The sequence below is a fragment of the Coptis chinensis genome, chromosome 4 (genome assembly GCF_015680905.1).
Source record: "Coptis chinensis isolate HL-2020 chromosome 4, ASM1568090v1, whole genome shotgun sequence".
Classification (NCBI taxonomy): Eukaryota; Viridiplantae; Streptophyta; class Magnoliopsida; order Ranunculales; family Ranunculaceae; genus Coptis; species Coptis chinensis.
Window position 1 is genome coordinate 64,751,612 of NC_141459.1, and position 60,948 is coordinate 64,812,559.

The window sequence follows — 60,948 nt, forward strand, 5'->3', positions numbered from 1 at the left end:
ATCTTGGACGAGGATTGGGCTACCGCAGACTAAATCCCCACCAAAGTCATACAAACTATTTCAGTTTAATGGTACTATTGCTATTATGTTCAGGTTCTGGGGTGAGGAGAACAATGCTACTGAGAAATTAGAACTTAGGGTTTTACATGATTATGACAATAGGTTGTGGAGTGAACCGAGGACGTATTCGTTGGACAAATTGTATTCACTATTCACTACATTACCATCACCCGTTTTTCGTCGACCTTCCCACAGAAAATATTGCAGTTTTTGAATGCAACGATAGTATCCTTGGGTACGATTTCAGTGAAGAGGAGTTGTTATTTGTCAAAAGAATCCCAACCATCGGCAATCACTCCATTATCCCATTCATATCAGACATCAATCTTTCTAGTTTATTAACGATTCCGGTTTCTTATGCTTGTTCTTTAAATAAACAATGTAGTTTGGTTATACGCCAATGTAGTACGGTTATACTGCAATTAAATGAGAACATAATCAATTTTTTTGTTTGTAGCAGTCCTAATCAAATAGCAGTCATAATGAAAAAGCCTAATCAATTGTAGAGGTTTGGTGTTTAGGGGACAACGACCTGATGACTTGAAATTAATTGGTGGAACATACGACAATGATGTGTGGTTTGTAATGGAGGGTAGAACGGAGGGTACTTACACAGCCCCCTTTATTTTATCCGTTCTTTGGACAGCTGTTGTGGAAAAAAGGAAGGGTAAAATAAAATTTTGGAACACGTGCTGGACAGATGGTTTGTTTAATTAGGTTTTGAAAAATGTGTAGGAACTGTTGGGCTGGATTCGTGGGCCCAAAATCACAGCAGTTTTCATATGCTTGTTCTTTAAATAGATAGTGTAGTTCGGTTATACACCAATGTAGTACGGTTATACTACAATTAAACGAGAACATAATCAAATTTTTTGTTTGTAGCAGTCCTAATCAAATAGCAGTCATAATGAAATAGCCTAATCAATTGTAGAGGTTTGGTGTTTAGGGGACAACGACTGACTTGACTTGGTAAACTAACTAACCGGGTGGAACACGGAGGATGTGTGGACACCAGTAAAGGTGGGTGTAGAATGGAGGGTACTTACACAGCCCCCTTTATTTTATCCGTTCTTTGAACAGCTGTTGTGGAAAAAAGGAGGGGTAAAATAAAGTTTTGGAACACGTGTTGGACAACTGGTTTGTTTAATTAGGTTTTGAAAAATGTGCGGCAGTTTGTGGGCGAGTTATCATTGCTGTCATGGGAATACGAAAGGTTTTGTCAGTTTTCGAGGTTTGTGCAGGTAAAGGTTTTTGCCTTTTTGGTTTGTGAAAGGTTTTCGTCCCTTCATTCTTCAATCAAAGGAAAGGCAAAGTGCTAGAAAGAAAGAAAATTTTTCCATCCTTTGCTATCAGGTGTGTGCTTTTAATAAAAATTTGATCTTTCTTCTTCTTTTTATTTTTCAATGTCAATAACCAGTGATAGTTTGAGTGGGGAAGTTTATGTTGATCAGTGGATTGAGAGAACTTTGAGTGATGAAGATGTTAGGGTTCATAGTGGAGGTGAGGCTTCATCGTCTTTGCCATTGGTACTAATCAGGCAAGTCATCATCCTACGAGGAGGAACCAGCAGGTATATTCACAATAATTTTAGATCTTCCGAACTCCTAGGATTAAATCAAGAATCAAAAAATTCCAGGTAAATTTTCTTCCATTAACCAATGCAGATTTCCCCACCAGCCCTCTGACACGTGTGATATTTCGCAAAATTTCCTTCCCCTGAAATCACTAAAATTTCACTCCTCTCTCTCTCTAGTCTCCACTACGTCACCAAACTTCTCGAACACAAAATTGTCTCACTCCAACTGTACAAACCCCCAGTCCCTTCCCACCAACCACCACCGCCTGTCTAGCCTCCACCTTCGAACGAAACACCACCACCTAAAAACGTCTTTCTGGCAAGCTGCTTTCATACTGGAACTAGAAGTCGAAAAAAGCAGTAGTTTGTAATTTTTGAGCATTTGTACATCTTTATAGAGCTTTAGTCTGAGCTATTAAATCGTTGAGTACTCCCCGAGTAATCAATGAGTACTCGCTACTCAGCTGCTTAGCCGACCGGACTAACAATTTAATCCCCGATCACAATCGGGCTCAAAAACTCCCCGAGTACTCGGCCGATTAGGCCCGATTAGCTGAGTAATTGTGTTCACTATTTCAATGTTAAACATTGAACTCAACATTTCACCGATTCGACCAACCCTCGATTCTGTAAAGTTCTACACTTTAATCATATTTATTTTAGTTGATTGAGTATTTTAATTGTTTATTGATTGATTGGGTTCTTAATTGGCTTCATTATGTTGGTATTTCAAAGTTAAATATATTTAATAATTATTTGTATAGAAATATAGTGTTATGAAAAATCGTCCAATTAATCCCCGACCGATTACACCTACTCACTACTCGCACTTCTAGCGAGTAGCGACCGAGTAGTGATTTAACTGCACAGCCTTTAGTAGAGGTAGGGTGGTTGATTGGTACCTCAGAGAGTTATAAAAACTTTTTATTTCAGGTTTCATATGGCTCAGACAAATCGAAGTGGAAATGGTCTGAACTTTGAAGAAAGAAATCAATGTATCATATGTCATTTTAGGCAGTCTAGGGACTAGCTGATGATTCTTATAGAATCAATATATCAGATAGAGGCAGCAAGAGCGGCCCGAGCTGAAGTAGGAGGCATTATGACTCCTCCCCCAAATGGAGCAATGATCAACTTAGTAGATGAAGAATTAGCTGCTTTGGGCCATGGTAAGGATCAAAATGGTCAGTCCCTTTTCAGTTGTCATTTTGGTTTATGGAGTATGAATAGGATAAATGAACTATACACAGACTTAGTTGGTAACTTGGTAAACACATGTATTGTTGGCGTCATTTTCTATGTCGTACTACTGTCAGGTATTAAGGTTATCAACTTATCGATTAAGTAAATATGTCTTTTATTTAGAACGAAGGCAAAAGGTGATGAAGAATGTTCAAGTCCCATCAACTAATGCTAAGAGGAATCGATCAACGCGATCAAGCAATCAATCCAATGCTAGGAAACTGCGAAAAATCACTGGAAAGGGTATGGAAGAGGCAATTCAAGGCATGGAAACTATTGCAGTTTCTGAAAAGGGCCGTAATATGAAGAAACAAATTACTGGTTCTAGTGTTGAACACAAAGATCATTGCTGAATTAGAAAATGTGCCTAACCTAAATAGCATTACTTTCATTAAAGCTTTAGAGCTCCTTGATGATGACAAAAAAGCAAGGGTGTTCATGGCGTTAAGGTTGGAGAGGCGTAGGGAATGGTTGCTATATCATCTAACCAAAAAATGATTTGGAATGTGGGAACTAAAGTGGTGATCCATTTTGTGTTTGTTGCTAAAACTGCATATCTTTTCAGGGGTCATTCGGTGCTTTAGTTAGTTTTTTGCCTATAAATTTAAAATGTGGATACTGGATGCTAATGTGATGATCTATTTTGTATATAGTGCTGAAAATGTATATTTTGTTCGGATCATTAGTTGTTTTGGTTGATTACAAGTCCCATTTAGATTTTAGAATGTGGGGACAAGAGTGATGATCCATTTTCTCCATGTTGCTGAAAATGTCAATTTTGTTAAAGATAATTTCATGAGGATTTCATTACTCATTAGGTGCTTTGGTTTTTATGACTATGTAATTATTGGGAGATACTCATGACTTAATGAAGTTAGAATTTATTTTGGATTTGGTACTTTCTGTTGTTATGTTCTCTCTCAAAGACCTCAAAGAAACCATCGAAAAGTTTTCTCTAACTCTCTCATAAAGGAAAGAAAATGTCATATCTAACTCTCTCTCTCTCTTAAATTAGATGCCATTACATGAGATTTCATTGCTTCTCTTTTTCGGATTCCACTCTTTTCTTCGAATTTCCTAAGAATCATATGAAACGAAAATTTGAACCAACTAACAAAATCCATATTCAACCAAATACTATATTTTGGAATTATTTATAGTTATTTATAAGTTCTGAAGTTACACACTTATCCGAAAAGCTAGGTGCCTAAGTATCATCCAAAATAGATCATCATATTTATCCATCATTATCCAAAATGCTATTGTGTAGCTATTGGACTCCACCCTACTAGAAAATTTTCCTAACTCGTACCATTCATTGACGCGTGCAGCATTCATTCCTCACAAAGCATTATACGTATATACAAATGTATGTCATTAAAATATATGTATGTTATTAAAATTCACTAAAAATTAGTATATACAAATGTATATATCATTCTGTTTAACATACATGATAGTATGTCATCCGAATAGTCATAGCCAAGAAAGTATGTCATAAGTAACACCTTTCGAAGGTACTATGTAAACATAACGTTATATATGATTATAAAGAACATACATAGTATAGTATGTCATGAAAAATATCATAGCGTACCGTCATACATAACAAACTACATACCCAACGCGGTACGAATGTATTATGTAAAAATAATTAATTGAGCGATAATTAATTAAGAGGATAATTAATTGTTAGATCTTAATTGTTTGTAGTTTATATGTGCTTATAAATAAGAGTAATAATCGTCACACTCCGAACTATGATCAATCACTATTCGTAGTCCAATTGTGATATGAACAAAGAATGTTCATAGCTCATAATATGATTAACTCAAAATGATTAACTCTTAATATCACTGTTCATAGTCCAATTGTGGTAACTCTTAATATGATTAACTCAAAACCAAAACTGAAAACTCTAATACATACTACCAGCCTTTATATAGGTGAAATACCCTAATTACCACAAAACTTGAAATTTTTCAAAAATGGAAAGTTTTGGGATAACCATATATTAAGAAACTACTAATCAAAATATAACTAACACAGCTGACCAAATAAAAAACAGACTCTCCTATCAAAAGATACAGCAAAAACAAAACTTTTCTAAAACGGCAAAAATGTGATTTTGAATGCATAAACGATGGATTAAAGGCCGAGAGGGTGGTGCCCACGGCAAAGCGGTGGGTTATGCTTATTTTGACGTTTCCAATCAAATATGGTTGCGTCCATGTCTTTCCAACTTTGTTGCCCGCTTTTCCAGTTCATTGACATATGCATTGGCAACCTATACTGCATCACATATACCAAGTTCAATGACATATACATTGGCTAATGCATCATCAATGGTTATTCATATGAACAATGAGTGTTCATAGGTCATGTTAAGATATGAACAATGAGTGTTCATAGCTCATATTGGGGTTTGAACAGTGATTGTTCATACCCCAAATAGGTATGAACAACCACAGCATAATCACTTTCATATATCAAGTAGAGGGTCAGAAAAATACCAAAATGCACAAAGCATGTGCACCCTTCTAACATATCATAGATTATGTATTAACCAACAAACCAAGCAACCTAGCAACCAAAAATACTTACATTTCACAAATTACGTCTTGTTTTTCTCTAAACAATTTCTCGAGTCATGGTTAGCAATCTTTCCACAGTTTCTACACATTCTTCTTGGATTGTTTAGGGCTATTTCTCTGGGGGATTTCCATCTCTCTGCTTTCTTCTTCCTCCCTTTTGTTTGAGAAATGTTGGGATTCAAAATCAATATCTGAAATAAAGATTTGGAAGTCAAAATAATTTTTTTTTTATCAAATTAAACATTATAATAAATCAAATAACATTAAACACTAAACCTATATCAAATTAAACATTAACATCACAATCATAACCTGTGAGGTATCAAAGAAAGACTCTTCAACTTCATTATCTTCGTCTCCTTCATTCAAAGCTATACTCAACGTTGAGACATGCTTAGCCATTTCATCCATCTTTTCTATAAAATATGAATAAGCCTCAACACTACTCCCCGCATCGTAAGCCACTTGAGAAGCAACCTTGATACAATGAGCCACTCTCAAAAGTTCATGGTTTTCATGGTCGGCCACTAATCCAGTATGAAACTCCGCTCTATACATGTTTGCCTTTTGCATCCACCGCTTCAAAAGAAAATGCCTTGGAATCTCTTCGATTTCGTAACGCTAAAAAATCTTTAACATGTGACCACAAAGTAACCCCATAAACTGAAAATACTTACATTCATAGTCTCCCTCTAAGGTTCCTCTATTGAAACTCACTTTCCAAGCGGACTTCTTCTGCGGGTCTCTGAATTTCACCATGTAGCTTCCGGTTCCATTGTTGACAATCTCGTCCCCATCAATTTTGTACTCCATCTTTGCCTTCTCTAATTGCTCCTTAAATATATTGAATGCATTAATCATGATAGACCAAAAGCATACATAAGGAGGAAAGCATCTTTAGCCACAATTCGTGAACTATGCTCAGTGCGGTAATCAGCATCTCTTTCTTTCCTAGCAATCAAAGCCAAAGATCTCTCATTACCATGTACAAGCTCCATCAGCATAGTGCTCGAATTTACGAATTGGTCATAATGAGAATTCATCAATTCACTCCTCCCAATCGTATGCATACCAGCAAAAAATGTGTCACTGAGATAACAAGGAACCCATTTCTCCCGCATATTATACATTTATGTCAACCAAGGATTTGCAGACAACTCGTTCTTCTCTATTATTGTACACCATCTTCTTTCAAAATCAGCAATCTTATACGAGGAGAGAAATAGTGTTTTTCAGGTCAATTACTAGTGTCTCAATTTTAGTAAAGGATAGCTTCTCTTGAAATTTCTGCATAATATGCCAAAGACAGTAACGATGATGAGTATCAGGGAACACTTTTGCAATGGGTGCAGTGATGATTACAGTTGGCGCATGACCACCCATGGCTGCAAGCCAGGCCTTAAACAACCATATGAATGTATCTTCTATGTCTCATCAAGTAACAGTGCGCAACCAAATAACTAAATCGACTGCATATGATGATTGACTCCAGTAAAAGGGGAAAAAGGCATAGAGTATGCATTCGTACGTTATGTGGTATCAAAAGAGACAACATCCCCGAAATACTCATACTGCACTCGAGACCTCCCATTAACCCAGAAAAAGTTTACTGCAGTCCCATTTTGATCTAGATCAATAGCATAGTAAAACTGGGGATTCTCAGCACTCTTCTACATAAAATATTTAAGCACGGCAGTTGCATCACCTTCTTTAGGCACCTTTCTAGTCAAACCATAATGATGGTTCCAGCAATCCTTATTTGTAATGCTAACCTAACTTCTTCCCCACTAAAAACAGCTGCAACTTTACCGACAGTTAAACCATGTTCACCAAAAATCCTAGCTCATACGTAGTAAAGTATGTCATTAAAAACGCTTCACTAAAAATTAGTATATACAAATAATTGTCTATATCATTATGTTGACATACATGATAGTATGTCATCCGAATAGTCATAGCCAAGAAAGTATGTCATAAGTAACACCTTACGAAGGTACTATGTAAACATAACGATGTATGTGATTATAAGTAACATACATAGTATAGTATGTCATGGAAAATATCATAGCATACCGTCATACATAACAAAGTACATACCTAAAGCAGTACGAATGTATTATGTAAAAATAATTGTATATGTGCTTTTAATTAACATACATAGTATAGTATGTTCTGCAAAATTTCATAGAGTACAGAGTACGTGGTCTACTACCCGGTACATAAGATTGCATTGAAAAAACATGGATAAATGTTATAAAAAATGTCATATATGCTGTAGTATGTAATTAATAGTTTTATAAACAGAAAGTATATCATACTTTATGCCAAATATATGCAACTAGAAATGGCATTGTGGAAGCATGCAACATATGCAGTGAGATGTCAACGATTGGAGTTTTTACCCTGCGAAAGTATGTCACTTAAAGTAAGTGACATACTGACCCGTCAGTTTTGTAAGAAGTGACATAACATATAAGTATGACAGTTATAGTGTCATATCTACTCACAAAGCTTATATACGACAATGTATGGACGACACTATACAAGCTATGCACAACACTATATAACAAAGAAAGTTTATATACGACAATGTATAAGCTGTCCAACAAGAGTATGAACATTCATTGTTCATTGTCCAACAAGAGTATGAATATTCATTGTTCATAGTCCAACAAGAGTATGAACATTCACTGTTCATAATTCAATGGTATGAACACTGAATGTTCATAGTCAAACAAGAGTATGAACATTCATTTTTTGTAGTCCAATAGGATTATTGATGTAGAGAAGAACTTATAAGTTGCAGATTTTCACAACCTACACTAAAGCCTATTGATTTCTTGTGAAATACCAGGGATTAATGGCTTCAAGGTTTGTTGATTCACAAATAAGGAATACCAAACAATGGAAACAAGAGAAGTAACTCTTAATATTATTAACTCTAACTAAAACGGAAAACCCTAATACAGACTACCAGCCTTTATATAGGCGAAATACCCTAATTACCACAAAACTTGAAATTTTCCAAAAATGGAAAGTTTTGGGATAACCACATATTAAGAAACTACTAATCAAAATAGAACTAACCCAACTGACCAAATCAAAAATGGACTCTCCTACCAAAAGATATAGCAAAAACAAAACTTTCCTAAAACGACAAAAATGTGATTTTGAAGGCCTAAATGATGGATTTAGGGCTTGAGAGAGGGTGGTGCTTTGCCGTGGGTTATGCTTATTTTGACGTTTCCAATCAAATATGGCCATGTCCATGTCTTTCCGACTTTGTTGCCCACTTTTCCAATTCGTTATTGACATATGCATCATATGCCAAGTTCATTGACATATGCATTAGCAAACTATACTGCATCAACTATGAACACTGAATGTTCATAATCCAACAAGAGTATGAACATTCAGTGTACATAGTCCACTAGGAGTATGAACACTGAATGTTCATGGGTCAATTTGAGATACCCCCCCTGTTTGAGCCACTAGGAGTATGAACACTTAAAGTCCACTATGTAGTATGGAGGACAATAAAGTAGCATTGAAGATAAGATAAAGGTATAAAATATATTTCGACCAGTTATAAAATTTTGGCAGAGAACAACAAATTCTAAAAACATTCAACAAGCATGAAAAATGTCATAACTAAATCAAAATGAAAGAGAGATGAACTTACTCTAAGCCTACGATGGTTGGCAATGAAATTTCTAGTGGAGGAGTTGTCAACAATGGGAATTGGTGGCACTTCGTTACATTTTCTTTTTCGGATTTGGGTGCTTGATCCTCCTCGTGTTCATGGAGGCATGTTTAAAATGACGGTTAGAACATTAATAGTTAGGGTTTAATGATAATTGTAATCTCCATGAAGTCATTGCTACATATGATATCCCAAACTTTATAAAAAAATGTTATAAGAGAATGTTTGAAACAAAAGTTTGTGCAAAACGTGATTAAGAAATATTTGTCAAAGATTAAGATGTGTATTGGACTCTGGGTTGCTTGTTCCATTGCCAATTCACTAAATTAATGCAAGTTCAAACAAGTGCCAAAATTAGCTATAAAAATAGGATTCAGAGTACACTGAAGTTCGCCAGTCCTGAATTCTTATTACGAATTACGATAGCTTGTTCTAGAACCCATTAGTCCCTCGTTCACTTTGTGCTGTAAAGGTAGCTGGTGTTCTTTTGTCACAACACAAGTGATAGCTCACCTGAAGCTCGATATGCCTTTGGTTCCTACCTTAAACCGACAAAGCACTTACCATATTCTGACATTTTAATACTATTTATAGAGCACTTAACAAAAACTAGTTAATACCATTTATGACATATTCTAATACATTCTGCAATTTATGACAGTATATACACATACACAAAATAGATATTAAAGCCAAAAAATCTTGTCAATACAAGGATAGTTACGAAAGGTCTAAATCCATAACATTTTTTGGAACCCTTTTATACCACTTCACGATCCTTGGTTCCATTATAGTTGCCCAATCCCAAGCTTCTGTCCATGCAAATGACTCCCACCCTGGAGCAAGTGGCGGAATAGGACTATCATCTTCAAGCACGAGTTTCACAAAATGTGTGCCTCCTCCAATATGGCCTATTACCGCTTATCCGGACACGAAGTTGGATCGGGAGAGTAGATCCACAAAGGAAAGTATGACATACATTCTTTCTCTCCAATGACGACAAGGACACACTGAAAAGTATTAGCAGCTAAAAATCCCATTGAAGGAAGTTCAAACCATTCTTTGGGGTTCATCGTATATGGAACTGTACATCGTAAATTTGTCTTGATCGCTTCTTTTCGTTCTTCTCCACCCATCATTAAAGTATAATCTGCCTCATGGGAAATCAACTTTGTCAACATAAGAGCCCTCACATTAATCCATGCATCATCTCCATTAGACCCTAAGCATCGTGCAATCGCGCTAAATCCACAATGTCCATTCGGTTCAACATCTTGCCAATCCACAATGAAGTTTCATATCAATGGATTTAAGTCACGTAGCCCATCATCCCAATTAGACCCAATTTCAGATAAATCTACAAACACTTGAATATGAGTTCTTCTTGGTTTTCTTTTGAATGGTACAAACTTCTTGGCTTTACTACTCTTGCTTTCTTGAGTTACAATTTGTTCCTCAACTGTTTGTGCATACTCGAAAGCTGAAGGCTCTCTCTTTGTGTCCCTTTTATCTTTACAAGTCTTCACACCAATTTTTATTCCAGGTGGCCTACCCCTCACATTGGTGTTAACCCGAGGCTCTCACATGAAAGTTGCCTTTGGATCACCTAGTTCTACACACTTTTTCAGCATCAAAACCTTTTGTTCATCTGAGAGCGACTGAAACTTCTTCTAAATATGCGCAAGCTCGGGCTGAATATCAAAAGACCATTAGGAAGATCAATCGGAGTGCTACTAAGCTGTCTCCACCTAGGGTGTATCAAAGATAAGGGGATGCTTCCCCTACCAATTAGAACAATTTCACATAATTCATGCGCACAAGGAAGCCCATACATACTCTTGTAAAACACAACGACAACGAATTTCATCTGTCCCAACTCTAACAGACCTTATTAGCTCTTTTGTTATCAAATCCAATGCATCTCTAGAAATGTACCCTCTAAGTTGCACATATGTGTTTTGTTTGTAACGATGATCCCGAGATTCAAGCTCCTATTAAAAGAACTTTCAATTTCTGTCACTCACTTGGTTTGTCGAGATTATTAATCAAATTAAAGTTTAGGAAGAAGTTACCATTATTGCTAGAACGCCAAATGCCTCTTCAAAGAGGAATGCATACTTTCAACTTCGGTTCTTGCTTTCGAAGTACCAAAATGCATATGGACATCTATCCAAGCGAGACAAACCTTTCTTTGTACTTGAAAAGCCATCGGTCTTCTATGTATTCCACAACACCATAATGATCTCCGTACTCAAGTTTAAAACAACGTAGGTGTTCCAAGTACTCAACTTCAGTACGAGCTGTTATCACTATTTCGAACATAAACATAAATTGTTCATACTCAACAAATTTCTCAAATATTTTTTTGGCCTTTGTCTCAATGTTCCTCCTGATGTGAACTTCGACACAAAAAGTGTGCGGCCGGGGAAACACTATAGCTATCGCATTCATAAGTGTCAACTCACAATCAGTCGTAATTATCTTTACAGAAGTAGCTTTGTAGTCCAGAATATCACGCAACCTCTTCAAAACCTAAAGGTAAGAACCTTCTTTCTCACTCTCCAAATACCCAAAAATAATATAGAATGTCTTCATCGTGGATGTGAACCCAACAACTTCAAACAATGGCATCTTGAACACATTCGTCTTGCACGTGCAATCCATGACAATGACCTCGGGAAAACACTTTGCCAAATGAATTGATTGGGGATGTGCAAACAACAAATCTCTACATTCACCTGTTACTGGATTATCCCTATGAAACTCTGTGTAACCAAATTCATCTAAATTTCTTAGAAATTCTTACATATGGTTTCTTCCACTCAACCGAACCAACTGATTCTTGTGACGATAATTGTATAAAGTGCTTTTATTTGACAAATTATTGTCATCTCTCTGTTTCAAGAGGGGTAAAATTTCACGCGGTTTAACACCACTCAAAGACAAATCCTGAACAATCAATTTTTCTTCAACTTTTAACCTTCCGACGAATGCACGACCTATAAGATGCTCCCCAATAGTATAATTATGAGTTCTACATATAACACTTAGTATCCATCCACCTTCGTTTCGTAATTCCCCTTTCAACACAAATGGACAACCACATTTCTTCAAACTGGATTGCCTATATTCTTTCGTTTTTTTGTTCAATATTTTTGGCTTTACGGATGGTCTAAATTTTTCACTCCTTTCGCAACTCAAGAAAACTCTAGGTCTTCGCCCAAGTCCCGAATTATCAAACCTTGATATCACAACCACAACTCCAATAGTCATACCAACTGTCGAACACCATCAGATCAACGAGTGACGATCTTCGAAGACCTGCCACTATAAGAAAGCTGACTTTTAGCCACGGACTAAAACCGTGGGTAAAAGGCTTTAGCCATAGCTATCAGCTGTCGCAAGTCCGTGGGGTTTTGACCTGTCTGGAAAAGTTTTACTATAGCAAATGACCGTGGGTAACTGCAACGATCCACGCAACAACTCAAGCCGTAGGAACTTGCCACTGCAAATGACCGTGGCAAATGACGTCGCAAGGGCCACTGCTAATGACCGTGGGAATAGCCGTAGCAACTACCATAGCTCTCGACCGTGGCATAAGTCGTGGCAAGTGCCCCTGAGAATAACCGTGGCATAATCCGTAGAAATTATTTTTGAGAGATAACAACTGTGGCATAATCCGTAGTAAAAGTACCACTGCCACTCATCGTTTTGCATTATCTACAGACATTGGCCGTGGCTAAAACATTTTAGAATTTAAAAAAAAAAAACAAAAAGAAAAAATATATATGCTAGTTTTATCCACTTTTGCTTTTCAATCCAACTAATAATCCATCCATCCTAATAACAATATTACAAAGAAACCACATTCCCAATCAAAATTCCTTTGCCGCCGAAAACCAGATAAAGAGATGAATATTCATACAAGTAAAAAAAAAATCTATAGCATTTATTACCACAAGCTCAATATAATATAAGAATAATTTTCAATATATTTCATCACCTCGTACAAATAATAATGCCTTAGTTCACCTCGCGCATGTTTCTCCGTTACGTTTTATCATTCCCTTGCACTTGAATACTTTCGAAAATGATTTGAAGTCCTAGCTTCACAGAACCTAGCCTTAATAACCTTTTCATGAGCATCCACTTGCATACAAATACCTACATACAAATGAATCACAAGAAAATGAAATTAAAGTCAAAATCCCACAAGTCTAAAAGTCAGAACCTAGCTGAATGGAAAAAAACCGTAGCACATATCAAGAGCATTTCTATGTGCTATAATTAAAACTTAAATTAGCATCTCACTTTGTTTCTACTAACTTGGACTTGACATCTACTCTGCATAACTCGTTGAACTTGGGCTGCTCTACATTGCAATCAAGCCAATGACACGAGGAGCACGGGGTACAACAAATACATGCCTTAGTCCTAGCTGACGAAAAAGGTTGTAAACTTGTACATACAAGTAAAGAATTACCCGATTACAGAAAGAAATGAATGACCCGAAAGCATACTTCCAGATAAAAAATATATAAATACTTAGTTTTGTAGTGATAAATGAAATTGTTACCTTTGTCGAAGACATATCCTCTGGAACAATGTAAGAAGAGGGGTTCAAAAAAGGGACTAGATCTATGTACATATCCAAGTCATCTCGACTTAAGTAAATGTCGTATATGGACAACCCCTTACTAGAGGCCGGTTTGACAAACTCGCCGAAGTTGTGCCTGGATTTGAGACGATCCATCAGTATTTGCCAACGAATGAAAAGCAATAAGTAAAGAGAAAAGATAGAGTCCGAAGCATCAATTACCTTATTGGGTACAAACCCGCTCCAAGATCACCGGGCCGAAGGACTATCTTTGAAAGTCTATCTTAGATTGAAGTACAAACAAGTGATTGCATTATGAACCGAGTTATTTGAATAATTTTTAAAATGTAAGTAATCAAACAATATAATATAGTTCATGCATTTTTTTTGGTTAAAATGCAAATTGAATCTTGGAACAAGGAAACATAATTAAAGATGTTCTACCTCAGAAGAATGAGTCCAATTCGACGAGTGCCTCTCCGTTTAGATCCATGATCTACCACGGAAGCAAGCAAACATGAAACATGTGTAAATGAGAAAAGCACGAAGGAAGTCTTTTTGTGATGTGAAACAAGAGAGGGATCTTGAAACTCACGGGGAAACCATTGTGCTTGTTGTTTAGCAAAATAGAAACCAAATCCGCAACTTTAACAACACGAGGAAAAGAGACTACCTTTTCAACATGGAAAATATATCCAAAGTAAGATATACAAGTACATTCAACAAAGTAAGAAAGACATAATAGATGCAGTCTGAAATGGGAGTGGATCAACCTTTTGTCTCTTGCATGCTTCCCTGGCTGTCATTTTTCGCATGTGGTATTTAGGTCGAGACTCGAGCAATGGTATGCTCCTCAAGTGGGCCTGTTCTTCATATAAACCTTCGATAAAAGCATTGCCAACGGCCTGTTGCAGTAAAAGATATAGCACATTTTATTATGGCATTTGCTAGTAATGACTAATAAGTAATTAACAATGGAAGATTATGTAGATTAGTCAGTATGTACCTTCGATATAAGAAGAACAAGCATGATAAGAGGAAGTAGTTTCAAGTTATTTGTGATTTCAACCATAATGACACAAGTGACCCGTACTGTCATCCTCATTGAACCCCCAAGAAAAGAAGCAGACCGAGTAAAGCATACCTGTAAGTTGGAACAGTTTTAGCCATATGTAAAATGCCGGATGAAAGAAGACCAATATATAATATCTGCACTTAACTTTAACATTTCCAAATGATATAAGGGATTATCACCCGTGAAGTTAAAAATAAAGGAAACAAAAAGTAACTTACTAGCTACCACATTATAACCTAAAGATCGGCGGTTTACGTGTGTAAGTAGGATGTTTGAGTTTTAGTTATTGTTGATGAAGGGATAAAACCTAGGTAAAATGTGGCTCAACTAAACCCCAATCAACAGATGGACAAACCAGATACCAGCCTAAACCAGCATACCAAACCAGATTGTACCCTACGGCGAATATAGATTAAGCCCATATTTTGGTTCAGATTGATCATATCATACAATGTAAATGTTGAGATAAAGCACAACGATAACGTCATCTTTGGCTTGAATGGGACAAAGATCTCAGTTCCATAAAAGAAATTGAACATGTTAATGAGTGCATATCTCAATTGAGTGCACAATGATATTTATGTCCCTTTCACCTTTAATTCTATAGCCCTCTCTATCCTATCGTAAAAATAACCAACAAATTGAGTTTTGAATTAATGATTCAATAACTCTATTGCTATTCACACTAACATACTTCCAGAGTGTAAGAAACTAATATATCAATCCTATTCTAACAATTCTAAAGAATGACAACTCACGTTCCCTCTTCAATGTTGAGGTCTTGTAAAAGTTAACCACAAACATGCCAACAAGGCCTTTAAGCATGTTCTTGTGAAGGAAATCTCTAGCTGATTTTCATTTTGCAGAATAACCTTGTAGTCAATCCCCTTTACTCTGCATGACCAAAATAATGTCAATCACTTATCTTGCAAATTTGCCTCATTCTGCAGGAGACACACAAAATCTAAAAGCATAGAAAGCAAGTTAGAATTGTAAATGAAACCATAATTACTATTTGAAAGGAAGTTTATGAGTGCCAACCCTATCTCCCCATTTTTCCTCCAATATATAGCTTACCTTGGATGAGATTCAGCTACATGATTGAAAAAATAGAAATGGAGGAATGTATAATAAAGATAAACAGTAAAGATTAGACAAACTACCTGCTTAAAGGCATTGCTAAGTTACTGCTCAAGATCGTGCAACTTCTTTTTCTTCTCTAAAAACTCCTTGTCCTCCTTAACCAATGTTCTTGGACATTAATACTGTTTATCTCAATTTCAGTTTCATTGTTCAATACTTCATCAGTAGTCACTTGAGTTTCTGGTTGAGATACAAACATAAAATTTCCACTCGTAGGAACAGTATCTTCACTTTTGGTTGCTTTGACAAAGTCGATGTAAAGACTAGAGAATCCATACAACTCCTAGCTCTTGGCGAGTGGGGTGGCTGCACATAGCAATGATCTACCTTGTTTAGTTTACCTTCAACCAATCTTACTTGTTCAAACTTCAAAGTAAATGACATGAACACTTTAATACAATAAAAATGAAAAGAAGCTGGATGGTTAGTCAGCTGCTATTCGAGCTAAAATTTATGGATTATACCAGTTCATTGACGGCCTCACCATAGTCTTAGATAAATCAACCAAGGAAAATAGATTACTATAAGAAAGTCTTTCGCAACTAAGTAACTGACATGCGCCAATTCTTGAACAGCTAACTAACATAAAAGAAATAGAACCAAAATTCATGAAAGGAAACAACATTTGGTACCTTTCCCATGTATGCATCAAGAGTATCAAAACATTTGCATAAAAGGGGTGACGGTCTCCACTGATATTCGTCCCACTTAGGATACATCTTGCTCCATATCTGGTCCTCAACTTTAGAAACTTTTGCTTCCTGCGTACAATCATTTTTAATAAAAAGTAAATGAAGATCTAAAGTCTGGACTTGCAAATCTTTGTAAAATGTACACCTATAGCAAAATACCTACCTCTAGACCACCAGAAGTGAATTGCAGACTTGCAGATGCTGACATCTCCGCCAACTGCAGGTTAGGAAATAATACATTTGATGAATCCTACTTTCCTTTCTCAATTGCCTCAGCTGCAGCCTCAAAGTCCAATCTCTCACGTGCACGAGCATCGTATCTCCTTCATTATCAGTGTAGATAACTTGCCAATTTTTGCCATGAGCCATCAACTCCCCATTAAAATCAAACATATGGTCTAATTCAGGTGAGCGGTTCATCATACCCATTGAACCCGAAGGTCTACGGACCTTCCAAGAGCAATCCCCTCGTTTGAGAACACGAAATCGATCTGAAGTCGAAACTAGCATCAATACTAACGGACATTTCTATTAAGTCCTTAAAATTCTGAACCGGTATAGATACCTTGGTACAACTTCTAGTTGAACCACTCTGAAGCTTGCTTTTTTGAATTTTGGATCTCGAATACCCATTTACTCTTTGGAGGGTCAGTGGTTATAACTTTGTTGAGCCTACATACCAAAAAATATAAGGGTTTACCTTAAAATGTCATAAAGTAAGGAATGCATGTAAGGCTCTACCTTCCTTTGTGAGAACGGAGGAATGCCACTGCTTTGAAACGCCAAAAGACGTCATCAAGATCCTTGCCATCTAATTCATAACCAAGCTGGAAAACAAATTAAAAAATACAAAATTGGAGAAAGGAACCTCAAAAATTGTTAATGGAGAAAGTATAGGAATAATAATACCTCCAAGAGTCCAGATCTTAGAGCATGTCGTCCACTTACCAAAAAGGAACAACAACATGTTACGTTAAAGTTTACCTCTTTTTTATTTTAGCAACTGAACTAACCTGTTCAGCTACTGTGGGATCTGACTTCACTCCTACAATTCTGAAACAACAAAAAAAGGACCACCCTTTACTTAATTTCCATCTAAAACAAAAAAAAAACACCAACCTTTAATAAAACAAAAACTTAAAAAATAAAACTTTTAACATTACCTTTGATGAGAGAGAGATTGAGAGAGAGGTGATGGTGACGATTTCATTAGAGAGGTGGTGGTCTTCTTTGGTGGACCGAATTGTTAGAGAAGCCGATAAGAGAGATGGTGAGAATGGCAGTGGAAGAGGTTTGTTTAGTTTCTCATTATTATTATTATTATTGCCTTATCTGATATTTCTGGGAAATTTTGGAGCACCGCGCCCAAACTTTTGGACCAATTTTCCAGCTATCCTGTTGAATTATTGTCATGGGTTAAAATCCACACCTTTCGCATACCATCAAGATCAGATCCGACGGTCCAAACCGTGGGAATACCAACAGCTATGACTGTGGAGAAAGGTAGCCAAATAGTGTCACGTCATTCTATAACTATTATAAGTATACCAACAGCTACCAACCGTAGGAAATGATTCTACAGCTTGGAGCCGTGGCAAATGTTTCGGGTCATCCGTGGCTAAAGACCCATTTTCTTGTAGTGTGCGTAAACCCTTGATCTTAGATACTATTGACGAAAATTGTTTTTTGCTAAGTTATTGATAAAATAAATAAAAAATACAAGCTTTCAATTTACATTATTACCTCAATTGTTGTAAATGATTCGGTCATATCGGGATAGCTAATTTCAACATTGTTGTAATGTTCATCATCGGAATAATAATTTGATTGCAGTAGTGTTAAAGTTGATTCCATGTCACTTGGAGAACCTTGAAAGTTATCATTTTGATTTTGGCGGGAGAATTTATCTTGAATGTTGCTTCCAGCACATGAGTCCATTCTTAAAGTGAAAATTTGGTGGGAATAACAACAATTTTGTAGGAGACTCAAGACTAACATAAGAGAACAAGAGAGGGAGAGGGAGAAATTTCAGAGAGCATGAGTGGTAGGAGTGTTGGTGGAGTACTAAGTACGGTGAAGAGCTTGTTTGAATTACAATGGGGTGTGGAGAGAGTTATTTAAGGTTATAATGGTCATATTAACAAAAAGTGGGGTGTGTAGAGAGTTATTTAAGGTTATAATGGTCATATTAACAAAAAATGGGGTGTGGAGAGAGCACTAGTTTTTTATGAATAACTTGCCGTGTGTAGAGAGACAGTCGGGGTGTGACGAGTTTTACTCATAAGAGTAACATACATGGTATAGTATGTTATACAAAATTTCATAGAGTACAGAGTACGTGACCTACTACCCGGTACATAAGATTTCATTGTAAAAACATGGATATATGTTATAAAAAATGTCATATAGGTTGTAGTATGTAATTAATAGTTCTATAAACATAAAGTATATCATCCTTTATGGGTGGTCCAATGGTTCAATGTAAAATAATTGTTTAAGATGATAGTATGTCAACAAGAGTTTTATACGTTTGGTAGTATGTCATAAGCGCTACAATCACTGATATATATGACTATATATGTCATACTCGAATGTTATGTCACTTTTCATAAGATATGTCAATAAGAGTTTTATACGTTGGGTCTCATAAGCGTAACAGATAGATATATGTCATACTCAAATGTCATGTCACTTTTTATAACATATATCAATAAGAGTTTTATATGGTGGGTAGTATCATAAGCTATAATCGCAGATAGATATGACATTATATATGTCATACTCGAATTGTATGTCACCTTTTATAACATATGTCAATAAAATACGTTGGGTAGTATATCATAAGCTCTAGAATCACTGATAGATATGACACTATATATATCATACTCAAATGTTATGTCACTTTTTATAATATATGCGACAAACATTCAATTTATACGTTTGGTAGTATATATTAGCACTAAAATCACTGATAGGTATGACACTAATACACTATATATGTCATACTCGAATGTTATGTCACTTTTTATAACATATGTCATTTAGAGTTTTATACGTTCGGTAGTTGAATCACAGATAGAGTTATCTCACTTTTTATATATAATATATGCAAATAAGAGTTTTATATGTTTGGTAGTATATATTATTAGCGCTCGAATCACTGATAGATATGACTCTATATATATCATACTCGAATGTTATGTCACTTTTTGTTACTTTTTGGTTGGATTAACTTGTTTACCTGGAATAGTAGTTTATGTGACTTTTTTGTTACATTGACTTGTTCACCCGGTTTGTTCCGGTTCTACCCTCGCAAATGTGTGGCTAGAAAATGCGTGCACCATTAGTTTCGGTACATCTTGCGCACGGTAGATTTAGTATAATTAATATACACATGTTTGGAATTTCCGATTTTTAAGGTAATGAATTTTGGGTCGCTTTCTAATGAGTTGCATATTAATTTGTCCACTCTGATATAAAATCATCCCCCACTGAGTGTGCTGGTAATTAACCTATAGAACATCAAGGAATTGAACAAAATATATAGAGTTAAGGTAATCAGGCCATATGCTAGGCCACGTCAGGCCATCAACAAGACGCGTCAAGCCACTTATAGGCTAGCTAGGCCGTGCCAAACCACTTATAGGCCATATCACCAAGCTACTACAAGCCAACGCCAAACCACATGTAATTTATCATTTGATTTCTTGCTTAACTATATTTTAGTTATAATAGTAATGAGCTAATATTATTATTTTTGGTGTGGAGATTTTTGTTAGTTTGCTTGAGAATTCAGGGAAAATCTTGAAAGATTAAAGTAAAGTGACGTACAATGTAGAATATTGATTCAAGGTAGAGAATCGGTTAGTGGACGATATTAAATGTTAGACCAAGAGTGAGAGGAGCCCATGCCACCTTCCTCATTGAAATCCATTCCTATAGATCTTTATACCCAATAGCAGAATTACGACTAACTTGATCCCTAAAAAAAACACGTAGAGGCAGTCACTCGGCTCAACCACTTCCATAGAAAAATCCCTACCCTTTGAGAAAGGGAACATAATGTTTTAATATTCTTTTATCTCTGTTCAATTCCGGTATAATTTATTTTTGTACGTGTTAAGCACGATCTAAATCTTTTGATAATATTGATTAATATTGCATGCTAATGTATTTCATGAAATTCCGTTAATTGATACGTTTACATGAATTTTATAAGAAAACGGTAAAAGTTGGTAAGTAAACCTTGTCTTTTGTATATTATTTTATTTCACGTTGATTAATTTATATTGACTAAGTATCTAATGTTGAGCATTGGAGAATAAATGACAGGGACGAACATATTCCTCATAAAACAGGAAAAAGTGTACAAGCTCGTTAAGAAAATTTAACGCGCAATGCACTCTGATTGCTAAGGCGGAAATATAGAAACTTACATGGAATTCAATCTTGTTATTTTAGTTCTCGATTATTTTTAAATTGTTTTGTAATAATTTAGCTATTTATTTATTTGTCTTTAATTATTTTTAGTTCTGGATCTATATTAGAATGCATCCAATAATTTAGAAATTTTAATGTTGATGTTCAAGTGTGAAATACCGATCTTGTTCAAGTTTTTAACATTTATGACCACCGTGGTTGAAATGATAAGTTTTGAGTGGTTGGACTTGATAGGTTATACAATAGGAGTAGAGACAACATTTTCTTTGTTTAGTTAGATTACATAAAAATCAATTATACTTGGCATTTCGCAGCTAGGCCATGTTGAGATCATGTTAGTATTATCCGTTTACTTAACTTTTCCCTTAGTTAACTTCCCATGAGATTATAGGAATAAAAACTATGCGCAAAACATAAAAAAATTTAATTGTCCAATTTGCCAAATATGTAGGTATTGCAATTGAACTGACGGAAGAAGGGTTGCCACTCGTCCCTCCTTTTCTCGTCTCGGTGTTTGAATACCCAATGGAAGTGGTTAAAGGAGGTTTACCAATACAAGTACACCAAATTGATAGGTTTTTTGGTCGATTCTATAGTCGTCGTAGTCGGCACCGAGTTGATAGGTTTTTTGGTCGATTTTATAGTCGTCGGAATCGACGTACTCCACTACCAACTACTCGGCTACGTCTTCATAATCGTCGACCACGTAACTCTTTTGCCCAATTTTCAGCATATATCAGGAGATTAAACTGTCTAGTGGATGAAATTTCATATCCAACCACTCGAAGACGTGCAATTCGATCTAGACGTACTTCTTTTGTCTCCTTTATTATGCCAGATACTCCTTTTCAAAGGAAACATGATCAGCCGGAATCCTCTAGAGGTAATCAGAGAGATGGAGCTCAACCTGGGAATTCTATTCATATTTAAAGGATACATGATAGGCCAGAATCCTCTAGAGGTAATCAAAGGGTTGGAGATAATGAAGAAATCTCTTCGCAAAGGGAAAGGGTGGATGATCTAGATGAAAATTGTCCGCTTAGGCAATGGATACGTAATATAAGGGTGGCAGCTCAACCTAAAAATTCTAGGCTTATTCAGAGGATATCAGATCAGCAAGGAACTTCTAGAGGTAATCGCAGTGTTGAAAATCGTGATACAAATTATTTGCATGGGATTGGGGAGAGGGTTGATGATTTAGATGAAAATTGTCCTCTCAGACAGTGGATTCGTAATATGACAAAGACAACTCAACCTAAAAATTATATGTTTATTCAGAGGATACCAGGTCAAGGACAAAGTCTGTTACAAAGTCAGAGAGTGGAAATTAGAAAAGGTGAAAATTCTGCTAGACGTAAAAGAGCACGTTCAAAACTAACAAATGAGCAACGTGCTGTTATTCGGGATATTGACACCTCTCGTCAAAAGGGAGCACGGGCAAATTAGACAACTGAGCAGCGTTCTTTGTGTCGAGATATTGATACCTCCTGATGTAATTTGTCCAACCAAAATGAAACGACACATAGGTACATCGTTTCAAGTTGGCTTTACGTAGAGCTTGTCGAAGACTAATAGTTGAAATTCAAGACCCTGTTGAACGGGCTGTTCATAATGCACTACGTGTGTTTTATAGAAAGGCAGCTCTTCGCAAAATTGCTCACCAAAGATTTTCTTGCAAAATAGTTGCTCTTTCCCGCTGGATAGTTGCTCGACATGGACGAGTTCCACAACCACAATCCCATGTACAATCGAGTATTGTAGATAACAATAGATGTGAAGTGACTATTCAAACACAAATTGTGAATGATTGCTTACCTCTTACCAATGCGCAAGTTTTCCGAAAATCATGTAACGATATTGTATGGTTGAGTTGTCCAGAATGCAAATGAAGATTCCCTGATTTGAAGATATCTACAGGTATTTATTCTTCTTGCAAGTCTATGGTTAAGTTGTCTAGACTCTAGATGCCAAAGAAGATTCCCTGATTTGAATTTTTCTACAGGTATGTGTTCTTCTTGTAAGTCAGATAAGCGAGGGAACCACCAAGCAAGCATGTTCAATGTGGATAACTCAATGCATCCTGGTATTGTGCCTCTAGAATTGGCTCGTTTGATAGATTTAGAAAGAATTCTTATTGTTATGGTGCACCCAATGATGTCTGTATATCGTGTTAAAGTTCAACAATACAAATATGGTGGTAATGTGATAAACTTTGCACAAGATGTCAACGCAATTGCAACTGTTTTGCCATACAAGCCTGCTGATTTATCTACAATACTAGTTGTTAATAGGGGCAGGCCACATACAAGCAAGGAGTTTCGTGTTCGTCGCGAGTTTGTACGTGAAGCATTGGTTTGGTTGAAAAAATATCATCGGCACTATGGTGATATAATTATTGATGACGGGACTCTAGAAAGACTTCCAGTAGATGGGATACCGGAAGACATCCCAAGTGCAGGAGAAAGTTTGGGAGATCTTAACAATAGAGACAAAGCAGTGCATATGCAGGTAGATGAGTCTCAAGGACCACCTGAGCTACTAGACCAAGATTTCCACATTGATGATTTCCATGCTGCTGGTACTATTGCTATTCTGCCGCAACCTAATCAACAAGCATGTCTCTTAAGGGCATTGCAAGTTCCAAATGCAGATCAGACACGTGCATATGCCTTTCACTACAGAGATCATTAATGAGTTTTCAACTCCCGGATACATTGCTATGGCTTTTCCAACTTTGTTTCCTTGTGGTAATGCTGATTTGAGGCAAACTCGTTAAAGGAAAGTAAACCCGTTGCAATACTTTCAATATTTGATGAAGTATGATGATGGTCGTTTTGCCAAAGATTCAAGATTTCGGTACTTTGCATGGAACTCTTTATCAAGGTGGCGTGCACTTGCATTGGGTGATGTTTTCGTGAGAAAGAATCCAGGAGATGCAGAGTTGTCAATACAAGATATTCGAGATATGATTTCATCTGGTGACAAACAACTAGTCAGTCGCATTTCTTACTTTGCAAGGAATATCCGTGGTACTCGTGCTTTTTGGTTTACAAGGTTGAAAGAGTTAACAGCCATGGTGAAACAGTTAGGTCCACCAACGATATTCTTCACACTCAGTGCTGCTGACATGCAATGGCCAGAACTATTTCATATTTTGGATCCATCTAATGCACTTGAAAGGTTGTCTCATTTTAATGTTGAATGATGGTGTTATACATCATTTTAATATATATTGGCTATGAATTAGGAATTATTTGAGGATCTTTACAGGTATGACATGTTGAATTATATAACTTACAGGTTGTCTCCTTTAGAAAAAAGGAGGGGACGTGCAAGGTTGGTTAATGAAAATCCAAGTGTCATCGCATGGTTCTTTCAGGCCAGGGTATCCAATTTCTTTCAGGAATATTTAAGCAACGAGTTTTCTGTGGTTGATCATTGGTACCGGTTTGAGTGGGCGTAATCGTGGATGATGGTCATATTCATGGATTTCTTTGGTTAAGAGGTGCTCCAGATGTTAGTGGGATAGGTACAAGCGCTGAGGTTAGATCAAATGTCATTGAATATTTTGATAGGCTTGTTTCCACTGTAAAGCCAAATCCTACCACGGATAGAAATATGCAAAAGCATCCTTGTGCGCGTACTTTGCCACTCGAGTTGAATCTTGATACATATGAAGATGACTATGATTTAATGGTTAATCGGGTCATGGGACACAGCATATGTGGAAGCCATTGCTTACATTTACATAAAACAACGAAACAGATGGGATGCCACTTTAGATATCCATTTGATGTACTTGATCAATCGGAGATTGTTGAAGAACTGCCTAACAGTAATATGTTTCGGTTTATTGGGCATCGGAATGATGAGTTAGTCTGCTCCTATAATAGAAAAATTCTGCAGACATGGCGTGCAAACATTGATTGGTCGCCCGTCCTTTCGGTGCAATCTGTAGTAAAATGCATTGCTAAGTATGCTTCAAAATTTGAGCCTGCATCAAAGAGTTTCACAGAAACTTTACGAGAAATTGTTGAAGATCTTCGTCGTCCATGTCAGAATGCAAAATCTGCTTTCAAGCGATTGCTTATGAAAAGTGTATCCGAAAGAGATATTTCTGCCCAAGAAGTAAGTCATTTGTTAATGGGGTACCCATTGGTACGATTATCAAGGAAGTTTGTCCTTTTAATTGTAAGTGAAAAGAGCATGTTAGCATCAACTTTATGTCGTAGAAGAGGGAACGAAGATGAAGAGATTGTTGGAACAGACCCAAGCTTTGTAGGAAGATATATGCAACGACCTCCTTGCTATGAAAATACATCCCTCCTCGATATGGCAAAAAGACACTACTTTCATCGGAAGGGTTGGCACACTTCTCGAGCTAGTGCAATTGTGTGTTTGGTTCCACAACTGGATGGTGACATCCTACCAAACACTGAAAAATGGGAATCATTTTGTCGTCAACAAATCTTGATTCATCACCTTTTTCGGACTCTAGAAGAAGCAAAAGGGGATTTCATACTATGGTCAGAAAGGTACATGGACTTGGGCTTCGAAGAACACCAATCAATAATTCTTGCTAAACCTGTTGATGAAGAATTCGAAGATGATATTGAGATAGAGAATGATATGGAAGACATGTTTCGAGATGAATGGATGTTGGCAGCAGCAATGGGGCCCTTGTTTGTCCCTGGGGAGAATGTCAAATTAGGAAGGCGAGACTTTGATACTTCACATAATTGGGCTGAAGGTTTATATCAATATCTAAACATGGAGAGTGAAAGAAAATTTGTGCATACTTTGCGCAGTGGAGAAGAAGTTAACATTGAACCTCTTATTGTAACCCTTGATGAACTGTCTCTTGAACAAAGAGTGGCACATGATATGGTTATTCGAGCACTAGAATGTCGAGCATGCATTCGTATGATAGTTTGTGGTGATGCAAGCACGGGGAAGTCCACTCTCATAAATGCAATTGTGCATTCAATTATTGGATTTTTTAGATCAGCCAAAGCAGTACGTGTCATGGCTCCAACTGGAGTCGCTGCTTTTAATATTGGAGGTGCAACCATACATCATGAACTCACCATCAGAACTGAACAAAGAACTGAACGAAATGCTTCAAAGAAATTTAAATATTTTGAAGGTGATCAATGTCAGCGTATGCAAGAGGACTTTAAAGACACCAAACTCATCATTATTGATGAATATAGTATGGTCGGAACATCTATGCTTGCGAATATTGACTGTCGTTGTCGAGATATTTTTGGGCCTAATGAGCCATTTGGTAATATCTCTATTCTCCTTATTGGTGATATGCGTCAGTTACCTCCTGTATGTGATAGGGCATTGTATAAAGGAGGTGGGAGTCCTCAACAACTATATGGAGGACTTATGTACACTTTTTTTGATAAATGTGTTCGGTTGTCTCATATATTTCGACAAACAGGGGATAGGCAAGCATTGTTCCGAGAAGCATTGATTAGACTCAGTGATGGAACATCCACGATTGATGACTGGAAATTATTTCTGACTAGAGACTTTTCCTCGCTCAGTGCGGAAGAAATTAACACCTTCAAATATGTTTTGCGTCTATTTCCGACCAAGCAAGCTGCACATGATTACAATCTCAATCGACTAATTGAGTTTGGAAAACTTGTTGCTTGAATTGTGATAAAACATAAAATGCTAGTTTACCTCCGAAATTAACGATGAAACTCAAAACGTAAGTAAACTAAAACTTATTACGAGTCTATAGTTATCAAGTTTTCTACTCTCAATTCTATCGAAATGTGGAGTAACAAATTCGTTCCACTCCTAGTTCTCTAGCATGAAATGATTTCATAGTTAACTAATCGGTCTTAAGTCTAATGAGAGGTTTACGAGGGGAATGCTATACTACGAGGTGAATTCAATTAACAAGTTACGAATAACAAAAATGATAGAATGCTAAGGTTTTGAATCTAGATAAAGAATTGAAGGGAATTGAATCCACCTTAACTCGATTTAATCCTACTAACAAAGACTCGTCGTGATCCAAATTGAATGCTTAGCATATCAAAATAGTAATTCTAATCCCTAATTATACATAGCATTCTACCAATTCATAACTAGCATGTGAGCGATTAAATCCATTCTCATGGTGAATTAATCGTTTCTAGAGTGGAATAATTATCACGACGATTTCTAAGTTTAACAAAGATCAAGCGTCATCAAGGCTTCTTCAACCCCTCTAATGGAGGTTTAGCCTTGATTCATACCACTATCATTTCCCATTGATTTAAAACTAAACATTATACCAAAATTCTAACTTAGCTAATTAAACTAACAATACTTCAATCTAATTTAACAATTCAGAAATGATACTCAACAAGAATTAAAATTAGATCTATAAATTGAAATGACAAAATTGAAATTAACAAACTAGCTATTTTATTTATCAAACTAATTAAGAACAATGATTCTAAGAGTTTAATCTAAAACAAGAATTGAATTTAAACTAAACATAATTTTATTTAATGAAAACTAGATCTAGAATTATCTATTGTTTTAGGTCTAACTAGCTACCATTAACAAAGAGCTAAGCTTTGGTTTTATATGTTCAAATCCAAAAATAGTACATGGGCTTGGATCCATATTTTGGGCCAGAAAATAAGGCCCAAAACCCAATTCTTTCAGTCCAAAAAGGCCTCTTCAGCTGCAGTTGGCTTCAACAGACTTTTTGTCCACTTCTGCTCCTCTGATTGGGTCAACGCTTAGACCATTGGAAATCTCTTTCCGAGCCGGTCGTTTTGACATAAGGTAGGCCCAATTCGAGGTCCGAGTCCAAAGATATGACGCCTTCGGAAGTTCTCACGACTTTGAGTGTCTTTGTTTACGCTTTCGCGTCGACTTTTAGCTTTTGACCGGGCTTTAGAAAGGCTTTGTCTTTTTGAATCTTGGTCTTTAATCACAGAACTCCTTAGCAACCGACCTTTGCTCCTTTATCTCGCTAAAGTGGCACATTTCTGCACATAATAGACTTTGAAGCCCGAAATGCATAAAACACGTGAATCGGTATTAACTCTTAATTATTACTCACATAATTGGTCTAAAAGTATGGTATTATTGGGGTTAAAACTACAGTTTTGGGCTCTTATCAAACCACCCCCAAACAGCATTTTGCTTGTCCTCAAGCAAAGATGAGAAATTAGAATAAGTGACCAAAAATGGAGTTCTATCTACTCTCGTTTCGCTGAGTGAGATTGCATTGACCATATGCAACAAGGCCTTAAACCACTAGGAATTCCCTAGTGGACGAGTTATAGCCTCGTGAGAGTTTTCCAGGGAAGGTACTCACAAACTTCATCTATACTACAACGACTAAGAAATAAAACTATTGTTTCCTCATTCATGTCTCAACTATCTATACATCTTACTAGCAAATGAATAAGAATAACCAAGTCAAAAACCTAAGCTAATATATGCATAATAATCAATCATCTATGAGTAATACTATGAAATGCCTAAAGTGTTCGTTTAAAAACTTCGGAATAAGCGTCCTTAAGTAGGTCCTCACATAAATGTCAAGGCGAAAACCACTCGATTTTTCCGCTCAAGTTTTCATTTACTCCGGTGTGTGCGGTGTGGGCACACTTTACCTTACAATCTCAATGACAAACAAGGAACCCGGAGTCGATCAAACACATCTGCCACTTACTATCACACTAACCTATTCCTAATTGAGCTAGAGGTCTTTATTAGGTGTTGCGGGGATTAGGAGATGGTTTAAGAAGGAAGAAAATGGATATTCAAAAGGACAAGTCTGAGATAATAGAGTCTTCATATTATGTAACTTAGAGAAAACCTTGTTATTTTCTTTTGCTTCTATACTTTGTTCCCATCCTTAGCCATATTTTTCTTTTTCTTTTCTTTGGCTTTTGACTCTCTTTTATTCTATTTTTAGAGTTTTTATTTATTTCTATTTTTTTTTCTTTTCCTTGGATGGAAACTTCTTTTCTTTTTCTGAAGCAACTAACTAATTTTTGTTTACACAGGTTTTTCTCTTCTTCTTTCTTCACTCATTCTATTCTCAGACTTATTCTAGATTGGGTAAGTTGAATTTTTTTTATTTTGTTTTGTTTTTGTAACAGGGTAAAGGAATTGTGGTTTATGGAAGGCTAAGGAAAGGCTCGGAGAGGGACTAAGCGGAAAATAATTCATAGGTTTGAATTTCGGCTATATCGATCCAAAGAGGGCCTAAATTCTCGCTTAGGATATGGCATAGTGATCAAGCAAGTGGACGTGTGATTTTCTATCCGGATTTTACTTCTCCCTTGTGTCATTTCTCAAATGTTTCGCTCATATGAGGCTTTAGGTTATATTTTCACAGGATTTGTAGAATAAGTACTCTAGCCTAGATTTCAGAAACTTTATCGCTAACAATCATAGATACTCATGTAATAAATTTATAGATAGATGCAAAGATTATTACCTACATATTAACCTAAGTTTCTAACAATTATTTCGATGCAAAAGCTACATTGAGACTTCTAGATTATTAAGAGCATAGAGAAAGAAAACAATACCAATATTCCTAAGTGTATAGCATAAACTTATTTATTTATATTTTTGAAATTTTTAACTTGAAAACAAATGCATGTTATACATATCTATATCCTAACAGATGCCTTAATTACACGTGTTTCTATGCCCCTAAACAAGAAGCATGTTTTGTCCTCAAAGCATTTAAATAAAGAGGGTAGAAAAATACCATGGAAACGCGTGAAATTCTGGAACATCTGCAAAACAAGGTTAGAACATACTAATATAGGAAATAAAAATACTAACGCAACTCTATAAGAGTTCCACCCATTATGGGGCTAACAGAATTAAATTGCTTGGGACCTAAAAGCGACAATAACAAAACTAAAACTTACCTTATCTCCCCGCTTTAAACATCCTCCTCCTCAAGCAAAGAGATGAGGTTCCTTCAAGATCCCGCCAGCCATTATAACTTGCCAAGCTTGCCGCCATTTATCATCTGCTAATGCTAACCTGTTAAGTGTTATTATGTCTGATGGGATGTACGGGGCGACCAATTGAGGCTGCACCTGCCATCCCGGCCAAGTCATAATTCGCAATGAGCGAACCACCCAATTGGTGGGTCGATCTCATGACTTCAACCCTTTTCCAATCGTGGAATTGGGTACGAATCACTGGTAAACAACTACGCGATGATGCGGCTTACCAAAACAGGCATAAGAAGATACTTATGCCTCATGCTTTGGGCTCTCTTAAGACTAGCGACTAAAACTCGGGGAATGTCATATTGGCGACGTCCCTCAGCTAAAGCGAGGAAAATGTCACCAGCCAGATCGCTTTTGCAGAAATGAAATGAGCGCCATTCCCCAAAATATTCATCGGGGATGAATAACATGGTGGTGCCTACGTTTTAGGGACAGGCTACCAAGGGCAATGCTATATCGCCCCTGGTCCATTACTCGAAATACCCCTTCCCCATAATACTCATGGAAATATGTATAATCATAAAGGTATGCATTATCGGTCATATATGCCCATGTGTGAACAGGATCAGGTATTGGTAATCCTGAAACTAAAGCGACCACATTTTTATTGAATTCTAGTGTCGTGTCATCGACTATGACGGAGAATTCTTGTTCTCCATCCCGACATAATAGAATCTAACGTGGTCGTAGAAATAAGCAGTAAGTTGTGCTGAATATGAATCGTCATCACTTACCAGTAGATGGCGCCATCCTAACTGCATGATCCTGTGTCGGAACCAATGTCCATAGGTCTCGGTTCCCAACACATCTTTGAAAGACTGTTCAGGTATGACTATAGGAGATGTCATCTCAACTACTCTTTTGAACAGCTCCAAAAATCTTGGAACAGCCCTCAGAAAATTGGAAATTTTTGTGTGTATGGAAGCGGGGCGGTGGCGCGCTCCACCCATTGGGCTGGTCGCTCAGGTGTTTTTGGAGTAACAGTGTTTGGGCGCGAGTCGCACTCAACTTGGGCGCGGGTCATGCTCTGAGTAAAATTTCTAGAAGTGTACAGGGCGCAGGTGCGCTCGTAAGTGCTGAAGAAGAAGTTTAAGAGGAAAAAGAAGGAAAAGCTTGGAGTGAAAGGTGAGGGATGATGGTGGGGTGTAGTGTGGTTTGTGAGTGTAGAATGGAGCGAGTTTAAATAGGTTATGAGCTTCCAAAACGAATCGGCAAGTTGCCAAATTGTTTTAAGGCAATTTCCGAAAATAGAAAATTCCAAACCCGAAAACGAAAACAAACCATATTCTTGATTTTCTAACAACCCTGGTATCTTTTATACTGGATTTAGATAGTAACTTCTAAACTCTCCTAGGTTTCATGCTACCACCACACATATTCATAGATATGCCGATATCGGCCAAATTCTCAACCTTTACTCCAAGACAACCTTACAGACGATGATCATATAACGAATTATGCTCGGTATAAATATTACCACCTTCAAACAATTCGGGAAGGTGGGATTAATGATAAAAACACGTACAATTCGAAAATAACCATTTATATTAAAAATTTAAATCCAAACAACATAAAACAAACACATTAATATTTAAATTTAACAACTGAATTAAAATCCAACTAATAAAACAATCAAAACAATGAAATAACATCGAACACAAACTGCTGGTGAACACCTAGCCATGTGATGAAGATGGACCCTGAGATGGAGATTGGTCCTAGGATGAAGAATGGCTTGAGCCATCTGTCCTTCGGCGACGACGCTCATGCCTCTCAGACTCGGCTAAAACAGAATCCTCCACGGGTGGCATGCATCGTATCATCTCTATTCGGAACAAGCCGGCTTCCATCCATCCTCGAAGTAATCGCATCTTGGGCTTGGTGATCTTTGGTGGATAGTCTCCAAGTTAGACAAGATATCGTCCTGACCCCTTTCAAGCATTTCAAGTCTCGTCTGAAGGTTCGTTTGCTTATTTCGAACTACAATCTGTCTATCTCGGATATTTTCACAAATACCATAAATGCAACGCAAGCCAGTTTGCAACACTTGCATGCGTTCTAAATTAGAACTACAACTATCTAATGCATCGTCATCCAGACATGTCATATCCTCCCTTTCATCCTCCGACTCAACCACATTTCCTTCGGACAACGGCCAAGTATCTTGGATGCAATCCTTATAGATACTTGCATTAGAATGCAATTTGATCTTAATAGGAGCAGATTTTGTGACAGCTCTAAATGAGAGCATGATCTTAGTGATCAATACGGGAAGAGGCGCCATGCTCTTTCCCACTCCTCTAATCACATTAAAAATTAAATCAAGGATGCAGAAATTATACTTATTCGTTTGCAAAATCCAGAGAACGTGCAGACATTGCAGACCGATATCGCTGACTTTGTCTTTCCCAAGGACGTTCCTACCAATCCACTGAGCTACAGCTAGTTGATTGGTTCTCATGGTTGACTGGCGAACGTAATGAGAACTCGTATTGTATTCACCCTCCATGACAGTATCTTTCATCAAAGCAGGAACTCCAAAGATATCGATTTCCCGAATGGTCGCTTTTTTAGGTTGCTTTTCAGCGTAATTCCTAACAGCTCGGCCAACAACCGCCGTTACTTCCCTCCTCGTTCCTGCTACCTTAATGAAAATCCTATCCCCCTCCAATTCTCGCTTCTTATCAAACTGTTCTACCAAATTGTAGTGATAGAACTCCTCAGTTGAGTACCACAGTCCATTCCAATTTCTCCTAATCATCTCCGCGATCGTAAAATGGCGCGAAGCGGTCGGCCGCAAACGCGTGCTCCGGCACAATTCTTCGTCGTAGCGCCATTGAAGTTTTTGAAACAACCAATGGTTTTGTAGACGGTGAAGGAGGCGAGTTTGATGTAAAACAACTAAAAACACGGTGGTGGCGATGGTGGGTACGGTGGCAGCTTGAAGCTTGAATTGGTGGCTGTTTTCGGAGTTTTAAAATTGTTGGGGTTGGTGGTAGTAATGGTTTGGAGAAGATTTCAGTTTGGTTTAACTGCTTGGCGTGGGTGTAGTTAGGTTTTCTTTCCTCTTTTTTTTTTTTTTTTTTTTTTAGGTTGAAAACTTTGTTAATGGCGGTGGTGGGTTAGAACGCGATATTGTTCGTGAAAACAAAGGGGGGCGCAGGTGCGCTGCCAGTGCGTGCGAGTTTGGGCCCAAGCCCAATTTGAATTCTGAACTTTTTCGATATTTTGCGCAATTTCAAATTCAATTTGCCGCTTCGTTACTGGTCCGATTTTGGCAAATGGCCAAATGAGTTATGGAAATGATCAATAGAGAATTTCCAATCCAATGATCTATAAAACACTCAATTCCAACCATGGGTGACGAATAAGAAGGTGGAAAAACACCTCGAAATGCGTGTGTGATGTAAGTTATGCAAACAAAAGAAATCTAAGTTTTAGATAACATCAACCCAATTGAACTACAACTAATGGGCCTAAGCAACACAAATGGAAAGTTCAAGCAATCCGGATGGAAAGACCGACTGCCCACCCCCAAACAAATTTCTAAACACAAAATTTGTTTTAACGTGGGTCGTTTAAAGTCAGATTCCCAAGACTTGTTGGATTGCTATTTCTACGATTTAGAAAAAAAAAATTTATTTTTTTTTATTAGTTTATTATAAGAAAAACGAAAAACAATAAATACATAATTCACCCCATAGAGGAACATGACTCAAAAACCGAGAAAACATGCAAAAGTGGAAAACGTGAATTATGTTAACCGTGAACTTAGGATCCGGTACTTCTGACCACACACTCCATAGGCAGGGCCCGGTTACCTGAATGGTGCACTTACCACTATATGGAAGTGAAAGGAAGTACACCAAGTGACAAAGGTCAATCCTCATAGACAGGGTCCTGTAAAAGGACTTCCTCTACATCAGGGGACAGAAGTTCGTGAAAATGTTTTAACTGTTAACCATTAACTTGAAAGGTACTGTTGTCCTTGGGATTTACCAAGGTAATTACCCCGTAAGGGGTGACTTCAGTAACCAGAAAATGACCAGACCAACGGGTTTTTAGTTTCCCTGGGAAAATATGTAGACGGGAGTTGTAAAGCAAAACCTTTTGACCAACCAACCACAAACTCTTTGCGCAAGATTTGCTTATCATGAGCACGTTTCATGTTAGCTTTATAATCCTTCGCGAGATCGTAAGAATCGCTACGGATTTCTTCAAGCTCATTCAATTGCAACTTGCATTTGACACCCGCCTCATCAATATTGAAGTTAAGGCTTTTTATATCCCACAGAGCACGGTGCTCTAATTCAATGAGCAAATGACATGGTTTCCCAAATACAAGTCTAAAGGGAGACATACCTATAGGAGTTTTAAAAGTCGTCCTATACGCCCATAAGGCATCCAATAGACGCTTTGATCAGTCTTTCCTATCAAGGTTTACAGTTGTTTCTAAAATCTTTTTGATTTCCCTATTAGAAACTTCTACTTGTCCGCTAGTTTATGGATGATAAGGAGTTGCTACTTTGTGTGTAACTCCATACTTTTTCACTAGGGATGCAACAACTCTGTTGCAAAAATGTATTCCACCATCACTAATGATGGCTTTAGGAATGCCAAACCGATAGAAAATATACTCCTTAATAAAAAAATACAACTGTCTTATGGTCATTGCTACGGCAAGCCATGGCCTCTATCCATTTAGACACGTAGTCCACGGCAACTAGAATATAAATGAAATCGTGGAAAACAGGGAAGGGACCCATGAAATCAATGCCCCAAACATCAAAAATTTCTACTATCAAGATTGGATTTAATGGCATCATATTACGCTTCGTGATTCGCCCAAGTTGTTGGCAACGAATACACGTCTTGCAATGCACTTGGGCATCCTTAAAGGGTAGGCCAATAAAATCCACATTGAAGAACTTTAGTGGCTGTTTTTATTCTACTAAAATGGCCACCACACTCTTTGTCATGGCAGAACGATAGAACTTCATTATATTCCCACTGGGGAATGTAACGACGAATAATCTGATTCGCACAATACTTAAAAAGATAGGGCTCATCCCAATAGTATAACTTAACTCTGGCCAAGAACTTCTTACGTTCATTTCTTGACCAATTATAAGGCATAACATCCGCCGCTAAATAATTTACAATGTCAGCATATCATGGTGCTGAAAAAATAGCATACAGATGCTCATCAGGAAAGGAGTCCGGTATGGACTCAGAATCACTATTATCGTCGTTTGTAAGTCTAGATAAGTGGTCGGCAACTACGTTTTCGACCCCTCTTTTGTCCTTTATTTCTAATGTGAACTCTTGCAGGAGAAGGATCCATCGGATTAATCTCTGCTTAGCATCCTTCTTTGCAAGAAGGTACTTAAGGGCTACATGGTCCGTGTAAACTAAAGTTTTAGAACCAACCAAATAAGGGCGAAACTTATCTAAAGCATAAATGACAGCTAAGAATTCTTTTTCAGTAGTTGAATAATTCCGTTAAGCATCGTTTAAGGTTTTACTAGCATAATAAATAACAGTGGACTTATTATCTAGTTTCTATCCTAAGACAGCACCAACTGCATAATCACTAGCATCACGCATGAGTTCGAAAGGTTTAGACCAATCGGGAGGCTGTTTAATTGGTGCAGAGGTTAGAAGCTGACTTTTAAAGTTTCAAAAGCCTGCTTACAGTTAAAATTAAAATCAAAGATTGCATCTTTTAAAAGCAGATTAGTTAAAGGCCTAGCTATTTTTGAGAAATCTTTAATAAATCGCCTATAAAAACTTGCATGGCCTAGAAAGGCTCTAATATCACGGACAGTCCGTGGTTTAGGTAGAGTCGCTATCTTATCTAGTTTGGCCTTATCTACTTCGATGTCATCGCTAGATACAATGTGACCTAGTACTATGCCATTTTTCACCATGAAATGACACTTTTCCCAGTTTAAAACAAGGCTCTTTTCTTCACACCGTGTCAAAACCTTAGACAGGTTAGACAAGCAGTCTGTGAAGGAGTCTCCATAGATAGAAAAATCATCCATGAAAACTTCCATAAAGCGCTCTACCATGTCACTAAATATATGAAGCATACACCGCTGGAAGGTACCAGGAGCATTACAAAGGCCAAAAGGCATTCGTTTATAGGCATACGTTCCAAAGGGACATGTGAAGGTAGTCTTTTCTTGGTCATCAATATCAATAATAATCTGAAAATAGCTTGAGTAGCCATCCAGAAAACAATAAAAAACATGACCAGCTAGGCGTTCGAGCATCTGATCTATAAAAGGTAACGGAAAGTGATCCTTTCATGTCATAGCATTTAAACGTATGTAATCAATACAGATTCTCCATTTCATAGGACCTTGTGTGACAACATAGTCACCCTTTTCGTTACGTACCATGGTAACTCCCGATTTCTTAGGAACTACATGAATGGGGCTTACCCATTTGCTATCAGAGATTGGGTATATGATACTCGCATCGAGTAATCGTAAGACTTCTTCCCTAACCACCTCTTTTAATGGCGGGGTTCGGCGGACCGAGGTTCGCGGAGAAGTCTTGGCGTTATCCTCCAAATGGATGCGATGAGTGCAAACATTAGGGTCAATTCCTTAATGTTGGCTAGGGACTAACCAATCATGAGACCGATGTTCCCTAATCACCCGGATTAAGCGTGTTTCTTCACCCTTAGTTAAGCGAGAAGATATAATTACGGATGACTACCATCCGGATCAAGTTGAATATATTTTAACTCCGGGGGAAGAGGTTTAAGCACTGGGGTGGAAGGAAAATCAATAGATGTTTCATCAGGGTCCCCATTTTGCAAAATGAATACTTGCTTAGGTAGGAAGTCTTCATACTCAGTATATGGAGCAACCGAAGGGTCTACAATTGGTGTGGACTCAAGGATGGTGTTGACTTCCTTTAAGTAGGAGTCATTTACAAAATCTGAAGTTCCAAAAGAAAGGAATTTATACATACTGTTTCGGGAAAAGTGTTGTTAAAATAATCTTGACCTAAACTCTCAATCATGCTAACCTCCCTATCTATAGACGATTCTGGTAACTGTTTCATCATTTTAAAAACATTTACTTCAACAGAAAGATGGCCAAAAGATAAGGACATCTTACCATCGCGGCAATTTATAAAGCGCGTTTGCAGTTGCCAAGAAAGGCCCTAAGATGATCGATCTGAGTCGTTAGCGATTTTACGTATCGAGGATAACAAAATCAGCAGGATAGTAGAAATCCTGAACCTTAACAAGCACGTTTTCCACTACACCCTTAGGATACTTAATTGACATGTCCGCTAACTGCAACGTTATTCTAGTAGGTTGCATTTCCTGTAGACCTATTTGTTTATACAAGTAATACGGGAGTAAGTTAACACTTCGCCCCGTGTCTAATAAAGCGGTCGTCGTGTGGGAATCTCCTAAGGTGCATTTTACAGTAGGATGACCAGGGTCCTTGTACTTAACAATTCCATTATTTTCGGATAAAGTTGGGAACTGTTTAGTTAGAAAGGCATCTTTAGGTATGTTGGTCTTACGCCTAGTAGTGCACAACTCTTTAAGAAACTTAGCATGGTTAGGTAGCTTTTTAATAGCTTCGAGAAAAGAAAGGTTTATCGTTAGATTCTTGAAAATGTTCCTAATCTCCTCAAAGTTTGTATCCCTGGTTAGCATGGCTAATTTTTTAGGGAACGGTGGTTTCGCTCTATATTTCGCGTATGGCTCGACTTGATGTGTAACTTTGGCTTTCTGTTTCTTAGTTTGTTGTTTAACCGGTACCTCTACAGTGGTAGGCTCTTCAGTTTCTATTTCGGTATCTAGTTCGATATCCGGTGTAGGGAGTACTGATGGGGTAACTATAGGCATAGTTACTTTGTTATCAACCACTCTTCGAGCGGAGAGTGGTGATGGCATTTAGGTCACCTACGATTGTAGTTTCCGTACTAGTATTACCGTTTACCTCAAAGGCTGTGTTTGCTATTTTAGGATTTGGTATCGCTTGTCTTAGAAACACGCCTTTTAGTTTTGCTTTCTCTTAGGCTAACTGTTGTATGCCCTGATTTATGGATTGTAAGATCTGTTGGTTTGATTGAGTCATTGATTGGAAAAGTTGTTGGGTAACCTATATAAAGGCGTCGATACGATCCGGTTGTGTAGGTGTAGTAGTCACAGGTGGTGCGACTGGAACTATCTCACATTGATTATTTATGGGTGGGTTGTGATAGTTACTATTGTTAACCGGAACGATACCTCTATTGGTATTATAACTATTATAATTATCCTGACCTTGTGCTAGACCTTGTCGTGGTTGCGCTTAGTTGTTATAATTATTATAATTCCCCTGACCTTGTCCTTGTCTAGGTAGAGCTTGGTTATAATTGTTTGCTTGCCTAACATTTTGGTTATTAAACCCTGGAGGTGTAACTTGTTGATTGTTTCGCCAACTAAAGTTGGGATGTTGTCTCCATGGGGCATTAGGAATAGGATAGCTATTAATGGAACAAACATTATCTTGCTCTAATGGTTGTTGTTCATAGGCGAGAGGACAATAAGAGTCAGGGTGCTCAGGACTCAAACATAAATTACATGGGTTGGAGTTGACACTCATGACGGGGATAAGCTTTTGTTGAACAGAAATTGCCTCTACCTTTTTAGTTAGAGATTCGATTAAATTTTTAAGTTCTAGATCGGGTTTCATCTCAAACATACCGGCGGCCTTAACTGTTGAAGAAGAACTAGCGAGAGGGGGATATCATCACTACCCCAATTATTATTAAGCTTTAGTTTGATCTTAAAAATTTGTAAGCCTCCGGGGCTCCTTTACTTAGGAAACTACCCCATTCATTATGTCAAGGACTTCTTTATGGTGGTGTAGAAGTCCTTTGAAAAGGCGCGAACTAACGTGTCTTTCGTTAGGTTATGATGTGGACATTCTATAAGGAGATCGGTGAAATGATTCCAAGCCTCTGAAAATGATTCATGAGGATTTTGTCGAAAGAAATAAATCTTGGAAAGCATCTCATCCGTCTTTAGGGGTGGGTAAAAATGTTCAATAAACAGTTGAACAAGTTTAGCCCACGAGTCCACAGAGTTAGGCGCTTGGGCAGTTAACCAAGACGCAGCCTTATCGGCTAAAGTGAAGGGAAATACCTTTAGTTTAATTTGTTCCGCACCAACCGTAGGATGATGGAATGTTGTAAGGACTTGTTCAATCCTACGCATGTGTTGATAAGGTTTTTCATGGTCTAACCCATGGAAAACGGGCAACAAATTAAATATGTTTGGGGGAATTCAAAAATCCCCCATTGGGTCTGCTAGAACGATGCAAGATTTAGGGCTATCGCTCAAGGCTTTGTAAAAGTCGGAGAGAGGAGTCTCTCTTTCTTTAGCCATTATGTCAGGTGTGGTGGGTGGGATAATAGCTAGAGGTGTAGTGATTGGTATACTCGATAGACTTGTTTGTTGACGTTGACGGTTAATTACGTTCGGTGTTTTTCTCCGACCAGACCTTAATCTCATGCAAATCTAAGTTTAAACACGACAACTCTCCAAACAATCTTGATATATTAGTATAAACCTCTAACTGGAGATGCGAGGTATGGAAGAAAGGAATACCTGATTGCGTCCTTGCTTCGCTTATGAATAGCGTCTTGTTTACGCGTGTTTAGTGTATATAACGAGTTAGAACACTGAAAAACTTAAAAACTCGAAGTTCAAAACAAACCTGTGGAAATCCGGCAAATTTCAGCTAAGGTCGCAGGTGCGCTCCACTTTGGGCGCAAGTCGCGCTCCGTGTAACTTCAAGTTACGATGTGTTTTAGGTGGTCGCTCACTTTGGGCGCGGTCGCTCAAGGTTCCAGCGTTTTGGCGCAGGTCGCTTCGGTGTAGTTTTTCGCGGAACTTTTCAATGCTGAAACGGACAACCACAGTATGAATCAAACAAGGGTGGGTGGGTTTAATGGGACTTAAAAATGACTAATTATACTATTCACAATACTATGAGGTAACTAAGATGGCAGCGGCGCCATTTGATAAAACATAAAATGCTAGTTTACCTCCGAAATGAACGATGAAACTCAAAACGTAAGTAAACTAAAACTTAATACGAGCCTATATTTATCAAGTTTCTACTCACAATTCTATCGAAATAGAGTGGAGTAACAAGTTCGTTCCACTCCCAGTTCTCTAGCATGGAATTATTTCATAGTTAACTAATCGGTCTTAAGTCTAATGAGAGGTTTACGAGAGGAATTCTATACTACGAGGTGAATTCGATTAACAAGTTACGAATAACGAAATGAGAGGCAGCTAAGGGTTTTAATTTAGGTAAAGAATTAAAGGGAATTGAATCCACCTAAACTCGACTTAATCCTACTAACAAAGACTCGTCATGATCCAAATTGAATGCTTAGCATATCAAAATAGTAATTCTAATCCCTAATTATACATGGCATTTCTACCAATTCATAACTAGCATGTGAGCGATTAAACACATTCTCATGATGAATTAATCGCTTCTAGAGTGGAATAATTATCACGACGATTTCTAAGTTTAACAAAGATCAAGCGTCATCAAGACTTCTTCAACCCCTCTAATGGAAGTTTAGCCTTGATTCATACCACTATCATTTCCCATTGATTTAAAACTAAACATCATACCAAAATTCTAACTTGACTAATTTAACTAACAATACTTTCAATCTAATTTAACAATTCAGAAATGATACTCAACAAGAATTAAAATTAGATCTATAAATTGAAATGACAAAATTGAAATTAACAAACTAGCTATTTTATTTATCAAACTAATTAAGAACAATGATTCTAAGAGTTTAATCTAAAACAAGAATTGAATTTAAACTAAACTTAATTTTATTTAATGAAAATTAGATCTAGAATTATCTATTGTTTTAGGTCTAACTAGCTACCATTAACAAAGAGCTAAGCTTTGGTTTTTATATGTTCAGATCTAAAAATCGTGCATGGGCTTGGATCCATGTTTTGGGCCAGAGAATTAGGCCCAAAACCCAATTCTTTCAGTCCAAAAAGACCTCTTCAGCTGCAGTTGGCTTCAACAGACTTTTCGTCCATTTCTGCTCCTTTGATTGGGTCAAGTCTTAGACCATTGGAAAGCTCTTTCTGAGCCGGTCGTTTTGACATAAGGTAGGCCCAATTTCAAGGTCTGAGTCCAAAGATACGGCCTTCGGAAGTTCTGCTGACTTTGAGTCTTTGTTTTTACGCCCAGCGTCAACTTTTCAGCTTTTGACCGGGCTTTAGAAAGGCTTTGTCTTCTTGAATCTTGGCCTTTAATCACAGAACTCCTTAGCAACTGACCTTTGCTCCTTTATCTCGTTAAAGTGGCACATTTCTGCACATAATGGACTTTGAAACCTGAAATGCATAAAAACACATAATCAGTATTAACTCTTAATTATTACTTACATAATTGGTCTAAAAGTATGACTGTTACAGGGTTAAAACTACAGTTTTGGGCTCTTATCAAATTGTATCAAAAAAATAATTGTGATACTGCTTCTAGGACTTTGTCTCATGATGCGAAAGGCTTGGAAAAAGTTTTGTGTTTATCAGTTGGTGCACGTGTTATGCTTCGATCAAACCTTGCCACACATAATGGTCTAGTTAATGGTGCAATGGGCATTATTGTGGACATTGTCTATGCAAATTGTTGCAAATCACCAGAAGATATTCCTCTTGCGGTCATGGTTGACTTTGATAACTACCGTGGTCCTAAGTTCCGTCCAGATTCTAATATAATCCCAATTGCTCCACAAATAACTCATTGGAAGACAAATAATACATCATTCCAAAGAACTCAGATTCCTCTAGTTTTGTGTTAGGCTATAACAATTCATAAAAGTCAGGGGCTCACTCTTGATCAGGCTGTGGTAGATATTGGTGAAAAAGAAAGCCTCGGTTTGACATTTGTTGCTTTGTCACGTACCAAAAAGTTGTGTGATCTAGTATTTAGCCCTATGTTCACTTTAGATAGACTGCAAAGAATTGGAAGATGTCTTTGGTCTTAAAGGCCGATTGCAAGAGGAGAGTCGTTTGCTCCACATGTCAACTACAAGCATTAGTTGAAACTACACTTATCTTGAGATTTTGTTTATATTCTCAGTATGTTAATTCGTGATTGCATCTTATAGTTGATTCATCTATATGTACTTTTAAGCTATTACTTTTAAACTAATGCCTAAAGTTAGACAAAATATGTTTCTGATCTTAAGTGGGAGGTGGCACATATTGGTTTTCCATAGTTTTACACTTACTAATGTGTTTCCTAATGTTTCTTATTATCTTTTTTATTATTGGCAAGCCTATTTTTAAACGAGAACAGTAACTCATTGGTGTGGTGGGGTTCGAACCCCAGACCTCTGGTATCATCACCCAAAAGTTTTATCAACTTTGATAGTTTGCACCTACAATGTTTCTTGTTATCTAGTTAGATAAGCAAAATGTATATTATATTTGCGTAAGTTCAATTTTACATTTACGGTTAAGCCTACAATTATCTTGTTTTTACTTTTGAAGTAATGTCAATGTCATTACCTTGAAGAATGCTTTTTTTTTATTACTTTGATAAAGTTGATGTTTTTTGTTTTAAATCTGTGTAGGGACTAGGCAAATACCAACCATGAAGAACATTTTTTGACACTTGCTGCATATGTTTAAGTGCAGCTGTAGAGTGAGAGCTTTGTAATGAAATAATTTGTAAAGTCTTACGCGTATTTTGTTGTATGTATTATCTTTTTGAATTTGTAGGATGTAAATTGTTATGTACTTTTGTTTTTAGATAGTGTTGTACATCTTAGTTTTTTGTAAAAGTTGAAAGCAGGTATGACGTGGAGATATGATTTAATGTTGAAATTACAGAGGAGGCTCTATCAAAATTTTGGATGATGTTGTACATCTTAGTTTGTTGTATGTATTATGTTTTTGGATGGTGTTTTACAGGTATAACGTGGAGATATGATTTAATGTTGAAATTATAGAGGAGACTCTGTCAAAATTTTGAATAGTGTTATACATCTTAGTTTATTGTATGTATTATGTTTTTGGATAATGTTTTACATGTATAACGTGGAGATATGATTTAATATTAAAATTACATAAGAGACTATAAAAAAAATAGAAATTGAGAAAAAACGAGGTTGATGTACAACTAATTTGATTTTAATATGATGTTTGGTTGTTTTAGACTTATTTTGTTAATATGTTTTTTGAATTTAATAGGTGGGACTTTTAAGTATATTGTTCTAACATAGTTTGGAAACGATGGCTACTTGAATTATAGATTATTCATGACATAGTCCAGAAAAAAGAAACAAATGAGTAATGATGTGAAATCCAATTGAATTTTTTCATTTACGAATAAAAAATATTAAATTCACTCTCTGTCAGAACCTTAACTGCTACTTGCATGTCATTAGGAAACTGCATAGACAGTTCCATAGTAACCATAGCCTACTTTAAAAGAGAAATTTGATGTAATCTGAGATCCCCATGTGAAAATCACCTCGGTTTCTCTCTTGCCATTTCACTTAGTAACATTTCAATGGATTCGGAGTTAGCATTGGCCTTTTATTTTAAAACATTCACAGCTTTGAAATTGTCAATCACTTTTCTATTAATAGAACATAGTATTTCAATCTTTTAACTAAACATGGTTACGTGGTTTGCCTAATATTTTATATGAACATTTTGAATTTTTTTCAAAGTCTTTTAATTTTAGTCCAACTTTGGTGATCAATTTTTTTTTCAAAAGAAAATTTATAATTAAATAATAAGATAAGATTGTATTTTAGTCCAACGAAGTGCTATGCTACGCTCACACCCCCACTGCTATGCAGTATACTAGTAGTTCTCGATTATTTTTAAATTGTTTTGTAATAATTTAGCTATTTATTTATTTGTCTTTAATTATTTTTAGTTCTGGATCTATATTAGAATGCATCCAATAATTTAGAAATTTTAATATTGATGTTCAAGTGTGAAATACCGATCTTGGGCAAGAGATCGGTTTCGGGGTGTTACAGCTATATTAAACTTTGCGGCACTGGATGTTTTCATTTACGGCACACGCCACAGTGACCTACAACTACAAAGGTCATCCTTTCCATGAGACTTGGTACTACAACTCCTGGTGCCCGCAATTCCGAGCCATGTACCTAACCCACATGTGTGGAGTGTGGACTAAGCTAAATTGAGCGGCATTTTGATTTTGACCCACTATAACCCATGGGCTTGCTCACTAGCTAGCTAGGCATTCCTTTATTTTGGCCTAACCCAAACCCTGTTCCAGCGTCACTCACGTTTTTTCTCTCTTTGAGACAGATAAAAACCGTCAAAGATTGAAACAAGGGTTTATATAAAATTTGCAACTCATCACATTGTGTTCCAATTCTCCCACCAGGTAAACCACTTAACCAAATGGCGAGTGACAACAATAATGAACAAGTTACTGTAGTAACAATTGGAGGTAAAGACTCGTATCTCACCTCTTCCTCCGTTTACGCCGTCGCAAACAATTTCGCTACTACAAAAATCGATTCTTCCGCACTATCTAAACTCTCCTCAACCCAAATCCAAACCCAAAACCCAAACCCAAACCCAAACCCGAACCAGAATTCAAAATTCCTCACCAAAGAAGAATCAAGAGCTTCTTTATTAGTCCTACTCAATAAATTAATCCGAACCAGTATTAATATCCGACCCGATATCCCGCGTTTAATCCTCCACACGTTAGACAACAATGTGGAGGAGGAGGATAAGTTAGACTGGGGGAGTGTGTCGAGTTTTTTGGACGGGTTAAGGTTTGAGGATAGATGTTTAACTGATGGGGAGTTATATGTTTTAGAGAATTCATTTGTCGGGTTAGAAGGAATTTGTGCGATATTAGACCATTCGTCGTTAGCATTAGCGGTTATAGCTGATGGAATTGCTGCATTGTCGTGTGAGGCGTTAGGTGTTAATATTAAAGGGTTAGATAAGTTTATGGATTCTGGGGATGGGTTATCCGATAAAGACGTGTGTGGTGTAGCTAGTGATTTGAAGGTTTTACTTGTTAACTCCAAGTTAGTTGGGAAAGTTGAGGAGATGAATGTGGTATCTAAGATTCCTGCGGTTCACGGGAGTTTGAGAGAGGCGGTGAGATTGTTACATGCGGGAATGCGTGGTGGTTTGAATTCTAGTGTACCTAGTGAAGATGCGTTGGGGAGAAAAGTTTCGAGTTTAGCTTCGTCGTTGTTGTTGTTGGGTAAGAGTAGTTGGGGTAGAGGGAAATTGATTTGTGAGTTGATTAGCGATGAGGGTTTACGCTCTAATGTGTTGAAAATGTTTGAGGGGAGTGTAAAAAATTTGAATGATGTGTATCGTAACTTGGATGAATTATTTGGAGTAGATTATACTAGTTATTTTCATGAGGTGTATAGCTTATTGGTGAAGGTTAGGGAAATTGTTGCTTGGGAGGGAGGTTTGGCATTGTTTGTACTTGAGAAAATTGACCCGAGAGAGAAGCCAGTAGGGGTTTCTGTTGTTTCTTCGAGTATTCAAGTGAACAAAAAGAGTGATAAGAAAAAGAAGGGGAAGTTGGGAAAGGGAACTGGTCAAATAAGGGAAACTATTATGAACAGGTTGAAGAACAATGGTGACGAAGCGGTTGACGATTCCCAGACCTTGATTGAGTGGGCAAGAGATCTATTTCTGTTTTTCAGTCCAAGCCCGAGTCTTGATGTATTTTTGAAGACATTGAAAGGCATTGTAGATAGCAATGAATCTACAAGACTTCCCAAACTTCCCAAGGTAAGATTAAACCATGCATCATTTGGATGTGAACATATTTTACAAATACTGTTTTATTCATGCAGATGTGCACTTTCCACCAGTATTTATACTGCTTCATTTGTGCATTTATTAGGGTACACGTGATTTTGCAAAAGAACAAATGGCTATTCGACAGAGAGCGTTCTCAATCATACAGAATGTATTCGAGAAACACGGAGCCACAGCCTTAGACACTCCTGTTTTTGAAATGAGGGAGACTCTTATGGGGAAGTATGGGGAAGATTCAAAGTTGATATATGACCTTGCTGACCAGGTAACACATTTTTTTGTGAAACCTTTTGTTGTGTATATGATTTATATTGGCTTTTAGGTTTAAGCCCCTATCGGTAATAGGGTTTTTGGTTTACGCATTTTTTTTCCGATTTTATTAGGTTTTGGTCCTTCCGCTAGTGGACTGGATGGACGTTGGTACTTTATTAATGGCCTGATCACCCTTAATCAAAATGAGAACAGGGTCTGAACATGAACATAAAACTGAATAGAAGTTAGGAACCAAGTTGTAAAGATCCATCTTCCATTAAAGAAAAAAAACAACAGCTTCAACCAATATATAATCAATCCATAAAAAAAACCATTTCAGTTTGGGTGTTTAATGGCACTTGATCTCTTTTTCTTTCTCTCACTCATTCTCTACCAGTTTGTTAATGGTGCTCAATCTTTCTCTAACAGATTAAGATAAGTTGACGGCGCTCAATCTTTCGCCAATTTATGCATATTGCTTCAAATCTATTGTCATATTTCCGCTTTGACCAGCCTTATTGATGTGAATTAGTAGAATTTGATGAATGATTGGTTATGATTTTAAGTTGCAGTGAGAAAACACGAACGAAGAAAAGTTCTTTTATTTGTTAAGTTGCATAGGAATGATCCCATACACCAGGAGTAGTTAATTACAATACTTCATGTTTTGTAATAAAAGCTATTTTTGTTAAAAGCTAAGTAACATGGATTCTTTAAAAAATCCATGTCGACCACACAGACACATGGACACACGTGTCGGACACATTGTGCATATGATTTCAAACTAGTGTTTCTTCTACCCTAAATGACTAAGAAAATAATCTATTAACGTAGTTACAACTCCATGATGATATGCCACTTTCATTGTTAATTATTTGTAAGGAGGCACTTTTGTAAGGTCGGCTGCCCAAGAATTAGTGGTGTAACTAAAGACTATGCTGTCAAAGACGCCGCCTGAGCGCCGCGCTTGGGCAGGTTTTTCACACCAACACTTTGTTTGCTTCAAAGTCCGCCCATGACCTGACCTGCTCAGCAGCAGCAGCCGCCGCCTAGGCAGGCGCCTTTGGCAAGGCAGGGTGGTTTATAAGGCGGGAAAGGTGGTTCAAAGTACAAGCAACTTAAAAAAAATAAAATAAAAGCCCAACAAAAAGCTTAAAAATTAAGTTCAAAACTCTTGAACCCAAAAAAGAAATCCAACAGTTTAATAAAAACTCTCAACCTTCTATTCTATTCTAAACATGATTTACTATTATTTAATTTGTAATTTGTATGAAAATCCTACACTATTAGTGTTTGTTTATGAAATATGATTTATTACTATAAGAATATAAGAGTAAACAAACTGCAAAAATTGTTTTTATTGAGATGTAGACATGTATCATATGGTACTGTAGGAACATAGGTTTTTTCTATGTTGACTGGTCAAATGCTCCTTTTGACTGGCCAAAGGCGCTACTCGGGTGGCGCTTAGGCGGCCAAGTCTGGTTGAAAATGGTCTACCCCCCCCCCCACCCACCACCACCACTCCTATAGGTCAGAGTGTTGGACACAGGGTCTAGCAGTCACTTTTTTTGGCTCTCTTCTTTACTGGTATCCAAATTTGGGGGGCATTTGGCAAAAAAAAAAAAAAAAACTAGAAGCAACTTCAAGTCAAAGTATTTGAAATCATTTGGGTTTTTATTTTTTGTACATTTAAAAGTAGTATAGTCAATAGTTAGTTTGGATGGTAAAAATAAGTATTGAAAGAAGTCAGTAGTTAGTGGAGAGGTGGGGTTAGTTATTTTTCTTTCCTAAAAAATAGAGATTTGGGAATCACAGGTGGATGGTGGAGATTTTGTAAAAAACAAAGAGAGAAAATAGTGGGATATGGGGTAGTGAAAAGTAGATAACCGAATTTTTTTGGACTCCACGATTTTGCTTCTAGTCATTTTGCTAGAAGTAGAAAGCAACTAATAAGGGCTATCTAACGAAGCAAAATACTTGCTCCTATTTAGCAGTTTTTTTGTCCTTAACAAATATACTTCCTCGTCATTTAACTTTAGGTAGTTAAAATTTGACTCAAAGTAGAGTTTCCAAACGCCCCCTTGGTCTAGGTCTTACAGAGGAAGTAACACTCTGAAACAGCGTTTATGTTGTAGACCTCCCCCACCAGGGCATTAGCATGTAGATGTCCAACAATTATATGAGATTTGACATTTTCGTATGAGAAGCTTAAAAGCGATGATACTTCTGTAAGCATAGACTAAGATATAGTATTTAACTATTGATATGTTACTGTTGACTTAGGAGAGTTTGGGCAAATTGAATTCTCCATCTTTGGGTGTTGCTTTTGGGTTGGAATAGTTAATAGTTGGTGAATTGAAGTCTGTTTTCTTTGGGTTGAGTATGATTATCTCTGTCAAATGTTCACACTTTGTTTTACCGAGCAAATTAAATTATTTATGAACTTTACAATTTTGATTTTTTTTGAAGGTCAATTCAGGAAATACTATGTAGAATCTAGAAGAAAACTTGTGTGGACACTGACTAAATAAAGTAGATTTTACTAATAATTCATTTGCGCTTTAAAATCTAAAGTTCAAGAAGTTTATGGAGGTTGCACACTTAGTCACTGACAACCTCATTTTCGAAGGTGTTTTCATAATTCATACAATACAGGCTTATACCCCTTTAAATGTTTACCATATGTTGTGTCATGTTGAGAGTGTGTCTAGATAAGTGTGTATGCCTGGCAAAGGACTGACCACAAAACTTGGCTGTCCTTCTTTATAATCTTTGACTTCCCTGCTTAACAAACAGTCTTGACCTATAAAGTTCGCTCTCTTTACAATTATTTTGTAAGTATAGGGATACAGCTGCTTAACATTTTTTGTTCTGTTTGTTTTCAACTAAAAGTTGTTCGATTATTTGTCGTATTCGTAACGAGTTTGCAATTGATTATTTACATGCTTTCAGGGTGGTGAGCTGTGTTCTCTGCGCTATGACCTAACTGTTCCATTTGCCAGATACATAGCTATGAATGGTGGCAACCCATTGAAAAGGTACCAAATAGCTAAAGTATACAGGAGGGATAATCCATCCAAGGGGCGATATCGTGAATTTTATCAATGTGACTTTGATATTGCTGGTCAATTTGAAGTGATGGGGCCTGATTTCGAGGTTGTTAAAGTTTTAACTGAATTGCTTGATGAGTTAGATATCGGTGACTATGAGGTAGTTTCTTTTGCATCTATTGTTACTTAAACTTTTATTTCAGATTTACAACCTTCAAAGTGTGTTTATAGATTTTTTTTATTTTTTTATTTTTTTATCTTTGCTTTCATAGATAAAGTTGAATCATCGGAAGTTGCTGGATGGAATGTTGGAGATATGTGGCGTCCCCCCTGAAAAATTCAGAACTATATGTTCAAGCATTGACAAGTTGGATAAGCTATCCTTTGAGCAGATTTCTATTGAGATGGTGAGAATACGTATACCACTTAGAAGCGGATGCCAATTTTAGTAGTTGGTTGTATGCATCTTGTTGACAGGATGTTCAGTTCCATCTTTTATTATGCATATGCAAAATCACGTAGCAGCCGACTCTGTTTCTCTGCAAGTTTTGATACTAATGTTGTTGGAATTGAATTAGATAGAGTAATTTAGTAAAAATAGTGGTGCCTGAGCCTGATTACATATCTTTTAATGTGGCTACTTAACAAATATTTTCTTTAGAAGTACATCTTGATTTTCTTAATTAGATTAGACTGCGTAGGGTGAATTATATCACTTAAAGTAATTTTTGGATTTGTATATTGTTCTTTTATTGCTTGACAAAGTTTTCTTCTTCTTCTCTTGTTGGTGTTGTTCTTCGTGTTTTTTGTTGTTTTTTCATTCTTCTAGTAGTTGACATCTGTTATATTCAAAATTTTCTGCGCATCTGGTAGGTGGAAACAAAAGGTTTGACTGTTGAAATAGCAGAGAGCATTGGTAAATTTGTGAAGAAACGGGGACCTCCTTTGGAAATATTGTCTGATTTGAAACAAGAGGGCAGCCCATTTTTGAAGAAGGAGGGATCTACTGCTGCATTAAATGACTTGGAGATTCTATTCAGGGCTCTGGAGACTTCAGGTTCTCTACACAGAGTGGTTTTTGATTTGAGTCTTGCAAGAGGTCTTGATTATTATACGGGAGTTATATTTGAAGCTGTTTTCAAAGGCAGTACACAGGTAAATTATTTATTGTAGCCAGTAATTTTATTCCTTTATATTACCTATGCACTCCTTGACAAGGAATATTGCATGTATGATTAGTAATACAGAGGACTAGCAGGTGAATGCAATCTCTCCCTATGTTTGGAGATTTGCAAGTATTATCACTATAGAGGAATTATTCATATCATTATAGATGAATCAATGCATTTTTCCTGCTTATCGATCAATATAGTGATTTTATTAGAAAGGAGGAGTGATTGTTTTTATTCAGTGCAGAAAATATGTTTACTAAGTTGCATTTATACCTTCAACACTAAAAAAAAGGAATATCCTTTAAAATAATTAAAGAAATTGAAGGCAGAGGCACTCAATGCTTAACCTAGGAAGCACGAGCAAGGGCATTTCCAAGTCCCCCCCCACCCTATATTACTATCATCTCCAACTTACCCTATCAAATACTTGAGATAAATATATCGGAACGGGAATTGTTTTCTATTTCTACTAAATCGTAAATCGTAAAATTTAAGCCATCTTTTATATAGGTGATGCCAATTTTTACATATATGTACATACCATAAGAAAAATATTAAGCACTTGTTTTTTCTTATTTGCACAACACTTTTTTTTTTTTTTTTTTTTTGGTCGATAAAACAGTATTGTATTAGAATATCAGTGTGAGAGGTCCACACTACCCTTATAATAGTTACATCAAAGTTGCACTATAGCTTCCCAATCAATTACAATTGACTCAAAATTCAAATTCCTAACCGTAGGAAGATGAGAAACCCAACACTTGATGAGTTAAAAAAAGTTATTCCATCATTCAACAAATTATGGACATAGGCACATAGAGATTTTATGTTCTATTGAAACAAATATTGCAATGCTATTGGATCCAAAAGAACATGTCATTGTAATGAAGTGGTAATGGTTTAATTTTTGCGGAAAAAAGGGTGAAATTCAAATTTCGAAAAAATGGGTGAAATTGGTAAGAAAAAGAGTGAAATTAGTTTAGATTTCAAAAAATTGTGGCATGGGTTTAAGTTCAATGGACCTGACCAAGGTTTACTTGTGTTGGGTTGGTCCAGCGGAACCCAATTTAAAAAAGAAGAAGAGAAGTCGTCTTGGTCAAAAAAAAATTCTGTGCCCTGTTATTGAAAATTGAATAGAAGGAATTGTGAGTGATTCCTGTCCTCCACGATTTAATGGCACTATTCTGATCTATCAAGATCGTATGGTTTTAAGAACAATATATATACAATCCCGATCTTAGAAGTACATACTTATTTTAAGTTAAAATAAGTACGTAATTAAAACATCACTTAGAAAATGAATTCAACTCTAATTTTTTGTGGGTATTACCTATATACCATAAAGATTATCTCTACAAAATTTGAGCTCATATGGAAACCTCTAACCTAGCTAAAAATTGTTGTCATCTTTAAAAAGAAATCCAACGGTCCAGAAATGTCGTGTTTTTGCAATCATCTTTTACTTAGTTTAGAGGTTTCCAAATGATATGAAATTTTGTGGAGATAATCTTTATGGTGAGTAGGTCATATCCGCAAAAAAATAGGGTTGAATTTATTTTCTAGGTGAAGTTTTACTTGCATACTTATTTTAACTTAAAATAAGTATATACTTCTAAGATCGGGACTGATATATATATATAGTTCAATTGATTCCAGTGAAGTTATATCTTTGCTCTATTTTGCTCTTCTTTTGCCGGTATATTGGCATAAGAAAATAAGTACTTCCCATTCTAAATAGGCATACTAGTGTTTCTTACTCTCCTCCATTTCAATTCGATCATTCATTTCCTTCACTCTGCCATTCAGCGGATGTCTCTCCTCTCCCCATTTGCCTCGAGTGTCAAGATGCAATATACTGTGGCTAGAAAAATACAATACTTGCCTTAAATTAATCTGGTTTTTGAGAAACGAAATTCTAGATCTAGAAGTCATCTTCTACCTCAAACCCTAGCCATCTACAAAATTCCGCAATCTTCTCCATATAAACCATGCTACTGTTGATATAACAACTTAACTTACTCAAGTATGATCTTGCCTTTTCTTCTTAGTGGCCTAGTCCATGGCTGTCTGAGTCTAAGTTCATATCCTCATGGATCCACTTGCGACTATGTCCTAAGCCGCCTGTATTCAGAAGCAAGCTATTACACAATATCACAAGAGCATTTGGTGCTTTCTGGTGCTTTCTGGCATTTCTGTTATGTTGAAACTCATTTGAAGAATGATCTGATGCAGTTCATGTTTTTATTCTTGGAGCTCGTAAGAAGAATACATTTTTATCCCAAAATCGAGGTATATAACCTTCAATGTATCTGTGCATTGTACCCAAATGAGATGTGTGTCTGACACAGATTTGTCTTTCCCTTTTACACTTGATTGTCAATGCTACATAGGTTTTATCTGGGGTTTCTGGTTGATGAATCTCTTATAGTGTTTGATTCTGGGCATCGTATTCTTGAAATGTAGACGTTTTTACTTTAAGGATCTAAGTCTTAACTTCATCATACCCTTAACAATAGTAAACTAACATTCTAAAATGTCAACTAGGAGTTTTTAGAGCATTTTGTGTTTTGAGGGCACCATGTGGTACCACGGTGAAATCAGTCATCTAGAACCATGTGTAGTCAATATTCCATATGGGTCTTTTTGATAGGTAAATCCATAAATGAATGATATAGTATTCCCCTGTGCATTCATAACGAACTGCACTCGCACATCTCCTCTACTTACTGCAGTTAAGATATTACAATGTTCCATGAAGACATACTATAAATTTCCATGGTTTCTTAATTGTTTTATGATATCTACTCATCTCCGGTTGTGCTTTGATCATCATGGCGTCAAGATTAAGTTGTTTGTTTTCCATGTTTATAGGTTGGTTCCATTGCAGCTGGAGGACGTTATGACAGTCTTATAGAAATGTTTGGTTCGAAGCAGGTCCCGGCTGTTGGTGTCAGTCTTGGGATAGAGCGAGTATTTACTATAATGGAGAATCTTTTAAAAGACAACAAGCAGGTCTCTCTTTCTCTCTCTCTCTCTCTCTCACACACACACACACAAAATACACATGACAAAAAGCATGCTACAGTTACAGAGTTGTATAATAACATGTCTATATTAGCTATGTTTGTTTATCGAACTGCATGGTTCCTACTTTTCGGGAATTACTTGATCTTAACCATTTATAGTACTTACCGAACAAAAAACAAGCAGGGTAGAAAAGAGAGGGATGGGGGATAACCCGTTACGGTTGCTTATCAACAGTGTTTACGTGGTTATACACTGCTTGTTTTACAAATGATTAAAGAACAAGCAGGGTAGAAAAGAGAGGGATGCTTATCAACAGTGTTTACCTGTTACGGTTGCTTATCAACAGTGTGTTGTTACATGTTTGACGAGCGGCAGGCAAACATGTAACAACACTTCTAAGCGATGCCCAAAGTAACTCCCGCTGGTGAGTTGGAACCGAAACCTCTTATCAAGGCAACAAGACCTACAATTTTAGTTTCTTTTTTCCTTTTATTTGACTTTATTTGTTAAACCTTTTTATATATTAGAGGTTGTTTCCTTACAACCGAAGCAAATAGGTGTTAATGAAATGAAGAACTCCCAACTCGATGTAAGTGGGTATCAACCCAAGACCTCCTTGTACAACCACCAGGGTGTGACCAGCCAAGTTACTGGACGCGGACATCAAGACAAACTACTTTAATTCGGAATGCTAATGTAGTCTATAATCTAATTCATAGCAATAAAGGCAAGGATAAGAGAAGAAGCAGTGTAAGAACGAGAAGATGAGGGGGGGAAGGGAGAAGCGTGGATATGAGAAATTTGTACCATTCAAGAAAAAAGGTTGAGTTTTGCCCCATCGATTTCCAACTTTAGTTGTTGGACAACTTTGTACCTTACAATCTTATATCCGTGTATAACCCAACTAAATGTAGAGCCCCACCTGAGTCCTGACAGTTTAAGATGGAAAATGGTGAGGAAGGATATTGTAGTTCTAGCTGGCTATCAAATATATGTTTTGCTGCTTGGTGCCCTGAGCCCTGAATTTCTAACGCATAGCAGAAGTTGAAAAAGTAAATGTTGAGACATCGTTCAAGAAGAAAGGGACGGGATAAGAGGAGCCATACGAATTATTAGATATATATATCTACCTTCGCGCCCCTAAATGACATCGCGGACTGACACCCCTATGAAAAAGTGGACATACACTGAATTAGTGGCTGATTTTTGGACCATGGATATCATCATCTTTACAAAAAAGTTAGCTAAATGGAAAGCCTAACCTTTGCGATTTGATTAACTATCCACAATCTTTCAATTTTTTAAAACATTTTTGACAAGTCTAGGCATATTGAAATTAACTGATTTTTTTGGAGATGATATCTGTAGTAGGAATATCGTCTCTACCAAAAAGCACCCATTAAATCATTGTGTAAGTCCACTTTATGTTAGGGGTATAACTTTTGATTTTTAGGGTTGTCTCTCCAGAAGCCTTCCTCGCACTCCTTGTTTCAATCTAAGATTATCACATCATCTACTTCTAATCAGATCTTTCCTCTCTCCATGGTCCCCTTAGCAAAGAGATTGTAGTTTACTGTAGATGAGACCAATCATTCCTTCTTGGTTCAGCTTCTCATATGAAGCTCTATTGTTGGATCAGATTGATTGTTCGAAAACTTGAAGATCCATTCTCCCTATTGGGGTTTAGGGTGTTAAAGTGCCCATGGTTTGTATAGTTGTTGAGTGAAGCTTGTGTGCAGGCTCGCCTCTTCCGTGCTTTTTTCTTGAGCATTTTGGAAGCTGCTTTAATTCAAAAGTTGTTGTTTGAGGAGCCAGTTCAACAAGGAAGCAACTTGAAGGTAGATCTAACTTTCTCTTTGCTAGTCTTGAAGTGGTGCAGTCCATGCAACTTAGTTGCCTGTGGAAAGCAAACTGACTGGTTTGAGGAAGCAGGATCTAGCCTTGAAAACAGATTTGTTGTTAATACATGGCTGGGTGTTTCTATCTCAAGTGCTCTAGCTTAGAGGTGGATGGTTGGGTTTTTTTGCACAATTCCAAGCTTAATAGATTTGTCTCTTTGGGGCCATAAGCCTGAATTTAGGTGCAAGGACTGAGAGATGAAGCAGGGTCCTGATAGTATAATTGGTTTGACTGTTTTATTGTTTCATTTCTAGATAAGAGTTCAGTGTTGTTTGGGAGAGGGGCTGGTTTATTTCTTCACCTGGGATGGGGAGATCTGTTTCTTTTTGCTTGCTTGTTTTGTAGGTTACCTCAATTTCCTCTTGCGTCGTTTGGTCCTTTAAATTTAAATTTTCTTCACTGATCAAAATAGAAAATGAAGGGTAAATAACTAAATATATAACAATTGGATACTTTATTCGTTTGCACTATTGCCAGGGATTACTATATCCAAGACCACAGAAGACCCATGGATCCCTTTTTGTGGTTCGTAAGGTAGTATTTTTTTTTTTACTCTTGCCGCTTTTTTTGGATCCCCTTCTGTTGCTGATGAGAATTGTACTTCCTTGGTGTTTTCATCCGCACTACCAGTCAGGTTTTTTCCTTTGTTAGTTTCTTGATAAACATGTGAAAAAAAAAGAAGGGTTTGTTGATAGTTCTTTCTATACATTGCTTCTGAACTATTTTTTGTGTTGACTTATTTGACTTACACGTCCTACTTGTATCCTGAATACAAATAGTTTGTGAATTTGTGTAATGTTTACGAGGCACTTGGAGTTGCCCTTTCCTATGGATTGGTTTACAGATTTTTGTTGAGGACTGAAGACTATTTTTTGAGCCTTTATGGATGGTCTGGCAGAGCCTTTGCATTTGTGTGCTTTGGGTACCAATATTTTCATGTTGCAGGTTGTCATCAATGTTTCTCATTTTTTATTTTTTTTCCTCTTGTATCCATATTGGCAGGCTGTCCGAGCAATGAAAACACAAGTTCTAGTTGGTATTGTTGGGGATGACCTGCCTCGAGCTGCTGAATTGGCGAGTGAGTTGTGGCGCTCCAACTTGAAAGCAGAATTTATGGTCAATAAAAAGGTAAAGAAACTGATTGATCGTGCTGTTGACTCGAATATTCCATGGATGGTAATTGAGGGTGATGAGGAAAAAAACGGAGGTGTTGTCACCTTAAAGGATGTTGAAAAAAAAACAGATAAAAAGATCGCAACAGGGACAATGGTTGAGGAGCTTACCGAGCGTTTGAAGAACACGTCCTAATTGTCATTTCACAAGGGACCATTGAAACTAATTATCAAACACCGTTGCACAAATCATTACAATTGGAGGTATCCGATTGTAATGGCATGTATTCTTCTTACTCTTTTTACGTTAGAGTTCACAACAGAGTTTGTTAAGGTGGATATTTTAGGAACCACAATTGGGTTAAAAGAATACCAGTTAATCCATTTTTGTTTTTTGTTTTGTTATTGTTTTTTTTTTTTTTTTGAACAGTATGGAGAGGGTAGTTGAAAAAACCCATGAAGACTGTTATTGGTTCGAGTTTTCTACCCTTAAGCTCAAAATCCCAATGTCAAATTGCTACAATAGATATGAGAATCTCCATATGCGAATCTTTGGAGTCAAGACACAATTTTAGTAGACAGAAAATTTGTGTGCCATTGGTTTAGTTCAAAAATGGCTCAAATGTGTCTTGCACTCCTACCCTGTGACGCTGTGCACTTCCTCGTGAGTGCATACGAACTGTAGATGAGAGGCCAGATCTACGCTGAGTGGAGACTGCTGCTGATCCGCGGTATAGAAAGGTTAGAGCTCTTTAGAGCATTTGCAATGCAAGTGAAAATAATCCTCCCTTTATCATCGCCACCTCAGCATTTATTTACTCTCTTTTCACCATTTTGGTGAAAAACAAGGTGAAGTTGTGCAATGCAAAAGTAAATAAAATATCTCGGACGGGATGTTAGATTCCGTCTGGAGGTTTTTTTATCTAGACGGAATGTAACATCCTGTCCGGTATTTTGTCTGAAGTTTAAAAAACCGGAAAAAATCGAAAAAACACGCGAGACGGAATGAAACATTCCATCCGAAAAAAAAAATCGAAAAAAACACATAAGATGGAATCCAACATCCCGTCCGAAGTTAACAAGTCGGCCACTATCTCGGTAAAAGGTTTCACCTTAAAATCAACTGGGGACTAAATTCACCAGTTTTTCACCTCTGCATTGTACAACCATTTTTGAACAAAACTGGTGACTATAATCACAAACCCCTCATAATCCCCTGCATTGGGAATGCTCTTAGGGTTAGCGCATTTGGTATTGGGTTAGAACAGAGAAAACCCCAGATTTTGAAACCTCAATAAAGGTTGTAGGTCCAGATTTTAGGCACTATGAAAAACAATTGCTGAATGCTTTGAAAGAAAAGTCTTAGCCATAGAGTACTTGAGACAAAAAAAAAATCTCAAATATATATAATTCATTGATCAAGTTCTGTTCTCTGGTGGCAATTCTACAGCACCAATTTGCTAATGATTTCGCTAAATCACCATCTTTGCACAATGTAGAATGCCGTTTCTGTTACTGGATAAGTAACATTGTTGTTCTCTACTACTGTACATGAGAGAAAATGTTTACTGTAAGGGACATCCCATCAGTCACGTGATGTGCACGTACAACGATTCCCTCAACATAACGTGACCCTCAAACATACGAATGCCCATCGCACTCACTACATCAGAACACTCGCATATTTAGCAGTTCAGTGACTCGTCACTCGACTTCATCTCTTGACATCATCACCTACTACTGTCATCATTACCAGCTTATCCTTAAGGCTTTTTACCATCGTAATACATGCATCATTACAGCCATACACCATTATTACGGAAAACACCATCATTACACTATGCCAATTCAGATAGACCTACAACTGCTAATCCACATGCCTCCCATAGACACATGTCAATCTATCTCGACCGCACATCTGTACTCATCAGTACACGTGTCACACTTGATGCTCACTCTCAATGACTATAAAACCACACTTTAGAGCTATGTGTGGCTTGATTCTAGTCTCACTAACACAGTACTAGATATGTAGGCATCTTCTTACTCATGAAAAGCAGCCATTAACACTACATAAAACTATCCCCTCTTTATTATCCTAACTTAAGAGCTAAGAACTAAATCTTAATCTTTGGTGTAAATTTAGACATTTACATTTACCAATCCAAACAAGAAATGCAAAGCACACACCAAGAAAAAGATAACAAAACAACAAACGCATTGACATTATAGAAGCGTGAGGATGTCATTCTTATCACATCCAATGTGCTTACAACAAGGTGGTATCGAGAAATCATGGCAGGCAACGACAGTATGGATTTGGATTGGCATCTTTTCTAACAATTATAACAAAAAGCCTTCTACTCCTTTGGACGCAATGCTAGTTATCTTAAAACCGCAAGCTAGTCATCGAACTGCTTCCGGTTTCTGCTCCCTGTTTGTTCTTTTTAGTCCTCTATAAAAACTCATGTGTGCCCATGTTTCCCTCATTCAGACTTTGAACACCTTAGTTACTAATAAGAACTACAGAGAAATTACATAGATATATGAGTCCAGGGAGCAGGGCATGGTGTTGTATGCAGATAAAAGAAAACAATAGAAGACAAGGACAGAATAACAGGTAATAACCAAGGCGCGGATTAGGCTGTCCTTAAGGAAAGATTTCGCCCCTTCCAATGGTGCAGAAAGGCAACAGTGGCGTCTTCCTCACAAGATTCAATGGTTAACAGCGGTCGACTTTGCACTAGAACATACTACCCCTAGAACGACAATATAACTCTCTCTCGGCGGTGGGAAGAAGAGAAGAAGATTTAAGTAATTGAAGACTTATCCGTTTTCGTGTAGGGTGGAGAGAAGGAGGAGTATCCTCTTATTTGGTTGGTGTGTATGGAGGCAAAGACGACTTCTATCTTCTCTCTCAATATAGAAGAAGAAGAAGATTTGATACACGAGTTCTCTTCCGTCTCTCTCTCTCTACGTTACGTGATTGATCTCTTATGAACACGCAGCGGTGTTTATATAGAGGTATGATCAAATCATAGATGGAGAAGGACACCTCTCTAATTCGGGTTTCACAAAACCAAATCGAAGTAGAACTCTAGCTTAGCGAAACTTGTTGCAAAAGCAAAACCAAGTTTAGGCAATTGGTAATCCACTACCCACTAGACAAAACCCAAGCCCACGCCACGACCACACTTCGGTCTCGGTATGCTATGGCGAGCAAGGTGTGTGGCTTTGGGGTGAGTCCTCCCTCCTAACACAAAAGCCTTTGTACCCTAAGGGCACGCCTTATGTTAGAGGTTCACCTCATATACCTCACTTCCTAGTGGTGGTTCACCAATGTGGGACTAAACAACACACAAGTATTTGAAATACACATGAAGATTCCAACAATCCCCACTATTTCAAAATACTTATAGTCCCCCACTATTTTGGAATAGGATATTACAAAAGAAATGGGTTAACAAAATGCCGAGAGAGAATCGAAAAAAACAATGCATAAGATATTGGTGTTTTTAGGGCTTGAACCGGTCATAGGGTAACATGTCTTATAATACGTGAAAGTGGTGGATTAAAAAATCTTTGAACCAACATTCCCTTGTAGTAAAATAGAGGACATGCACCCCCATCATTTCCTTCATTATATGCCTGTTTCAGCGATTGCTTTTTTTTGCCCTTTGCGGCTTCCGTGTTATGTGAATGCTCTAGAGTATTTGCCTGAATACTCATAAGAACCGACCAGTTCTACATTCACGTAGGTGGATATCCATCAAGTGTACATAGCGGTTAAAATACACTATCTCATAAAATAATAATGGACTATGGATTCCATTAAGAGTAAAATAACTCATCCTTTTTCTCATTGCTATTCAAGTTATACAAAGTATACAATAATGCTATCTAGTCATAGGGTGGGGACGCCTCAAATAAAGACAATAGCATACCGAGGCGGCGAGGTGACTTGTTTTTCCCTTTGAACCTACTTCATGGGATCTCCAATCACCCGATTGGCTATGAACACTGTGGATGACGACAGCAAGAAGAACAATATCATCTCCTCAACTAGATTAGCATTGGGAGGATCATCGATTGTCTTTCTTGGTATGCGCCTTTGAAAAGCCCTATGTCGGGTTTACCACAAACATAACAATTTTCCATTGCGGTACCACTCCTTTTAAAAGAAGTGCCTTTGACCTTGAAATTCTTATTTTTGTTGGACTTCGCTTCTTAGAGGTTTTGTTAGATTTCTTTGGGATTACCTTCAACGATATTGGCTTTAGAATGAAATTCCTTAGACAACACCTCATCCCGAAGTCTTGTTCTTTTTTCCTCTATGTGAATGTGAATGATCACATCCTCAAGAGTCATCGCTTACGCTTTATGCTTCATACTATTTTTATAGTGTTTCCAAGACTTCGGGGAGTTTCTCAATCAA

The 60,948-nt window shown here is 37.1% G+C and overlaps 2 protein-coding genes and 2 long non-coding RNA genes across 4 annotated transcripts; 2 read left to right on the plus strand and 2 right to left on the minus strand.

Moving 5' to 3' along the window:
- Positions 1 to 12,980: 12,980 nt before the first annotated feature.
- Positions 12,981 to 13,745, minus strand: LOC147504386 (uncharacterized). Its single transcript, XR_015220392.1, has 2 exons — positions 13,487 to 13,745; positions 12,981 to 13,339 (listed from the first exon to the last, which is right to left on the minus strand). It is a non-coding gene; the product is annotated as an uncharacterized LOC147504386 (long non-coding RNA).
- A 613-nt stretch (positions 13,746 to 14,358) lies between these two features.
- Positions 14,359 to 16,278, minus strand: LOC147504387 (uncharacterized). The gene is made up of 5 exons (XR_015220393.1): positions 16,011 to 16,278; positions 15,606 to 15,741; positions 14,779 to 14,916; positions 14,546 to 14,677; positions 14,359 to 14,445 (listed from the first exon to the last, which is right to left on the minus strand). It is a non-coding gene; the product is annotated as an uncharacterized LOC147504387 (long non-coding RNA).
- Positions 16,279 to 24,740: 8,462 nt separating this feature from the next.
- On the plus strand, positions 24,741 to 26,789 carry LOC147504388 (uncharacterized). The gene has a single exon (XM_086605183.1). The coding sequence runs from the start codon at positions 24,741 to 24,743 to the stop codon at positions 26,787 to 26,789; it is 2,049 nt and encodes a 682-aa protein (XP_086461309.1).
- A 17,639-nt stretch (positions 26,790 to 44,428) lies between these two features.
- LOC147504389 (Class II aaRS and biotin synthetases superfamily protein) lies at positions 44,429 to 56,913 on the plus strand. The gene is made up of 7 exons (XM_086557293.1): positions 44,429 to 45,968; positions 46,084 to 46,263; positions 49,206 to 49,463; positions 49,576 to 49,710; positions 50,177 to 50,458; positions 53,347 to 53,487; positions 56,404 to 56,913. Exons 1-7 carry the CDS (start codon positions 44,598 to 44,600, stop codon positions 56,707 to 56,709), a joined length of 2,673 nt encoding a protein of 890 aa, XP_086413419.1. The 5' UTR covers positions 44,429 to 44,597; the 3' UTR covers positions 56,710 to 56,913.
- Positions 56,914 to 60,948: the final 4,035 nt, after the last annotated feature.

What these genes read in the sequence shown, in the direction of transcription:
- LOC147504388 (XM_086605183.1), top strand. Translation starts at nt 24,741, where the DNA reads ATGCAAAAGCATCCTTGTGCGCGTACTTTGCCACTCGAGTTGAATCTT.
- LOC147504389 (XM_086557293.1), top strand. Translation starts at nt 44,598, where the DNA reads ATGGCGAGTGACAACAATAATGAACAAGTTACTGTAGTAACAATTGGA. An exon ending in GACTTCCCAAACTTCCCAAG is followed by an intron (nt 45,969 to 46,083) that starts GTAAGATTAAAC and finishes TGCATTTATTAG; the next exon opens with GGTACACGTGATTTTGCAAA. An exon ending in TATATGACCTTGCTGACCAG is followed by an intron (nt 46,264 to 49,205) that starts GTAACACATTTT and finishes ACATGCTTTCAG; the next exon opens with GGTGGTGAGCTGTGTTCTCT.